Source organism: Ursus americanus, chromosome 22 (genome assembly GCF_024610735.1).
Source record: "Ursus americanus isolate L20-20 chromosome 22, mUrsAme1.1.p, whole genome shotgun sequence".
Lineage (NCBI taxonomy): Eukaryota > Metazoa > Chordata > Mammalia > Carnivora > Ursidae > Ursus > Ursus americanus.
In genome coordinates this window covers 27,521,988-27,582,935 of record NC_142148.1, presented here as the reverse complement: position 1 = coordinate 27,582,935, position 60,948 = coordinate 27,521,988, and the positions used below count along the sequence as shown (strand labels likewise).

The window sequence follows — 60,948 nt, the reverse complement described above, 5'->3', positions numbered from 1 at the left end:
TTGGTTCTGAAATATATAAAAAATCCTTGGTCCTACCATCCCATCTTTGCAAAATATTAATAATAATTTTGCCCTTATGCTCTTCTGTTTCTTTTAAAAAAACTATCCTCAATTTGGAGTTTATCATTCTTAAATTTGATTTTATAACTTAATAATGTATTATAAATCCTTAACCAATTTATATTTTATATAAATGCTGTTGTCCTGTATACAGCGTTCTGGAACTTTTATTTTGTATGCTCAACACAGTGCATGGTATTTGCTCATGCTGATATACATAGTTCAATTTTATCAGTTTTCCACAGTTCTACAGCTTTCCATTATAAGCATATCCTACAACTTAAGTATTTTTCTCAGGATGGTAGGAAAGCTCTATCTGCTGTTTGGGTAATACAGCTTTGCAATGAGCACTTTTCTCTGTTTCCTTGGGCACACGTGGTAGACTCCTTCTAGCTCCTCTGCCATGGTCCACAGAGCAGGAGTGTAGTATCATTTGGGAGCTTTTGTAATATGAAAAAAAAAAAGCCTTTAATTTTTCATGAAGTTTTGCTCTTTCCATATACCTTTGACCTAGCTTTATTTTTCTGAGCTCTGTGTGTGTGTGTGTGTGTGTGTGTGTGTGTGTGTGTGTGTGTGTTATAAATGGTAGGGATCTTATATTTTTTCTCCCATTGGGAAGAATTATCAAGTTCCCACTGATCTGGACAGCCGCCTTTGCCATATAGCAAACCACTCCATTAATGTGTGATTCTTTTTATGGGGTCTTATTGCCACGTAGCTACTTGTCTGTCAAAACTACCCTATCCTGTAAGTCACGGGGATGAGAGTACAGCACAGGGGACTACAGTCAACAGAATTGGAATCACGTTGTATGGTGACAAAGGGTGATTACACCTACTGTGGTCTGAGTACTGCAGAATGCATATAATTTTTAAATTACTATGTTGTGGACGTAAAACTAATATAGCACCGTATGTCAACTTTAATAATAAATTTTTTTTTATTTTAAAGCATGAAAAAAAAAAAAAAGAAATAGACCCATACATAATATGTATTTGGCCAAGTGATTTGTGAAAAAGTTCCCAGAGTAATTCAATGTGGAAAGGATCGGATTCTCAACAAATGGTGTTGAAACAATTACATACTCATATGTAAAAGAAGAAGAAGAAGAAGCAGAACCAAAACGAGAAGAAGAATCTTGACTGTTTCCTTATAACATACACGAAGTTGAATATTGTCTTAAAATAATGTTAGCTTATAGCAATATTATTGAACATTTTACACCAAAATATCAAAAAAAATTGTATGATCAGATGGATCACAGACCTAAATTTAGGACCTTAAGCTGTAAAGCTTCTAGAAGAGACCATAGGAAAAAAACAAAATAAAATCTTTATATTCTTTGGTTCATAGAGACTTTTTATTTTTTATTATTATTAATTTTTTATTTTTTATTAACATATACTGTATTATTAGTTTCAGAGGCAGGATTTAGTGATTCATCAGTTGCATATAACACCCGATGCTGATTATATCAAGGGCCTTCCTTAATGCCCATCACCCAGTTACCCCATCCCCCCACCCACCTCCCCTCCAGCAACCCTCAGTTTGTTTCCTATAGTTTAGAGTCTCCCTCTCTGTTTTCATCCTATTTTATTTTTTCTTCCCTTTCCCTATGTTCATCTGTTTTAGTTCTTAAATTCCACATATGAGAATCATATTTTTTATGTGCATAGAAGATTTTACCAGAACTCCATTGAAGAACATATACCAGCAGCAACGAGAGTTTTGCTGATGCAAAATGTATTTGTTTTTTTAAACTGCTCTGTCTTAATTAGAACAGCTTTATAATAAGTTTCGATACCTCTTTTGGGCTAAACTTCCCACCTCGGACCTGTTGCTCAAAACTGCTATGGCTCTCCTTGGCCCAGATGCATTTTAGAATCACTTTGTCAACTTTCATTAAAAACCCTTTTACAATTATAATTTGACTGCATTGGTTATATATTCATGTGGGTGAATGGACATCTTTCCGATATGAGTTTTGACACTCACAGATATGAGATGTTTTAGGTTTTCTTTCTTTCTTTTTCTTTTTTTTTTTTTTTTTTAGATTTTATTTATTTGTCAGAGAGAGAGAGAGAACAGAAGGTAGAGGGAGAAGCAGGCTCCCCGCTGAGCAGGGAGCCCAATGCAGGACTCGATCCCCAGACCCCAGGATCATGACCTGAGCCGAAGGCAGACACTTAACCAACGGAGCCACCCAGGCGTCCCTTGGGTTTTCTTTGATGACTTTCAGCTCACCAGTTCACAGGGCTTTTGGGTCCCATGATAGTCTCATACATCCCTACTGAGAGCTATCTTTCATACTTTCTAGTTTATGGAATCTTTAAATACTATTATTACTGTTTGCCGTGGGTTTGGGACTGCTGTATATGAATGTAATTGAGTTTTGAACATCACTCTTACTCCAGCAAGCTTATCCCACTCGGACTAGTGCTCATCGCATGGACATTCTCTTCTGCGTAACTCTTACAACATCAATCGACTCACCTACGTTAGTTTTTACCCACATTAAAGCTACACATGCACCAGCTTCAATGGGCAAAGAGTTCTATACCTTCTGTATATGAAAACTGGAGTCTCCCGACCTCCCACTATTTTCCACCTCCCAGAGGCAACCATTTGCCACACTTAATTGATTTTTAACTGCATCCTCTAAATGTTCCAGCCAGATCTCATCTAGCATCTTATACTATCACTTCTTGAACACGTCCATAGGCATTATTCACTGACTTCTCCTTCCGGATGGTGGGGATACAACGCTCTGTCACTCCAGACCCCACACTACGTGTGCACACTTCTACCCCACCACCTTAATATTTTCATTTTAACTAATGTCATAGTCAGTGTCCACATTACAATGACAAGGACATTGTGTTTTCTAGCTCAATCTGTAACATTCCCAGCTTTTGTTTGCGTCCATCTGCTGGCGTGTAGTTTGGGTAACCACCACCATACTCAGGGTACAGAACAGTATCACGGCCGCAGAGCTTCCCTTGTGCTCGCCTCTTGTAGCGACAGCCGGCCCCGCACCCAAACCGCTGGCCCATGCCGATCTGTTCTCTACAACTTCGAGAATGTTGTGCAAGTGGAGTCACGCGGTATGACACATTCTGAGATTGATTTTGTTCACTCCACATAAGGCCTTTGGAAACTGACAAGCTGTGCACATGTAGGTAAGTTACTCCTTTTCCTTACTGAGTAGTATTTCCCGGTACGAATGCACCACAATTTGTTCAACCATTCACCTATCACTGGGCATTTTGGGTGCTTCCAGGGTGTTGGCACAGCAAAGAGAGCTCATTTACACATTCACACCCAGGTTTTTGTGAGGCTGTAGCCTTCATTACACTCAGATGAATGTCTGGGAGTGTGATTTTGGGGACATAGAACCCACTTCCTCTCCTGAAAGAATGGAGGAAATGATGCTTTTTGTTGGAGACAAGCACATAAACAACTTCTTTTTTTTAAGATTTTATTTCTTTTTTAAGTAATCTCTACACTGAATTTGGGGCTTGAACCCACAACCCTGATCTAAAGAGTCGCACAATCCACTGACTGAGCCAGCCAGGCACCCCAGACACATACTACTTCTGAGGTCCACGCTGCACTGTGCATTGGGGCAAAGTTTTACCCTTTCCATCAATAAAGGGTTAGAAAAGGGAGTCATTTCTGGAGCAGACCTCATTCAGTCCCAAGGTTTTGCAGGCCCTGGCGTACCTGTTCTTTCTTCCAGCTGAGTAGCTCTTGGTGGAGGCTGGTGCAGAATGAGGCCACAAGCCAGCCACCCCCGAGTATCCTGGGCTCAGGAGTTTGGGACACAGCCCCCAACTGCACATCCTTCTTGGCCTGGGCCTTCCAAGTGGAGAATCACCATGAACCTCCAGATGGGGGAAGGGACCCAGAGCAGAGAGCAGAGGCCCCCAGTGGGCAGGAAGCATCATTCCTGCTGGGTATGTCCACTCTCTGAAACCTAGGAAGAGACCCTCCCCGCCATGAGGCCTTCTCTGCCTGACTTCTGTTTCACAATCCTGAAGCAGATTACTGCCTCACAGCCATGTCACTGCATCATAGACGCTTCCTCTTCTATCACAGGAGGGGCGGGCTGTTCCTCCCCCACAGAACAGACGCCCATCTCCCCAGCACACACATCTGCACAGAGCAGGGTCCTCAGGCCTCCACAATGTCGGCTGCTGCCTCCGGACCCCGCCCTCATCCTTACCTGCTGCTGGCTCTGCTGTTGGGACTCACAGGTGAGCATTGCCTTGGGGGGGACTCCCCATTCCCTGCCTCCTCACCCTCTCCCTGCCCCTGGACATAAACACAGGTGTGCTACCCAGACTTGCCACAGAAGGCCAAGGACAGGGTCTCATCTGAGAGCATGAAATCAGGGATCTGAGCATTTCCTCTATGAATCCGTCACCTGCAGCTGGTTACCAGGGGTGTCCAAACAGACAATGTTCCGATTAGTAACAACGACAACTTTATGCGAATTAATTAATCTAATCCTCACAACACCCGCCTATTAGCTATGACTGGACTCCTGATTGCAGATGGGGAAACTGAGGCAGAGAGTGCACCCAGCCTAGAGTCACTTACCTAAGTCAATGGAGCAGCTGGGATTCATGTCCAGGCCACTCAGCTCCACAGTTCACCCTGTTAACCCTGTTATGCTGCTTGGCTCCTCCGTGGAGGCTAATTGCAGAAACATCAGAAAACACAGAGAGGCAAACAGAAGAAGAGCCATCACTAATCACACTCCGAGGTCGCCAGGACTCCACTTGTGCTGGCTGTACTCCCAAACTCTTGTTAATGATGGTTCCCATGTGCCAAATTTTTTACTGAACTTTAACATGTATTATAATTTCATTTAATCCTCAAAACTATTTGTATACTAGCATGCCAAGCCACACTTTATATAGACTTGTGAATGCACTTGTGTGTGTGTGTGTGTGTATGCATATGAGTGGGCGTGAGGAAGGGTACACACCCCAGGCATGCACACACGCGATCATTGAAAATGATTTTCATATTGTTCTCTTCACATCAGGTCCCGTCTACCCGAGATGCACACTGAACAGATATCTGATTCCCTGTCTCTCAGCTACTCACCCTCTTTTTTAATTCTCTAAACTTATTGCTCACCCCCCACCACGCTCTTAAGACAAGCCAACTTCTCTCTTGGTAAAATGAGTAGAGCTTTGTGCATTACTACCCTGGAGATCCCCCTCCATGCTGGGTCGGGATGGGGAGGGCAGAAGGGGATCAAAGATGTGGCGACTCCTGCCTGTACGATCTGCATCTATAATTCCATCCACACTTGTATACCCTGATCCCAGTATCTAGTACCAGCTGACCCCTCCATACCTCGGGAAATCTCATAAGTAGTAACTTGCCAATTCCTTCAACACTCGCCACGTCCCACACACACCCGGACATGCCTACCTCTGTATAGATGAGACAAAGTAGTTGCCCTTAGGGAAGTTATATCAGAGTGGAGGAAAGGACAGGAAACAGTGGGCATAATAAATCAGAACATAACATAGAACACAGAAAGGGATGAGTGTTAAGAAAAAAACATGACAGCACAGCCAGATACGACGATGAGAGAACTTCCAGGGTAGGACGCATTTAAACCTTCAGGGAAGGCATCCCTGGAAATGGAGATTTGAGCAAAGACTGTAAGAAAGTGGGAGAGTGAGCCATGTGATTTTCTGGGGGAAGAGCCTTCTTGAACAGCATGGGAACAGCATGAGAGCAGAATTCTCCTGCTCTGTTCTAGTATTTGGACTTTTCTAAAAAAATAGATTTTATTTGTTTGAGACAACAAGAGAGAGGACAAGTGGGAGGGGGAGGGGGAGGGGCAGAGGGAGAAGCAGACTCCCCACTGAGCAGGGAGACTGACATGGGACTTGATCCCAGGACCCTGAGATCATGACCTGAGCTGAAGGCAGATGCTTAACCGACTGAGCCACCCAGGTGCCCCCAAGGATTTGGGCTTTTACTCTGAGTGAAATGGTTGCCCTTGCAAGGTTTTGAAGACAGAAGTCACATGATGTGACATGAATTTTAAATTATTCTAGCGTTTGGTTGAGAATAGACGACCACAGGGCATAAACAGAAGCAACCGGAGCCTCAAGAGCTCACTGCCTTCATGCAAACAGCGAAAAGCACTTTTAACCAAGATAGCAGCCAGGAGAGAAAGGGGAAAGAGGTCAGATTGTGGGTGCATGCAGAGGGGAGCCAACAGGATTTCCCAATGCATAGGATTGGGGTGGGAAAGAAAGGCTCCATGACAGACTACAGACTCGGACTCCGGACTCCGGGGAAACAATCTGAGGGTTTCAGAGGGGAGGCAGGTGGGGGGATGGGGTAGCCCGGTGGTGGGTATTAAGGAGGGCACGTATTGCATGGAGCACTGGGTGTTATAAGCCATAATGAATCATGGAACTCTACATCAAAAACTCATGATGTACTGTATGGTGACTAACATAACATATACAATTTTTTTTAAAAGGCTCTAAGGGCTTGGGACCAGAGCATCTGGGAGAATAAGAGATGTACAAGGATGTATGGGAAACTGGGGAGTTCAGTTTGAGACATGTTAACTGTGAGAGGTTTTGTTTTATTTTGTTTTGTTTTGAGAGATTTCTATTTACGAAAAATGTTGAGTGGCTGGTTGTACACAAAAATTGGAGTTTAGCGGCAAGGCCTGGGCCAGAGATGAACTATGAGAATTACAGATACACACATGGCAGAGTTTTCATCTTTCCCTGGCTCCTCTTTTTTTTTTCCCCCCCTGGCTCCTCTTGACCCTCTAATCCCTGTTCCCTCTTCCATCCCATATTCCCTCCATGTCTCCCTCCAAGATGCATTCCTATTTCTTCCCATTATTGTCTTAGCAGTTCAGCTTCCCAACCCCAATCTTCTCCAGACACACACCGAAGTTCCTGATGTTCTTGGCACACACAAGCCCTGCCCGTAACAGCACGTGCCCTCCTTAAGAGGCATGTTTTGTTGCAAATACTGCTATGTGCATGGGTTTTCCCAGCTCACACACTGCAAGAATGAACCACAGATTTTCTCCCCAAGAGGCAGCTAAGAGAAATAGAAAAGAACCCTGAGCCCATGTGTGCTGCACCAGCAGTCTGCTCCTCTGATTTATATCCCTGCCTGGTTTGTAGGACACTTCAAGTAAGAAGGAATGATTCTGTATTTCTCGGTGTCTCCAGGGACTGGCTAGTCACTGAGGCAGGGAAATCCAACTGCAAAGTCTTGCACCTGTGGTTAAATGATATCCTGAAGGTAACTCGTGTCCCTTCAATGCATAACTCATGTCCAGACATAGAACCACCCACAATTCTTTTCAGAACACAAGTCTGGAGCCTCCTGGTACCCTTACTTGGTTACTCCCGTGGTTCTATCTTCCCATTCAAGGACAGGTTTCTCAAATCTCCCAGCCCCTGGAACAATACATTTTCTCTTTTCCCTCGATCCATTTAGTCCAATCAAAGGCTCTACATGGGGCCATTACCTTCTTTGAGTACATAATTCTTACTGTGCTAAAATATACGTAACATAAAATCAATCATTTCTAAGGATACAATACAGTGGCCTTAAGTACATTCACAATGTTGTGAAACCAACACCACCGTACATTTCAGGGACGTTTTTGACATCCTAAGCAGACACTCTGCACCCATTAAATAAGAATTCCCCATTCCTTCTTCCCCCATGGCCACTGGTAATCTCTATTCCAGTTTTTTTTTTAAGATTTTATTTCTTTATTTGAGAGAGAAAGAGCATGAGCAGGGGGGACAGGCAAAGGGAGAGGGATAAGCAGTTTCCCCCCTGAGCAGAGAGCCCAACGTGGGGCTCAATCCCAGGACCCTGGGATCATGACCTGAGTGGAAGGCAGATGCTTAACCAACCGAGCCAGCCAGGCTCCCTATTCTACTTTGTTCTATCTGTGAATTTGTCTCTTCTAGCTACTTCATGTAAGTGAAATCACATATCCGCCCTTTTGTATCTGGATTATTTCGCTTAGGATTTTTTTTTTAGTTTCATTCACATTATAGAACATATCAGATTGTCATGGCTTATTAAGGCTGAATAATATTCCATTGCATATATCATACATACAACATTTGTTTATCCATTCATCTATTGATAGAAATGATTTTTTTTTCTGTTACCTTTCGGTTATCATGAATAATGCTGCTATGAACACTGATGTACAATTATCTCAGTACCTTCCTCCAATTTGAGGGGTATTTACCTAAGAATAGAATTGTTGAGTCATATGGCAAATTATACATAATTAAACTTTAAAGAAAATACCACTGTTTCCACAGTGGCTGCATCATTTTATATTCTTACCAACAATGTCCAAGAACTTCAATTTATCCACAACTTACTCAACACTTATTTTCTGATTTTTTTGTATTGTATTTCGTTTCGTTTTGTTTTGTTTTTGATAAAAGCCATTCTAAGGGATGAAGGGGTATCTCGTTGTGATTTTGATTTTCATTTTTTTCTTTTTTTTAAAGATTTTATTTATTTATTCGACAGAGATAGAGACAGCCAGCGAGAGAGGGAACACAAGCAGGGGGAGTGGGAGAGGAAGAAGCACGCTCATAGCGGAGGAGCCTGATGTGGGGCTCGATCCCATAACGCTGGGATCACGCCCTGAGCTGAAGGCAGACGCTTAACCGCTGTGCCACCCAGGCGCCCCTGATTTTCATTTTTCTAATAACTACTGATGTTCAACATCTTTTCATGTACTTTTCTCACTATTTGAATATTTTCTTTGGACAAATGTCTATTCTAGTCCTTGGTCCATTTTTTAACCCAGCTTTTTGTTATTTTCTTGTTGAATTGTAGGAGTTCTTTATATATGCTGTTAATAATCCTTTCTGAGAGATATGCTTTGCAAATATTTTCTCCCATTCTATGAGTTGTCTTTTCACTTTTGGTATTGCCCTCTGCTGCACAGAAGTCTTTAATTTTGATGAAGTCCAATTTCTATATTTTTTTTATTTTGTTATGTGTGCTCTCGGTGTGACGTCCAAGAAATCATTGCCCAATCCAATATCATGAGCTTTGCCTACAGTTTTTTTTTTTCTCAGAATTTTATAGTTTGACTTTGACATTTAGGTCCCTTCATCCAATCTGAGTTCATTTTTCTATATAGAGTGAGAGTTCAACTTCATTCTTTGCATGTAGATATCCGGTTTTCCCAGCATCTTATGTTGAAAAGACTGTTCTTCCCCCCCATTGAAAGGTGTTAGCACTTTTGTTGAAAATCCTTTGACCTTATATGTGAGGCTTTATTGCTAGGCTCTCTATTCTCTTGCTCTATATCTCTGTTCTATTGTCAGTACCACAGTACTCTAAGTATTATACTTGGTAGTAGGTTTTCAAATCAAGAAGTGTGAACTCTCCAACTATGTTCTTTCCAAGATTATTTGGTGATTTGGGGTTTGCATATGAATTTTTAAATGGGCTTTTCTATTTCTTTTTTTTTTTTTAAGATTTTATTTATTTATTTGACAGAGAGAGACAGCCAGCAAGACAGGGAACACAAGTGGGGGGAGTGGGAGAGGAAGAAGCAGGCTCCCAGCAGAGGAGCCTGATGCGGGGCTCGATCTCAGAGCGCCAGGATCATGCCCTGAGCCGAAGGCAAACGCTTAATGACTGAGTCACCCGACGCCCCGGCTTTTCTATTTCTTAAAAAAAAAAAAATGCCCTGGGGATTTTGGAAGTGCTTGCATTGAATTTCTAGATCACTTTAGGTAGTATTGACAACTCAACAATATGAAATCTTCCAATCCATGAATGGGGGATGTTTTCCCATTTATTTATGTCTTCTTTCATTTCTTTCAGCAATGTTTTGCACTTTCCAGCGTACAAGTCTTTCATTTCCATGGAAAATTTACTCCTATGTATTTTATACTTTTTTATGTTAGTGTAAGTGGAATTCTTTGCTGAATTTCCTTTTTGAGCTATTCATCACAACTGTGTAGAAATGCACCTGATTTTTTGGGCGCCTGGGTGGCACAGCGGTTAAATAAATAAATAAATGTCAAATAAATAAATAAAATCTTTAAAAAAAAAAAAAGAAAAGAAATGCACCTGATTTTGACTGTTGAATTTGTAGAACATAAATTAACTGAATTTATAACTAACTCCAACAGTTTACGTTTATGTATGAAATCTTTAGGATTGCTACCCATGAAATCATGTCATGTGCAAAGAGAGGTAGTTTTACTTATTCCTTTGCAATGTGAGTGCTATTTATGTATTGTTTCTTGACTAATTGCATTTTCTAGAATTTCCAGTATTGCGGTGAATAGAAGTGGTGGAAGTGGACTTCCTTGCCTTATTCCTGATCTTAGAGAAAAAACTCTCAAACTTTCATCATCAAGGATGATGTTAGCTATAGGTTTTTCGTATATGACTTTCTCATTTTGTGTAAGTTTCCATCTATTCCTAGTTTAATGATTGTTTTTATCATGAAAAACATTGACTTTTGTCAAGTGACTTTTCTACATCAAATTAGATGATCTTGGTAATTTTTTTCTTCATTCTATAAATGTGGCCTATTACACTGCCTGATTTTCATATGGTGAATCATTCTTGCATTCCAGGAAGAAATCCCCTTGGTCGTTGTGTATAATTCTTTTAATACGCTGTGGAGTTTGCTTGGCTGATGTTTTGTTGAGCATTGTTGCATCAGTATTCAGACAAGATACTGGTGTGTAGCTTTCTTGTAGTGTCTTTGTTGGCTTTGGTATCAGAATAATGCTGCCCTAGGATGAGTCTCAGAATGACTCAAAATGACTCAGGAGTCTTCCGTACTCTTTAATTTTTTGGAATTGTTTGAAGAGGATTAGTGTTAGTTTTTCTTTGAAAGTTTGGAAGGAGGGGCGCCTGGGTGGCTCAGTCGTTAAGTGTCTGCCTTCAGCTCAGATCATGATCCCAGGGTCCTGGGATCAAGCCCCACATTGGGCTCCCTGCTCAGTGGGGAGCCTGCTTCTCCCTCTCCCTCTCCTGCTCCCCCAGCTTGTGCTCTTTTGCTGTCTCTCTGTCAAATAAATCGTAAAAAAAAAAAAAAAAAAAAAAAAGTTTGGAAAGATAGTACCTGGGTGGCTCAGTTGGCATCCGACTCTTGATTTTGGCTGATCTTAGGGTTGTGGGATAGAACCCCAAGTCAGGCTCCATGCTCAGCGCAGAGTTGGCTTGTCCCTCTTCCTCTGCTTTCCCCCCCACTCTCTCTCCCTCCCTCTCTCTCTCTGTCTCGGTCTCTCTCTCTCTAAAACAAATAAATGAAATCTTTAGGAAAAAAAAAAGTTTTAAGAATTCACCAGTGAAGCTACATGGTCCTGGACTTTCCTTTGTTGGGAAATTTCTGATTATTGATTCAATTACCTTACTAGTGATATTCTATTCAGATTTTCTATGTCTTCCTGATTCAGTCTTGGTAAATTGTGTGTGTCTAGAAATTTGTCCATTTAATCTAGGTTATTCAATTTATTGGTGTGTAATTGTTTGAGGTACACTTTTAGAATCCCCTTTATTGCTATAAAATGGTTAGTAATATCTTTCTCTTATTTCGGATTTTAATCAAGTCTCTCTCTCTCTTTTTTTTCTGTTAGTCAGTTTAGCTAAAGTTTTGTCAACTATATTGCTGTTGTTGCTGTTGTTTTTGAAGAACTACTCTTGGGCTTTTTTATTTTCTCCCTTGTTTTTCTATTAACATTTTCTTTTATTTTTTTAATTATTATGTTATGTTAGTCACCATACAGTACATCATTAGTTTTTGATGTAGTGTTCCGTGATTCATTGTTTATTAACATTTTATTTAACTCTATACTAGTCCTTTTTATTTCCTTCATTCTGCTAGCTTTGAGATTGGGGTTTATTTTTCTCTTCTTTTTCTGATTTCTTAATGTGTATAGTTATTAATACATTTGTGACCTTTCTTTAATGTAGGCATTACAGCTATAAATTTAACTCTAGCACTGCTTTCACTCCAGGTTGTAGATCTGGGCATGTTGTGTTTCCATTTTCATTCATGTCAAGGTGTTCTCTAATTTCCCCTGTGATTCTTTCTTGGCCCTTTTGATTTTTTAAGAGTGTGTTGTTTTATATCAATATATTTGAGAACATTCGATTTCTTCTTCTGTTATTGATTTCTAGTTTAATTTCACAAGCTCCTTCACTAGTTCACTTCTTCAATATTTCTTCTTCCAGATTCCAGTAAGTTGCCTGCTCAATCAGCCTCTGTGACGATGGCCCATACAAAGGGTTTGTTTGTTTGTTTATTTGTTTGTTTGTTTGTTTGTTTTACAGCGACTGGTTTCTGTAACAGTCCAGGGAGACATGTGGTCGACAGAACAATGCCCCCCCCAAAGGGGTCCATATCCTAATACCCAGAACCTGTGAACAGTTTTCTTTTATATAGCAAAAGACATTTTGTGAAAATGGTTAACTTAAGTCTCTTGATCTGAGGAGATTATCCTAGATTATCAAAGTGGTCTCAATATAGTCACAAGAATCCTTATAAGAAGGAGCAAGAAAGTCAAAGTTTGTTGCAACATGGACGGGACTGGAGGAGATAATGCTAAGCAAAATAAGTCAAGCAGAGAAAGACAATTATCATATGGTTTCACTCATTTATGGAACATAAGAAGTAGGAAGATCGGTAGGAGAAGAAAGGGAAGAAGAAAGGGGGGTAAACAGAAGGGGGAATGAACCATGAGAGACTATGGACTCTGGGAAACAAACTGCGGGCTTCAGAGGGGAGGGGGGTGGGGGAATGGGATAGGCTGGTGATGGGTAGTAAGGAGGGCACGTATTGCATGGAGCACTGGGTGTTATACGCAAGTAATGAATCCTGGAACTTTACATCAAAAACTAGGGATGTACTGTATGGCACATCTAACATCTAACATAATATAATTAAAAATATTAATAAAAAAAGAAAAGAATAAGTGACAATAGAGGTGAGAATTTGGAGTGATACAAAGATGCAAACCATGAGAAAAGGAATGTCAGTAGTTTCTAGAATTTGGAAAGGCAAGGAACAGACCTCCAGAAGAAATGCAGCTTGGCTGACCCTTAGTCTTAGCACAGTGACAGCAACTTTGGACTCCTGATCCAGAATTATAAAATAGTACATTTATGCAGTTTTCAGGCACTACATTTTAAAAGATTTGTTACAGCAGCATTTAGAAACTGATACAATGTGATTGCAATATGGGGGGAAAAGAATCCTAGAGATTTGAAACAATGTTTTACTTCTCATTTCAACTACCTTTTCATGTGTCGGAAGCTCCGTTAGCTCCGTCATCACCATCACTCACGTGTCCAGACTGATCAGCAGACCCAGCACGTGCACATGCGTGTGGAAGAAGGAATTGACCCACAGAGGTTCTTGAAATTAAATGCACAGCCCAGAAAACACGTCCTCCCTTCAGCTCACACACAGTGGTCTAAAGAAGTCTCAGGGTCCCCCTGAATGCAAGGGTCTAGAGAGTGCAACATGAGGCCAGAAAGTGGACAACCAGAAACACTGGGTGAAACACGACACTTCAAAGAGGCTGAGGCACTCACACCTGCTGTGTGACACATCACGGAGTCTCTCTGTGTCTCGGTTTCCTCATTGGTGATGGGGTCTCACGTTACAGGCTCGTGGGGAGGGCTGCATGGCGCATACATGCGACGTGCTGAGCTCCAGGCCTGCTCACGGTGCGCTCTCCGTCAATGAGCTGTTGTGGATAAACACTTGAGGGGACGTACAGGATCATGTCAGGAGCAATAAATGCCGCTGTTTCCCTCCAGGTGCGGCAGGCGAGCAGGAGCTGCAGGTGGTCCAGCCTGACAAGTCAGTGTCTGTCGCAACCGGACAGACAGCCACTCTGCACTGCACCCTGACCTCCATGCTCCCCATTGGGCCGGTTGTGTGGTTCCGGGGAGCAGGGCCAGCCCGGGAGTTAATCTTCAGTTTCAGAGGAGGCCACTTCCCCCGAGTAACAAATATTTCAGACGCCAGAAGGAGAAACAACACAGACTTTTCCATCCGCATCAGTAACATCACCCCAGCCGACACGGGAACCTACTACTGTGTGAAGTTCCAGAAAGGGTTCCCTGATGTAGAGATTAGGTCTGGACCAGGCACCCAGGTCACTGTGAGTGGTGAGTATGATGTGGGCCTCTGCTGTCCCTTGGTTGTGACAATCGGTCAATAAGAATGCCCTCCATTGTCTGACAGCTTGGAATCAGGTGTTGTGGTGGTGGGTGTCCCTGACTTCAGCCCCTTCCACAGATCAGGGAAGTTGAGGCTTGGAGAGGTCATGCTATTTGCTCAAGGCTCCATGGCTGTAAAACGGTGGGAAAATCTAGAACTCCTGTCTGCAGACTCCATTGCTCTTGCCTTTTCCAGTCCTGACCAGCCCTCTGGTCCAGGGATGAGAGACTGAAGTCTGAGTGGCTTTCCCAGTCTTAAGGCCAGACCTCACCCTTGCCTCCTGAGAACACTGTCTTCCATGTGGCCAGTCCTCTCTTGACTCAGCACTTACTGAGCACCTGCTGTATGCAGGCTTTGTTTCAGATGCTGTGGAGCAGCAGGGAACAAAACAGGCAAAGTCTCCTCTCTCGTGAAGCTGACATCCCCTTCCCTTGCCATGTAGGAATACACTTAGGGCAGGGAGGTGGGACAAGGTCTTTCTTTCTTTCAGCTTCAGAAAAATCACAGTGGGAAGAGGCATAGGCTCACTGTTTACTCTGACAACCCAGGCAGGAGAAGATGCCAGAAGTTGGGCATTTGTTGTGGGTCCATCCAGAAAAGCTTCATGCAATTCAGGCCTGACTCATGTAATAGCGACTGAGTCTCCCCACAGCGCCTGGACATAGGCATGAAGGTGGCTTTATCCTGATTGTGCAGATATTACAGAAGTTCCCGTGGTGCTTCCCTTGCCTGGAGCCACAGCTGGTACGTGGCCTCCTAGGAGACCGCTCCTTCCTCTTCCCCAAGCTGCCTACCCAGGTGATGCCCTGGATGGGAATGGACAGAGACGGAGGGGCCGGGGCAGGGAGCAGGCCAGACCCTGCGTCTTCATTGTGGCAGGCGCTCCTCTTACCAGAGGTAGCAAGGAGGAGCCGCCGCTGCCCTTTTACAGATGAGGACACTGAGGCTCAGGGGACCTGACCTAAGCAGGCAGAGGAGCCAAGATGACCCCAAGCCTCTGGACTTACAGCCCCGCTCCCTGCATACTCACTGCGCTGGTCAAAATGGAGAAAGTGCTGACTTTCTCCTTGAAAATCTTGTATTGTTCTCTTTTTCAGCAGTAAGCATTTTAAAAAGTTATGAGAGAAGGTGGTGCTGTTTTGCACCCCCAGATCTGACAGATACACAGTCATCTCATGAAGTGTTGAGCCTGCTCCTGGAGAACATGGCTGCACACATAAGAGCATCAAGAGTCTTTCCCTTCTGTGCAATGTTCTCCTTCACTGAGCAGCCTGGGGCAATGACCTGGACAGAGCAGAGGGGCCCCCGCAAGCCCAGCAACACGGGGCACCCCATTCCTGGCTCTGCAGACTGAGGATGCTGGGGAGGCACTTCCTGGATTGTGTCTCGGCTCCGTGAACCAGAGTTCATATTCTAGACTCAGCTGTTGGGACCCCGCATCTTCCCTCTGTTGCTACAGGGCCAGCAGGTCTGGGCAACCAGAGGGACTCCTCCCCCTAACTGCTTGCAGTGGAGAATCTCTGAGGGAGAAGGAGGGCGGTGGTCACTGTCGGGCTGGAGAAAGTGGGACCGTTGCTGTGTTGTGGATGAAACAGCTGGAGGCCACAAAAGTCCCTCTAGGATACAATGAGGGGTGAGGAACAGCCCCTTTGTAACTGGACCAGAGGAGGTCGGCTCCTTGGCGAGGTGTAGACAGAGACTACCCAGGGGGAGTTCCCTCACAACGTTGTCTTTATTTGTACAGATAAAGAGATCTCGGGGAATAATTTCCAAAGCGTGATCCCAAACAGGGGCAAGCAAGCTCCATTTATGAGGGCTTTGGATGAATATTCAGAGGGAGATCTTAACATTATAATGAGACTGAGGTTACTGTCAACCACATTCTGAGTTATCCCCTCCTTTCCATGTGCATTTTCAGTGATAAATGCCAAGCAGAACTGCTTGTATTCCCTCACTCACCCCTCACTGTGACCCCAGGAAGGAGACATGCCCATTTCACACAGGAGGAGCCACACTGTGCCACGGCCACGCCCCCTGTGGGCTGGCCAGCCTCGTTCTGGCTTCCATGGGGGTCCCGCTCAGCCCCTGCTTCCCCTGCACGGACTGCTGCACACGCTCTCTGACCTCGGTGAGGTTGGCAGGGAGGCGGCTAGGATGGTTGATGCCAAGAGTCACACCCATCAGAAATGTCATTCCTGTGTTCCGATTGGTGGGAAGTCACCTGGCAGAGAAGAGAAGGGGGACCTTGAACTCAGGTCTGGAACTGCCCCTGGGCCCTGTCCCCGACTCAGAGTTCAGCTCTGGAACCTGGGGTCCTCTTCTGTGCGATGAGGAGATGACACCGCCCTCCCCACACTATCAGAAAGGCCGAGGTTTCTCCACAGTGTCACACACGTATCCTTACTGTTGATGACCACAGTCATGCTTACTGATCACAAATGCTCCTCTTGTAGCCAAACCCTCTCCCCCCGTGGTGTCGGGCCCCGCGGCCAGGGCCTCGCCTGAGCAGACAGTGAGCTTCACCTGCGAGTCCCACGGCTTCTCCCCCAGAAACATCACCCTGAGATGGTTCAAAAACGGGAATGAGCTCGCAGCCTCCCAGACCACCGTGGACGCAGAGGGAAAAGGCACTTCCTACAACATCTCCAGCACGACCAGGCTGGCGCTGGCCCCAGGGGACGTTCGCTCCCAGGTCATCTGCGAGGTGACCCACGTGACCCTGCAGGGGGGCCCTCCTCTCCGTGGGACTGCCAACTTGTCTGCGGTCCTCCGAGGTAGATGTCCCTCACCCCAGCTCAAGCCCAGGTCTGGCCCCCAAGTCTCCGGGCCTGCCCCTCCCCCACTCTGCCCCAGGCCTTCCACTGCCCGGGGTTGACATCTGACAGACCCTCCCAGTCACCCCACACCTAGATGCACCGTCATCCCCTACTGTTTTCATGGCAGCTGCAGGGTGAACACCTACCGTGTGCCAGCACTGTGCTGGGTGGTTCATTTACTTTACCATAGTAATTCCAATTATTGAGCACCTGCTGTAATCCAAGCCACCATGTGCTTGGTGATGTCATTTATTTTGCTACAGTTATTCTATTCCGAATGCATGCCATGGACTGAGTACCTTGATTTCACTCATTCTTAGCCTAATAGGAGCTACCAGTCCTTGAGCACCTACTGTGTGCTGGGCACTGTGCTTAGGGATTTCATTCATATGCAAAGACTACCCTCAGTGTTTGTGCACCAGCTGCATACCTAGCACTGTTTTGGGTGATTCCCTTGCTGTGTGGTGGGAGCTAGGTTCTCGAGCCCCTCCACTGTGATCTGTCTGTTCCATAAAGTTAGGGCTTCTGCTCTGTGCTGTTTCAGTTCCGCCCACCTTGGTGGTTTCCCAGCAATGCACTGCAGAAGACCAGGTGAAGGTCACTTGCCACGCAAAGAAGTTCTACCCCCAGCACCTGCAGCTGATGTGGTTGGAGAATGGAAACATGTCCCGAACAGAAACAGCCTCAAGCATCATGGAGAACAAGGATGGGACCTTTAACTGGATGAGCTGGCTCCTGGTGAATTTATCTGCCCACACAGAGGAGATGGTGCTCACCTGCAAGGTGAAGCATGATGGCCAGCGGGTGGTCACCAAAAGCCATATACTGGAGACCTCTGCCCACCAAAAAGACCAGTGCACAGGTGGAAACTCTGGTGAGGCTTGTGCCACATGATCTGGCATTTAAATTTTATCTTTTCTTTTTTTTATGTGGAAAGTAGTAATTCACGCTTATAACAGAATAATCCAGAAGTCTAAAGATATAAACTAGAATTTTCTAATTTCTAGAAGTTTCTAATTTCCCTTCTCCCAAAACCTACACTCCAACATGATCATGGTAAGATTCGGTATTTATATTTATAGATCTTTTCACATAAATATGCATTAGAGAGAGAAAGAAGCAAGCAAGCAAGCAAGAAAGAAAGAAAGAAAGAAAGAAAGGGAAAGAAAGAAAGAAAAGGAGGGAGATAATCTTGTTGTTAGGGTCCTGTCTCTGGCTTCTTCACCTGACAGTGATTACGTCACCATGCCAGACCAGCCAACCCCTCTTCTTGTTCTTTCTCACCTGGGTGTGGTCTTTATCCCTTGTAGATCTTTTCATCATCCTCCCAGCAAATATCTCTTAAAACTAGAAGTATGCAGAAGTTGCATCAATGTGTCCACTAACGACTTAGTCATGGATGCACATCCAGTTGCAAATGGAGTCCATAATTCTGTGGTCATGTGATTAATGACATTGATTTTTCTACAAAACCAATATAATTACACACTTCATAAAATTAACAATAATTCCCTCATATCATCTAAAATGGAATATATATTCAGATTTCCCAAAACTTCTACTATAACTTTATTTTGTGCACCTAACTTCATTTTAATTAATCTGTAAATGCTTGAAAGAATTTTCCTGTGAAACACCTGGGCCTCCACAATTCTTTTGTTGATTTGAAAAGAATCTGAATAGCTGGGGCTACTCAAATTCTTCATTTCATATTGGATGCTCATGGCAAGCTGTGCTTTTGAGGAATTTGGTCCATTTTCTCTAAGTTGTCAAATTTCTGCCCATAGAGCTGCTCATACTATTACCTTGTTATCCTTGATGTCTGTAGGGTCTGTAGTGATATCCCGTTTCGTTCTTCATAATGGAAATGTGTCATTTCTCATAGTGTTTGTTGTCAGAAATACTAAAATTATTTCAATTTTATCCATCTTTTCAAAGAATCCACTTTTGTTTTGGCAATTTTCTCCGGTTTCTTTTTTCTATTTTATTGCCTTTTCTCCTCTTTTTCCCCCCTTCTGCTTGATTTCTGTTTATTTTGCTCCTCCACATTTTTTGAAATGAGAACTAAGATTATTGATACTAGATTTTTCTCTGTTTGAATGACACACCTGGGCCTCCATCTGTGCCTGGGAACACAGGAGTATGGAGTCAGGCTTCCTGGTGCTGTGTTCTTCCTCCAGTTCACAAGCACCTAGCCCACCTGGCTTCCTCTTCCATGTTTCAGAGTCCTCCTATGCTTGGACCTTATGTGATTTCCAGGGATCAGGGTCATACTGAATTAGGAGAGCAGAGAGAGATGAGTCCACACCATCTCATCTGGATCACCTAGGGTTTGGTTTTTAGTCTTTGGTCTTGCACTAGGACTCAAACTATGGCTATTACTTCTGGTGCTTCCAGTGTGCCTGTACTAGTAAGCTTGCTAGTGCCTTAAGGCTGAAAATGGGTATTAGGGTTGTCTGGGTTGGAAGGCTGGAGCCAAGAGTAAGATGTCTATGTGATAACTGCTGTACCAGGATGCCACCTGCCCTGGACATCCCAAGACTCCAGCCACTGCCATCCTGGGTCCAATGGGTGTGGTTTAATAATGTACATCTTTTTGTTCATGTTTATGGTATTGAGGTATTTCACAATACTTCTAGCTTAATGGACCTCCCTTCTCTCAGTATAGCATAACTCGGTATGTTACTGAGGCTTGGGGCTGGTTGATTGGTTGGACAGTGGGAAAGAGGTTCAGAGTCCTCTGATCTTCCTGGTTCTTCTTTCAGGACCCGAAGTTTGCCTCCCCCATTTTTCCTTCTTCTCTTCACCAATTTTGAAACAGCACCTCTTCCTTCTTTTTTTACATTTTCCCCTGAAGTTATGCATTTTAAATTGTGCCTGACCCTTTTATTCACATCTGTCCTTTCAAAATGTCCATGCCTCCCTGTATGAGGTTTTTATTGCTGCTGTAATAATTAGCACACACTTAATAGCTTAAAACAACACACATTCATTATCTCCAATTTCTAGAGGCCGAAAGTCTAAAATAGGGTGGCAGGACAACGTTCCTTCTGGGGGCTCTGGTGGAGAGTCTGTGTCCTTGCTGTTCCAATTCCTAGAAGGAACCCCACTCCTCTGCCAAGGCCCCTGCATGCACTGACCTCTGCTGCAGTCATCACACCTTTTGCTCCCACTCTCCTGCTCCCTCCCTCACTTGTAAGGGTCTCTATGATTAAGTTGGCTCCAATTCCCATAGTCCAAGATAATGACCTGCTCAAGACCCTAGCTAATTACCATGCAGTTGCTCTTGAAGTGTAAGATACCATATTCACAGACCTGGGGGTTCTGGGTCAACCCTCTTAGGTCAGGCATACTTTGAAATCCCTTCCTATGATCTGTGTCCTGACCACAGGACACATTTCCAATATTTTCTAATTTAAGCTGGATTTAATATTGCTGGTGAGATTTCCAAATAGTTCTCAGGCTCCTTGGCTACCTGCCCTTGTCTGTTTCTCCTACCCTTTCCTGTGGCGGACGAAGGTGGGAGGGCAATGACATAGAAAATTGTGCATTTGAATTTCATGATTTTTCTCTTTTGTCTCCCAGAGACTTTGCAGTTTGGGCATTGCTCTTCAAGGACTACTGAGAGCCAGTGTTCCATAGAATATGCTGTATTTTTATTGTTTTTTTCCTTTGGGTTGAGAGGCCGTTTTTGGAGATGAGTAGCTAAGCTGTTGCCTTGTCCTCACCAACCAACTAGCACCTGTGGGCTTTGAATGCCTTGGCTCCAGTGTCCCAATCCCACACCTCAGTATCTATCTCCCATATTTCCCATCACAACCCTATTTTGGCAGAAAAGATGCCCTGTAGCTAAGAATTCAAACCTCTCTGTAGAGCTGATGCTCTGATGATTATATTGGACACAAATATGTCCTCAGGCTTTTTCTGCCCTTCGCTCTAGGAGGTAACAGTCTACAATGTTGCCTGGAAGTCCTCTGACATTCACAAAGAGCTTTTCATGTGTGATCAATTGGTCTTCACACTGTATTGTCTTTCTGTGAAGGACTGATGCCCATCAATAGCCACCCAACCTGTAGTTCTTATAATGATCAACTCATTACCAAAATGTCAGGGTAGTCCCCTCCTCTGCTTACACCAGCCCAGGTCACCACAGTGAGGTTTCAGCAATGACAGTAGCAGAGCAAACTGGCGCCCACCCTGCTCTACCTTTCCTCAGGGCTAGGGACTTCTTGCCCAGCCTGCTGATAGAAACCCATGTCCAACTGTGCCCATTACAGCTGGCAATCCAGATCCCTCCCAGACAAACTCTACGTGTCAGCTGACCTGGGAAGCAGACTCTAAGATGATATGAGAAGAGAGAAAGCTCACTGTGGAGTGCTGTCAGTCCATGTTTGTGAGAAAGGGAAGGAGGCAGGACTGGCAAAGGTATTTTAAAGATATTAAAAACAATGCAGCACAGCAAGACTCAGCCTCAGACAGAGAGCTGGCACGCTGGATGCTCTTTTGAGTGTATTAAATGCAGCAGAGGGGATAAGCCTCTGTATCCCCCACTTCCTCCAGCCCTCTGCTGCAGGCTGCCTTCTAGAAGTAGGTGCAAACATGGGCAATACAGCTCTTTCAACTGAGAAAAAGTCCAGAGGGCCACCCAGCAGAGACTTACCATCCTCTAATACGCCAGGGGCAAATATGGTGAGCTCTCTGCTCCTTACTTTAAAATTATTCCATATATGTCAAAAACTATTTCAATTTCTTTACATAAATATAAAAATAAAAATGAGTCATTGTGAAAAGGCAAAAATTCTGAAGCTGTGCTTCCAGATACAACCTCTATGCCCAACAGAAAGATGTCAGCTGATATAGGCAGTGGGGTCCAGGTGGGCTGGATGGTATGTGCAGCCCCTTCCAAGCATTAGACCCCACTTCCTTGACTCCCCAGGGTGTTGTCGAGCAACCAGGTCTCCTGAAATCAGGACAACCTGAGGCTCCCCTGAGGATCTGAGAATCTCATAGAGTCTTTGGGCCTGTGCGTGGAGCTAAGCAAGGCAGTCTTGCACCTCATTCACCAGGACATCTGTCTTCACACCACTCATGGACAGGCTGACATTCATTCCTACGACCCTGAGAGTTTGGAATTGTCCTGGTCCAGAGACAAGGTCTCAGAGTCATCCTTCAGGACAGCACTGAGGGATTTCTCTGGGTCTGAACCACCTCATCTTTTGATCCTCTGTAAACTCTGAGCCTCTTCCCTCATCAGAAAGAGGATATACGACCTGTCCCATTGGATATGAGGACCTTCAGTAACCAAACCTACACATTATTGAGTGCTCATTCGCCCCACCTCTTCCCTCAAAAGGACACCTGGCAGTAAGAAAGGGGTGAGTGAGATGAACTTCTTACCCCAAATTCTGCCTTGAGCCTGATCACAGGGGAGGATATTGATGACCTCCAGAGCATTAATAAGCTTGAGTCACCTCGGATGGAGTAAATCGAGGCCCCTGGGAATAGAACCTAGGTGCCCCCTCTGATGGTGCCTCCAATCCCTTCATTTCCAGACCCAGAGCTGTCTACTCTACTCCTGGTGGCTCTCACCCTGGGCCCAAAGCTGCTGCTGCTCATCGCTGTCTCTGTCACCTATGCCCACAGGAAGTGAGCGCCTGACTGTAAGTTGTGGGAAAGGGATGGCACGCAAAGTTCAGTCCCAGAAGGAGCCAGGTCAGGAAGATGGGCAGCCCACAGGTCACACAGGGTCAACACCCACCTGGAGTAAAGAGCAGGTGACACACCTATCTCCACACCCTCAGGAATCTCGGGATCCCTCTGAGAAGTTCCCAACTCCCAAGAAGTATGTGGGGGGCTGTAGAAAGTGGGTGGAGTCAAAGGCTGTCAAGGGATGTGCACAGAGTCCTAGGGCTTCTGGGAAGGAAGTGGGTAGAGGGGCTGAAGGAGAGGCAGCTGGGTGAGAGGAACCATTGGAGACCATCTCTAAATTATTTGAGCACTGGGGCTCATTCGGGCACAAGGAGTCCACATCTAGGAGAATGCTGACAGGGGCTAGATGGCTGTTCTGAGGACAGCTCCTGCCTGGCCCTCTGTGGGACAGACAGAGGGAATGGGGAAGGGGCATCAGGATCTAGGGAGGGAGGCTGAGGTGGCAGAGTCCTATGTCAGGGCTGCCGGTCCTCTCACAACAGGTGTCCCAGGAAGAAAATAACATGGAGGACATAGAAGACACATGGGGAACATTTCTGGAATGATGAGAAGACAATTAACTGTGAACATGGGTCCCACAGCACCTTCCTTCCTCCCCTGCTACAATCTACCTTCAGACTCTGCTGCCTGCTTCCTTCCCTGAGGGACCCGGCCTAACAGAAGGAACAACTAGAAGCATCCACAACTCTACCCCAAATGCCTTGCTTCCCCCAGAGACCCACCTGCCCACAGTTCCTGCTGCTCCTTCTCAGGGTCCTTGATGCCCCCAGAGCTGGGTCTTCATACATGGTCCTTAGCAGGGGCCATGGGAACTTGCTCTGGGGACTAACACATGAATATCTGCCTGGAATGTTAGAAACAAGTCACATCTACACATCCCAGGTATCTCTCATCCATCTCCTGGGGACCATGGCCATGAACTACACTCTCATGTCCATGCTCTCAGGAGTTATTCCCGCCAAGCCCCAGCCTCCCCAGCCTTGGTGAGATTCTCCATTGGGTCTTAAATACAAATGAATCCCATGCTGGTTTGCAGAAGGGAAATGATTCTCCTTCCTCTTTGCCTACATGCTGTACTCCTCAATCCCAGAGACAAGATTCCCTCCTCCCTGTGATGGGAACACTAGCTCTTGCATCACCTTCATCCTTCCGGACCCCACAGCTCATGTACTCAAGCTGGCAGTCCAGAAGCCTGGAGCCAGCCTTGATTTTCTTACTTTATATCCCACGTTCAATTCTGCCTTCAGAATGCTGTGCCCAGTGTTGGGATGGTAAACGTGAAACAGTCCACTCTCAGAGAGGAAAAGAAGCCTGATTTGTGGTGCTTGTGGACTTCTGTGGTGTCGATACTTCCATCGTGACCAATTACAAACTAACTGTGTTTAACAGCTAGCTTGCAAAATTCCTGCAAAGCTCTGAGGAGTGAGTGCAAGCCTCCTGCCACTCCCCAGTGAGCTCCACCCAGAATCTGCACACTGCTCACTCCCAGGGCTGCTCCCTGGTCTCAGCCACCAGCATCCCTTCCTGGACCATTGCTTTGACTCTAACAGGCTCTCCAGTTTCAGCCATAGTGATTCCACGGAAATGGAAGTCAAACTGTATCTCTCCTCTGTTTCTCCCCCTATGGTCTGCATGACACTCTCTCCCTATTTCAAACTCTGCTGACATGTCACGTTATCAAAGCCTTTCCATAAACCACCCTATATAAACTATCAGCTCCTCTCTCTCACTCCGTGTTCCCACAGCTCATCACCTACTTAAATTGTTTCCGTAGAACTTATGATTAGCTGACATGACACGTGGAGCCAGTGCTCACTTTGCACGACAGTGCAGGACAGAACAACGATAGTGCAGCTGAAACCATGCAAAGTGATCTCAATAATCAGCGGAGAAAAACAATTTTTCTGAGACCTTTAAAAACCTTTTTCAAAACACAGGAAGTCTCCAACTGTCCATTATGAATGTATAGGGAAGTGAAAAAACAATAGAACCATTATTTATTTGGTGTTCTGTCATTTCAAATATTAGAAACACTGAAAAGGGAAGCGTTTTATTTTTTTGTAAAGACTCATCAAGAATAGTTTGCACAGTGCTTGGCCTCTTCCAATCGCATAGTTGACCATATAGTGCCAGCATCTGAGTAACCTCACTCCATTCTCAACTGGGATCAGCTTCCAACATTCCATCCCTTGCATGTTCAATGTTGTGAAATCCTTACAATATTAATATGAATATTTCTGTGTCACATCCTCCGGGACGTTTTCACCCTCCTTCCCCACCACCTTCTTCGCTGACGTGGTCGGTTTGCCTTCACTCTGCTCCTCTGGCTGCATACCCACAGTCTGGGGACCAGAGTGGCTCCCTGATCTCAGACTCCAGCCTCCTCGACTGTGAGCAAGAACTTTCTTTTGTTCTGAGCCACCCAGTCTGGGATATTTTGTTATAGCTGCCTGAATTGACTAAGACTGATTATAACCCCACATATAAAATAAATATCTTTGAGCCATACTGATATAAGTAAATAACTGAATAAATTCATAAGCCGAGGAGAAAAAAAAAATGTCCTGTGCAGAAAAGTCCCAAATGATGTATGTAGATATGTCACTCTCAGGAGGGGCAGCCTAAGTGCCCACTCAGGAGGGGCAGGCTGCTTGTTGTGACTCCCTTCCAAAGAGGACAGAATGGAAAGGAGGAAAAAGGAGTAACTACAGAGGGGATGCCTGACAAATCAGGTCAGCTAGGTGATCACGGGTGCACCAGCAGTCATACCCCACGGCCACAGTGTGGTCCATGATACAATGTGATGAAAACGACACTTTTCCTCTGTGGCCTTCCTCCCCAAACCCGTCCCTCCATTCTGCTTATGAGAAAAGCATCCATAAATTACAAAGAGGGACATTCCACCATAGACCTGAACAGCACTCCTCAACACTGTCAGGCCGCCACCCTCAAGGAAAGCCCAAGAAGCTCTCACAGCTGAGAGGAGCCTAAAGAGACATGACGAGAAAATGTGATGCGGTATCCTGCGGGGAATTCTGGAACAGAAAGGGACATGGGGTAAAAACTAAGGAAATCTCTTCTGGACTGAATATCTGTGTCTCTCCAACGTTCATGTATTGAAATCTAACATCCAGTGTGATGGGATTTGGAGGTGGGGTCTTCGACAGGTAATGAGGTCTTGAGGGTGGAGTCCTCATGAATGGGATCAACGCCCTCGGGAAAAGGGACCAGCCAGCTCACCCCATCCCCCAGGTGAGATGACAAGTGGTTGGCAGTCTGCAACTGCAAAGAGGGATCTCATCACAGCCCAACTACACGGACCCCCTGATCTCAGACTTCCAGCCTCCAGGACCGTGAGAAGTGAGTTCCTGTTGTTTCAAGGCATCCAGTGTATGCTGCTTTCTTAGAGAGGCCCAACCTAAGACAAAATCTAAATATATTATGGACTTTGGTTAAAAACAATGCACCAATATTGGTTCATTAATTATCACAGACACACCACACTACTGTCAGATGCTAATAAGAGGGGAAACCGTGTGCAGCTGTATATTGGAACTCTGTACTATTGTCACAATTTTACTCTAAATGTAAAACTGTTTCAAAAATTAAGTCTATTAAAACATATGTCAACATCTTGTCCGCAGATGGATCTCTGCCTCTTGCACCCTGTTGGGGGACAAGGAAAGGAAATGTGCGGTGGAGAGACTTCTGTGTTTTTATACCCAAGTTTTATCTGACTTCACAGCTCTGAGGTTCCTTGTCCTCCTTCCTCTGTCCTCTGCTAGAGCTCACTCCAGAGCCAGGCGCTCAGAGATCCCAGAAGAACCTGTTTCTCAGTCCCCCATGATATTCATCCTGAATGTTTCCAACTAGCAAAGCCCAGGTTAGACCAAGTGGGGTCAGAGAGCTCTGGATGAGGTGGGGTAGCTTTAAGACCTCAGTGGGCATGCAGTTAACCCATGTGCTGAGCCCGAGGAATTGAGGTCGAAGGGTCTTTGCAGAAGGCGGTGGAGGCTGTGATGCACCAGGCCTGAGGAGATGGCCCTCAGCTCTCAGCCCTCTTTGGGATGGCCTCAACTGAGAGCCACCATGCCCAAGGTCATGCCCGGGACCTTGCCACATCCAGGGGCTAGTCAACATGGGATGTAAAGGTCCAGCCTCTCAACCCAGCTCAGGACAACTCTGAAGCAACATCCTGGCACCAGAGCTCCACAGGAGATCACGTGAGGTCTTCTTTGGGACTTTACTGCAGCTCAACTTCTTCTAAACAATTCTGCTCCCTTCTCCTCCTAGCCACTCTTGGATCCTAACGTACTTCCTGAAAATGACCTGCTTATTAATATTCATCTCAGCTCCTGTTTCCCAGGGAACCCGATGTGGAGGGGAGAGGCTGTGGTGGGTACCAGACAAGGTGGGGATTCTTTTGTCTCTAAGGTCCAAGCAAGTCATGGAAGGGTGGATTGTTTATACTTCCACTAACCATATATCATATACCACATACCAAACACATATGCCATATATACCATATACCACACACCATGTACCACACCATATGCCATATACAATATACCATATACCACATATCACATACCACATGGCACATACAATATACCATTACCAAATTCCACATACCATATACCATATACCACATACCATATTATATATGCCATATTATATATTATATATATTACATATACCATATACTATATGCCATAGACCATATACCATACAGCAACAGTCTTAATATACAAGAGCAACGAGAATTATTTATACAAAAGAGGAGTTTACTCAGATCTGAATTGTAGAAGACCCTGGATAAAGTAGAAGGTAGAGCTTACGGGGAGCAAAAGATTTGGGGATAGCCTATTAGGAAGTAATAGTTTTCATTCACACAAGAGATGACCATGGAGATGGAGAAATAGATTCAAGAAGTGTTTAGGAGGTAAAACTAACAGGGTCTGGTAATGTGTAGACATGAATGGACAAGTGAGGATATAGAACATGGGCCCCTTCTTGGATTGACCAAATGGGTAGAGGATGTGCCACATACTAAAGGGGAGAAGAAAATGTTCAAGTGCAGACTATGAACTCACTTTTGAATATTTCAGCTATACAAATGAAAATTTCGTGGTCAAAGGACATATAGGTCAGCCACCAAGAAGTGATTCAGGATTAGAATCTAAACTACATCTGGTTGCAAAGCCAATGCTCTTGACCATCAAGGCACTAAAAATCCCAGGCTCTGTAGAGTTGAGAGTCTGATGGGAGGTGTGAAGTCTGCTGGAGGTGGGAGGAAATGTAGGATGCTGGACCTCGAGGAAAGATCCTGTACAGCCCTCAGCAGGGGCCACGGATGGCGTCCCAGCATGGAGTTCATCATTCCAGAACAATGTGATAGGATGGTGACATCACAAGGGGAGAGGAGTCTTCTCATCTCCTCTATGCAGTTTGGGCCTGCCGTGGACTCTCCTCTTGTTCTAACACCTCTCCTGGCCTTAACATCCTATTGATTCCTGAGGAGGCACAGCTCACAAGGAGGCAACAGGGAAATCACCCTAGCAGTCAGTGCCTGACTATGGACTCGTGGACACTAAAGGGTCACCAGCTGAGTGTGGACTGAGAGTCCCAACACAACCTTTGTGCTTGGGTAGAGCCCGTTGCAGAGGTGAGAAATAAAGAAGCCAGCATGCTGGTTCTTTCTCTTTCTAAGAGTGTTTCTTCTGTCCCTCTACTCCCTTCCCCCAGAGCTAACCCCAGACCTAGCACAGACAGCAGAGGTGGCCCTCACATTCCAGGTGTGTTTCTAGGTATATTGCTTTCCCTCAGTGGGCAAAATGTTCCCCCAGCCCCACCTTCCCTGTCGCCCCAACCATCCTCTAAGACACAAACCATCACCATCTCCAAAACTCTAACCTCTTTGCCACACCATGTCTCTAGGCCTCTACATCAGCAGGGGTGCAGGTTGGTGAGACCTCAGTTGGGACGAGGCACAGGAATGAGCACAAGTCTATGATATGCCCTTAACTATGGAAAACCAATCATTTCTAGCAGCAACTTCTCAGCTTGTGGCCACCTTGCCTGTCCATTTGGTAATCTCAAAGAAAAGCTGTTAGAGTCCCATGGTCTTTCCTCTCATCACAATTCCCTTCCTCTGACATCATGGAGGCAGGGAGTGTCTTCTCTTCTCAGGGCAGAGTCCTGGGCCTCTCCAGGACAACACTCAGACAGAGAAGGCTCCAGGGCCACCATGATGCCTGTCCCTGCCTTCCGACCCTGCCCACCTCTGCCATCCCTGCTGCTGACTCTGCTGCTGAGATTCACAGGTGAGTTGTGGCTCAAGTATGTGTGATGAGGACGCCCCTATGCTTGTTTACTGTGTTCTCCTCACCTGTTCACCTAGAATTTCCTGGGGGAGGGTTTTCTCTATCTCATCCAGAATTTATAGAACTAGATTGGAATGGCTCCCGGTTCACAAAATCTCCCAGTGGCCAAGCCTGTTCCACACCCTTTTGTTCAGGGAATGGGCACATGTTAATAGTCACAGGGCTGAATACAGCACACATTAGAGCTCTCGTTCCCCCATCCCCAAGGAACAAAGAACCTGTCTTTCAAATTTATTACCACCACACAGCTGCAACTTCTCAACGAAGAAAAGCATGTTGGAGAACATGAAATTATAAAGCGAGAAAAGAATTCACAGTGCTTCCTTCCTAAGATAATCACTGTTAAACATTTGCAGAGGTTTGTGTGCTCATGCAACATTAGCCAGAAGTGGTCACTGGAGGTCTCTCCGGGTCAGTGATGGAAGCTGAACCCTGCAGGGTCTCCAAGAGAACTAAGCAGTTCTGCCTCTGCTTGCTGAAAGAGCTAAAGAAGCATGTGGAGTCTCTTTCCCAAGGCCATTGGTTCATGTTGGCAGAGGCTTTGAGTCCCAAATGCCACAGCAGATGGCTTGATGAATTTAGATCAGATGCAAGAGGAACCCAAGACCTTTACCTGAGTATAAGCAAGGAGGAAGAAAGCTTGGATGTTTTAGGAAAGAGTACAATATATGAGACACACACCCCCACTGAAGAATGTTAGCAAACATTTAAATGGGAATACCAAGTTCATAAACTCTCTTCCAGAAAATAGAAGAGGAGGAAACACTTCCCTACTCATTTGATGAGGCCATTATTACCTTGATAGCAAAACCAGATAGACTGTACATAAAAAAATAACTACAGACCAGTATCACTCATGAATCTAAATGCAAGAATCCTGAGTAAAGGGGGCGCCTGGGTGGCACAGCGGTTAAGCGTCTGCCTTCGGCTCAGGGCGTGATCCCAGCGTTATGGGATCGAGCCCCATATCAGGCTCCTCCGCTATGAGCCTGCTTCTTCCTCTCCCACTCCCCCTGCTTGTGTTCCCTCTCTCGCTGGCTGTCTCTATCTCTGTCGAATAAATAAATAAAATCTTTAAAAAAAAGAAAAAGAATCCTGAGTAAAATTTGGCAAATAGAATTTTGAATGTGTAAAGTTGTATACCATGACTAAGAAGGATTTATTCCAGGCATGCAAAGCTGTTTCAACATTTGAAAATCAATCACCGTAATCCATCACATCAAGTTAAAGAAGAAAAATTGCTTGATCATATCAACTGATGCAGAAAAATCATTTCTAACACCTACCCATGATGCAAACTCAGGGCAAACTAGCAATAGGAGGGAACTTCCTCAATTTGATGAAGAACATTTACAAAAACCCTGCAGCTATCATTATACTTAATGGTGAAAGACTTAATTTTTTTTTGTAAGATAAAGACTGAGGGAGGATGTCCCTACTTACAACTCTTATTCAACATAGTACTAGAAATTGTAGGGGAGAGAGGTACAGGAAGAAAGGAATAGAAGGGAAGGGACAGAAGGGGAAAGGGAAGGGAAAGGAAGGGAAGGAAGTTAAAAAGGAAGAAAAAACCCCTTATTTGCAGATGATGTGATTGTCTACATAGAAAATTACAAAGAATCTACTTAAAAAAAAAACTGTTGGGGTTAATAAGCATGTTCAGCAAGGATACAAGATCAACATACAAAAATCAATTATGTTTCTATATACTAAAAACACATGTGACCATTTACATTATCACCCCCTAAAAAAAAAGAAATAGGTATAAATCTCATATTATATGTACAAGATCTATATAAAGAAAGCTAGAAAACTGATTAAAGCAATCAGTTTTAAATCAAAGAAGAATTAAACAAATAGAGATACATCCCATGTTCATGGACAGGAAGACTCAATATTGTCAGGATATCCGTTCTTCCCAACTTGATCTAAGGATTGATTGCAATCCCAATCAATATAAGAGCAAACTATTTGATGGATATTGACAAACTGATTTTAGATTTTTTTTTTAAAAGATTTTATTTATTTAGTTGACAGAGATAGAGACAGCCAGCGAGAGAGGGAACACAAGCAGGGGGAGTGGGAGAGGAAGAAGCAGGCTCATAGCAGAGGAGCCTGATGTGGGGCTCGATCCTGTAACGCCGGGATCACGCCCTGAGCCGAAGGCAGACGCTTAACCGTTGTGCCACCCAGGCGCCCCGACAAACTGATTTTAAATTCATATGGAGAAGTTAAAGATCCAGAATAGTCAACTCAGTGTTGGAGAAGAACAAAGTCAGAGGAATGACACCATTCAATACAAGACTTACTAGAAAGCTACAGTAATTGAAACAGTGGCATTGGTGAAACAGACACACAGATCAATGCTACAGAATAGAAAGTCCAGAAGTAGACCCACATATATACAGCCAACTAATCTTTGGGAAAGGAGCAAAATCGTCTTTTCAACAAATGTTGCTGGAGCAATTGGACATCTGGACATCCATGTGCCAAAAAAAAAAAAAAAAGATTCTAGACACAGACCTAACAACTTTCATAAAAATACCCAAGTGTAAAACACAAAAGTATAAAATTCCTACAAGATATCATAGAAGAAAATCTAGATGACCTTTGATATGGAAATGACTTTTTTTTATAAATAGACCTTGTATTTTAAAGAAGTTTTAGATTTATACCAGAATGGAGCAGAAGGTGCAGAGATTTGCCATACCACTCCCTGTCCCCACACATCAGTCTCTCCCATTACCAATATCCTCACCAGAGTGGTACATTTACTGGAAATGATGAACCTACGCTGGCATGTCATTAACACCCAAAGTCCATAATTCACATTATGTTTCACCCTTGGTATTGTATAGTCTATGGGTTTGGACAAATGGATAGTGATATCCACTTTTATGGTATTATACAGAGTAGTTTCACTGCGCTCAAAATCCTCTGTGCTCTGCTTATTTATCTCTTTCCACCCTAACCCCTGGCAATCGCTGATATATTCCCTGTCTCCGTACTTTTGCCTATTCCAGAATATCATATAGTTGGAACCATGCAGTATGCAGGCTTCTCCTTTTGATTAAGGTTCTTCCATATCCTTTCAGAACTTGCTAGCTCATTTCTTTTCGCACTGGATAACATTCCACTGTCTGGATGTACCACGATTTCTTTACCCACTCACCTACTGAAGGTCATCTTGGTTGCTTTCAAGCTTGGCAATTGTAACTAAAACTGCTATAAACTGTGAGGAGGAATCTGTTCCAGGCCTCTCTCCTAGCTCCTGGTAGCCTCAGACCATCCCCGGATTGTACGTGGCATTCCCCCTGTGTCTTCACATCGTCATCCCTCTGTGCATGACAGCTGAGCTAAGCCGTGCCTGCACTCCTGGTCGACAGGAACTATGAAATAATACGTGATTCCTTAAACTAAGTTTGTAGTAATTTGTTAGTCAGCAAACTCCCCTGTTTATACAGCACCTATTATTCTCCAGGCCATTCTCCTATTGTGATGCAGAAGGAAGGTACCCTCCCCCTTTCTGTACATTGGTCCCAATGGGCAACCCAGTTTGTAATTTTCATACTTTGGAGCCAGTATATGTTGCTAAAAGAGTGTATTATGAGTCCCCACCTTGACCTAACACTAGACCCTCAGAACATCTTGGGCCAAGACAAAGAACATGAGAAATGATGCAAATTTTCTTTCCAGGAACTTCGGATGAAGACTTCCAGGTGATCCAGCCTGAAAGTTCAGTTTCAGTCAGAGCTGGAGAGATCCTGACACTGGGCTGCAACGTGTCTGCTCGCTCCCCAGCAGGGCCTGTCTTGTGGTTCAGGGAGAATGGGCAAGAACGACAATTAATTTACAGTTTCAATGGAAGCCAATTCCCCCGAGTAACCCAAGTGGAAAACTCAGAGTTCAACCAAACAGACTATTCCATCCGCATCAGTGATGTGTCGCCCAAAGATGTGGGCACCTATTACTGTGTGAAACTAACAATAGCGCACCCTGACATGGCCTATGTATCTGGTTCAGGCACCGTTGTCTCTGTGAATGGTGAGTACAGTCTGACTCCATCCCCTTGGTTTGTAAAAATGAATTTTTTAAAATCTGAAACACGTACCAAACCATCATCACACACTAGATTCTGGGCCCTTCAATCACAAACAACCCTGTAGGCTAGGAGACTGCAGACGGCCCTACTAATTAACCATTCTGCAGTCCCGTGCCTGATATTGAATCAAGCCATGTTGACAGCCCATGCCCTTCCCTGACAGCCAACTCCACCAAACCAGTGACACATGGCAAGGGAAACTCTCACATAAAAAGACACCAGGTAAACAGAACGCAACTACAAATGTGTACTGCATGACCTAAAAAGTGGGAAAACTGAGACCTAAATGGCCAGCTGACTTTTCTAAGGTCTGGGGGACAGTCCTGGGATGAGAGCTATCCATCGACTATCTTCTAATCTATTCTGAGACCCAATTTCCATTCACTGACCCTTGTAGCCACATCTTATCTTCCAAATTCAGGATGAAATCTTAACACAGGGTACAGTTTGCCCCCTAAGCCCAATACCTCCTGAGCCAAAGCAAAGGGATCCACAGGCAGGCAGGATCTGTACAAGCCTGGACAAATCCACTCACCCATTTTTAACTGGAATGTGATTGGGGCCTGGTGGCAGGTGTCTGAGGGGCCACCACAGTGTGGTCAGGGACCCCATTCCCCATACACGAAGTCAATGAATGGGCACGGTCTCCTACTATGGCTTCTGGGGAGCCAGGAGACCGGAAGGATGGGGCTTGGGTATCACCCATCTCCACATCTTGTTTGGAAAAGCTGTTCTGGAGGTGTTGAGTCACTCTCCTGGCACTTGATCTTTCCCTGGTCTACCCTAGTCTACCATCAGCTCTGCTGTTCTCTGACGACAACCAGTGTTTCCTACTTCTTGCCCCTCTCTGAATTAACGACATTAAATACAGTGAGATTGCTGTGTCCATCTGTTCGGCTGGGAAAACTAGTCTTCCTCAGTAATGTTCTCTTTAAGGTTAGCCACAACCCATGATACCCAACGGGCCATGGAAAATTTACATATTTCCCTCAAACTAAAAAGTGTGAGTGTAGGCAGCTTACCCGCCATTCTCTCCCAGCCTCACCAGCCAAGAGTTCCCTTGTCTCTCTAACCCACACCTTTGCCAACCTAAAAGGGGAGAGATGACCAGGACCTGACTAATATGGGGTAGCGATGGTGGTGGTAGTGGGTGCTGGGGGTCAGTTTTGGGCCCTCCAAAATTGACAAGGTCTCTTGAGGTTCTACTCTCTTTTCTTGAGAAGAGGAAACTGTCTCTCTCTTCCCCCTTAACAGATAAGCAGAGGAACCATGCTCTGCCTGCATGAACACACTTGTCCTAAATGGCTCCCGATTCCTCAGGTTTCCTATCTCTTGGTTTACCCTTTCTCCACCTCTCAGCACTAACATCTCCACAAATTCAGTGGCTACTCGCCCGCCCTTCAGGAGAGAGATGACAGTCAATCCCAAACTCCCTATAGGGATGAGGACACTTGGACCCACCTCTAAATGTACTGAGTGATTTTTGGCATTTAGATGGCAGAGGGACTCGTCTCTCTCCGTGAACACTAGCAATTCACAACCCCAGTCCTCTCCCTCCCTGTCCTCCTCGCCTCTTGGTTAGGGGCTGAGACATGGCACTGGGGAGGTGATACACCTGCTCCCCTGTGCGGACTCCCCTCTGTCAGTCAGGTCAGGAGCTTTCACCACCTGCAGAGGCCTCTCTGAACTCGGTGTGTGTGTGCTCGCACACGTCATTAAAAGAAGTCATGGATGAGGCCACCCATGATCTGGATCCAAGCCCTTCCGTCCTGCCTTGGCTACAGCGTGGGGGATGGGAAATGATTCTGCATTTCTTTGCAGGATCCACACATGAGATATTCCAGGTGCAACAGGCTGAGATGACGCAGACTGCATCAGTTGGAGAGACAATCACCTTGAGTTGCAGTGTACCAGACTCCTTCCCAAAAGGACCCGTCTTATGGTTCAAGGGCAACGAGCCAAACCGGGAATTAATCTACAATTTCAAAGAAGGTTTCTTCCCCAGAGTAAAAGAAATTGGACACACCACCAAGCCTGGCAACACAGACTTTTCCATCCGCATCAGTGAAATCTCTCTTGCAGACGCCGGCACCTACTACTGCGTGAAGTTCAAGGAGGGGAAACCTAACATGGAGTTCCAGTCAGGTCCGGGCACCGAGCTGTTTGTGACTAGTGAGTTTATCTCCTCCACCCCCTACTAATGGGCTATCATCTCAGTTAACCAATCCTCTATTCATGAATTACTAGATTACGCTAAATATTATTGAAGGTGCGTTATACATTTGATCCGTCATTCTCTCAGCAACCTGTGAGTTAAGTATTTTACAGGAGGAGAAACAGACTCAGAAAGGTCAATTGAATGATGAGGGATATTTTGATTGACATCCCAATAATCAATAACCCACCCCAATAGCTAGACTAAACCAATGAAGGCAATTTCATGACTCCCTACTAGTGGTTAACCCAAATATGAGACTGGCTTAAGGCAATTTGGGTCCATAAGTGAAAAGGACACACTTGCAGAGAAACCTGGGAAATTAATGCGATTCTCTCTCCTGTTGGCTAGGAACAAGCAATCAGCTTGCCCCAGGTGCTCCAGACAGACATCTTATGACCATGAGGGGAACCAAGTTGAGGAAAAATCTGCTCTAGAGAAGTGCACAGATGTAAAGAATGTGGGCTGACAACATTGCACGGTCATACTGTTTCTGGTTCCAACCCCACTTCTGGACCTGCAATAATGGGAGAGAAAACATCTCCTTGTTGAGCCAGTTTGCTTAAAGTCAGCACTGTCCTAAGGGATGCCAGGCGATAAAGTTCCCACACCCACAGAGCACCAAAGTACAATTTCAAACCATTTTTTTTCTGTTCCTAAAGCCTTACTTATTTTATTTTTCGATTTTGTTATAGCCCCTGAACTCTGAGCAACACCCAGCTTGAGAAATGATTAAATTGGTGATACTACAATACTACTCTTTGTTGGGCATCCACTGTACACCAAGCATGTACTTTTCCCATCTTATTGTATTTACCTGCATAGCACCTTGAGTATAAGAATGATCATCCTCCTTGTATGAATGGAGAAACTGAGGCTCAAGGGACTTCAGGGGTACAGATAGTAGGGGAGAGAGGTGAGGTTGGTCTGGGCTCTCTCCAGCACACTCTACATGTTAGTGAAGAACCTTTCCTTACAAGGGATCCTAGTTTAACGTGATCCTGTAACTGAGGCTCTAGGTTCCTCACAGCATCCAATGCAGAGCTTTAGGACTAAGGACTCCGTGCCACCAAGACTCTTATGCTTTGAAATTCTCTCATCTCTATTCATCTCTGTCTGGCTTTTGCTGCACAGAGGCCTTATCCATATATGGAAGAGATAAGTGTAGAAAATGTTGACGTTCATTACCTCATCTTAGCAGCCAGGATAGAAAGAGAGTTTCTTACTCCCAGACTCCACAAATGGCAGTCATTTGAAATCGCCTTTCCTATGCCTTTCACTTACTCATTATTACAAGAGAGAGGAAGTGCTAGGTAGGAAATCCAGCAACCCAATGGTATAAATGTGCAACAGACTGAAAACAACATCATGTCCACACCCCAAGGTCCAACCTTTCATGTAACATATGAGGAAGCTGAGACCCAGAGATTGGGCTTGTCTAAAGTTACACAGGGAATGGAGAATAGAACTCAGATCTCTTACTCCCATAATCCTTGGGTCTATGGCTTTGTCTTCTTCTTAATAAGGAGACTCTAGGTGGGTAGAGTAGGAGGTGTGGATGTGCATGAAGATGATTCAGAGGAAAAATATTGTAAGTTCGATCTCCCTGTTAAAAGCCAAAGAGTAAGAAATGTATTAAATTCATGCCATTTCTACATGATAAATAAAAGGCATATATACATACAGTTTCAAATACTGAGCTAAGTATGTTTGCTGTAACGAATTGTCACAAACCTCGGGGTTTAAAACAGGAATAGTCCTATGCAGATGGTATGACAGTGTGAGAAGCTCCATGCATCCAATCCCAGATACTGGTGAAAATTATTGTTTTTAAATCATTTCAGGTAGTGACAGCAGTAAAATGACAGACTAAGAAGTTCCCAGCCCTTCTCCCATGGAGACAACCAAATAACAACAAACTATGGACCAGAATACCTTTGTAAGAATGCTAGAAACCACAGGAGAAGCAGCAGCACCCAGGCCAATGGAAAACCAGGAAGGGATTCCAGTGAAAACTGTAGGAAAGTTTGCAGAGTTTTGTACACTCATACATCACCCCCAACCTGGTGTACTGGCACAATTAGGAGGACCTCCCATACCCGCTCCACCCTGAAGATGGAAACAGAGAAGACCATGCATTAAACAATCTGGGTTTTCTGGGGGCTGCCTGAGGAGATGGTTTCTTTTCTTTTCTTTTTTTTTTTTTTTTAACGTTATGTTAGTCATCATACAGTACGTCATTAGTTTCTGAGCGCCAGTAGGAACAGCAGAGCAGTTTAGAAGTAGAACATAAGGGATGGCAGGGAGGTCATTAGGAGAAGGAAGGGAAGAATGAAGGGGGAGAGGAGGAGAGGAACCATGAGAGACTATGGATTCCAGGAAACAAACTGAGGGTTTTAGAGGGGAAGGGGTGGGAGGATGGGCTAGTCCAGTGATGGGTATTAAGGAGGGCACATATTGCATGGAGCACTGAGTGTTATATGCAAACAATGAATCATGGAACAGTACATCTAAAGCTAACGATGTACTGTATGGTGACTAACCTATTAAAAAAAAAAAAGAGGTGCTGAAAACAGACCACCGAAGTGGCTCAGAGCTACAGACATTATGCAGTTCCACAAGACGACACCAGGGGGAATAAGAGCTAGCGATCTCCTCAGAAGAAAAAGCAAGCTGCTCCGGGAATTTGAGACAGCTAAAAAAACACACACATATTGAACATTATTTCAAAAACTAATGATGTACTATACCTTGGCTAACTGAATTTAAATTAAAAAAATTAAAACACACACACAAAGACAGTATCTTCAACAAATGGTGTTGGGATCTTATTAAAATAAAAGCCTTCTGCACAGTGAAGGAAACAATCAACAAAACTAAAAAGCAACCAATAGAATGGGAGAAGATATCTGCAAAAGACATATCGGATAAAGGACTAGTATCCAGAATCTATAAAGAACTCATCAAAATCAACACCTAAAAAACATATAATCCAGTTAAGAAATGGGCAGAAGACATGAACAGACATTTCTCCAAAGAAGACGTACAAATGGCCAAGAGACACATGAAAAATGCTCAACATCATTCATTATCAGAGAAATACAAATCGAAACCACAATGAGATACCACCCCACACCAGTCAGAATGGCTAAAATTAACTCAGGAAACAACATGTTGGTGAGGACGCAGAGAAAGGGGAACCCTTTTGAACTGTTGGGAATGCAAACTAGTGCAGCCACTCTGGAAAACAGTATGGAGGTTCCTCAAGACGTAAAAATAGAGCTACCCTGTGATCCAGCAGTTGCACTCCTAGGTATTCATCCAATAGATCGAAAATGCTGATTCGAAGGGGCAGATGCACCCCAATGTTTACAGCAGCATTATCAACAATGGCCGAATTATGGAAAAATCTCAAAAGTCCATTGGCTGATGCATGGATAAAGAAGATGTGATATATATATATACATATTTTTTAAAAATATTATTCAGCCATCAAAAAGAATGATATCTTGTCATTGGCAACAACGTGGATGAAACTAGAAGGTATTATGATAAGTGAAAAAAGTCAGTCAGAGAAAGACAAGTATCCTATGATTTCACTCATGTGGAATTTGAGAAACAAAACAGATGAACACAGGGAAGGGAAAATAAAATAAGATAAAAACAGAGAGGGAGGCAAACAATAAGAGACTCTTAACTATGGAGCACAAACTGAGCGTTGCTGGAGGGGAGATGGGTGGGAGGACGGGCTAAAATGGACGATGGCTATTAAGGAGGGCACTTGTTGGGAGGAGCAGGGGCTGTTATAAATAAGTGGTGAATCACTAAATTCTACTTCTAAAACCAATACTAGACTACATGTTAACTAACTTGAATTTTAGGAAACAGTCAAAACTAAAAGGCAACCCATGGAATGGGAGAAGATATTTGCAAATGACATAACAGATAAAGGGCTGGTATCCAAGACCTATAAAGAAATTCCCATACTCAACACCCAAAAAAATTATAATCCAGTCAGGAAATGGGCAGAAGACACGAACAGACACTTCTCCAAGGAAGGCATACAAATGGCTAACAGACACATGAAAAAATACTCCACATTACTAGCCATCAGGGATATACAAATCAAAACCACGTTGAGAAACCACCTCACACCAGTCAGAATGGCTAAAATTAGCAAGATGGGGAACAACAAATGTTGCCAAGGATGTGGAGAAAGGGGAACCCTCTTGCACTGTTGGTAGGAATGTAAGCTGGTACAGCCAATCTGGAAAACAGTATGGAGGTTCCTCAAAAAGTTAAAAATAGAGCTACCCTATGAACCAGCAATTGCACTACTAGGTATTCACCCCAAAGATACAGATGTAGTGAAAAGAAGGGACATATCCACCCCAATGTTCAGAGCAGCAATGTCCACAATAGCCAAACTGTGGAAGGAGCTGAGATGTCCTTCAACAGATGAATGGATAAAGATGTGGTCCATATATACAATGGAATATTACTCAGCCATGAGAAAGGACGAATACGTACCATTTGCAGTGATATGGATGGAACTGGAGGGATTATGCTAAGTGAACTAAGTCAAGCAGAGAAAATTATCATATGGTTTCACTTATATGTGGAATTTAAGGAATAGCACAGAGGACCATAAGGGAAGGGGTGGAAAACTGAATGGGAAGAAATCAGAGAGGGAGACAAACCATGAGAGACTCTGGACTCAGGAAAAAACTGAGGGTTGTAGAAGGGGGGTTGGGGGATGGGGTAACGGGGTAATGGGTATTAAGGACGACATGTGATGTGATGAGCACTGTGTTATATGCAACTAATGAATCACTGAACACTACATCAAAAACTAATGATGTACTATATGTTGGTTAATTGAGCTTAAAAATATATATATAAATAAATTTTTAAAAATTGATTTTTAGAAGATTATAGCATTAGGATAAAACACATAAGCTCCATCAGAAAGGATGATCACACAACATTTGCATCAACATGGATGGAACTGGAGGAGATTATGCTAAGTGAAATAAGTCAAGCAGAGAAAGAATTTTCATATGGTTTCACTTATTTGTGGAAATAAGGAATAACAGGGAGATCATTAGGAGAAGGAAGGGAAAAATGAAGGGGGGGGTGGATAACAGAGGAGGAGATGAACCATGAGCGATTATGGAGTCCAGGAAACAAACTGAGGGTTTTAGAGAGGAGGGAGGTGGGGGGATGGGCTAGCCTGGTGAAGGGTATTATAGAGGGCACATATTGCATGGAGCACTGGGTGTTATGCGCAAACAATGAATCATGGAACACTACATCAAAAGCTAACATATAATAATAATAAAACATAAGCTCCTACCCCATACATCTTCATGGATAGTTACATTACATTTTTTAAAAATTCTGTAAAACACACACACACACACCCAGAGAAGTCACATCCCCAGAAAAGGCTTGGAAGGTCCCAGAACTGTTAGCCAGGCTGACTGAGGAAGGTATTCCCCTGCACTAAGCCAGTTCATTAAAAGGTAGTTATCTTAGTCCATTCAGGCTGCTATAACAAAAACACAAACTGAGTAGCTTATAAATAACAGAAGTTTATTTCTCATAGTTTCAGAGTCTGGAAGTTCAAGATCATGGCACCAGCATGATCAAGTGAGGGCTCTCTTCTGGATCACAAATTTCTCATTTTATCTTCACATGGCAAAAGGGTCTGCAGAGCTCTCTGGGTCTCTTTTATAAGGCATTAATCTCATTCATAAGGGATCCACTCTCATGACCTAAGTACATCCTAAAGTCTCCACCTACTAACACCATCACCTTTGGGGAATTCAACAAATGAATCTGGGGTAGGATGCAAACATGGTTTTTTCCAAATGCCCAAATCTAACAAAACAAAAAAGAAAAAAAAAGAATCAGAAAAACATGGCTCAGGGGCGCCTGGGTGGCACAGCGGTTAAGCGTCTGCCTTCGGCTCAGGGCGTGATCCTGGTGTTATGGGATCGAGCCCCACATCAGGCTCCTCTGCTAGGAGCCTGCTTCTTCCTCTCCCACTCCCCCTGCTTGTGTTCCCTCTCTCGCTGGCTGTCTCTATCTCTGTCAAATAAAATAAAATCTTTAAAAAAAAAAAAAAAAAGAAAAACATGGCTCAATGAAATGAAAAATATAAAACTCCAGAAGTCAACCCTAAAGAAACTCAGATCACAGTACTTCCTGCCAAATAATTCAAAACAACTATGTTAAAGCTACTCAAAGTACTAAAAGAGACCACGGATAGCTACAAAATGAAATCAGGAAAACAACACATGACCAAAATGAGACTATCAACAAAAAGAAACTAAGAAAGAACCTAACGGAAATTCTGGAGCTGAAAAATACAATAGTGGATTTAATATTTATCAGAGGGGTTAAACAGCAGACTTGATCAGGTAGGAGAAAAAATCAGAGAACTTGAACACGATTCATTTGAAATTATTGAGTCAGAGGAGCAAAAAGAAAAAAGAATAAGGAAATGAAGACAACCTAAGGGACTTACAAGGCATCACCAAACCGACCAATATACGTATTATGGAGATCCCAGAAGAAGAGAGAGAGAAGGAGCAGAGAACTTACTTGGGGAAAAATTTTTTTTTTCAAATCTGAGGAAAGAAATGGATATACAAAGTCAAATAATTCCAACCAGGATAAATTCAAAAATACCCACACAGAAACACATTATAACTAAACAATTGAAAGGCAAAGACAAAGAGAGGAACTTGAAAGCATCGAGAGAAAAAACAACTCATTACATACAAGGAAGCTTCTATAAGATTATTAGTGAATTTCTTGGCCAAATCCATGCAGCCCGGAAGGCACTGGAATGATATAGTCAAATTGGCAAAAGAAAAACTGTCAAACAAGAATAGTCTATCTGACAAAACTGTCCCTCAAAATTGAAAGAGAAATTAAGACTTTCCCAGTTAAACCAAAGTAGAAAGAGTTCATTACCACTACAGCTGCCCTACAAGAATACTAAAGGGTATCCTTCAAGGTTAAATGAAAGGATGCTGGACAGAAAAATTAAGCTGTACAAAAAATGTAAAGTTCTCCAGTAAAGGGAAATACATGCACAAATATAGTAACCCGTATTGTTGTAATGTTGGTGCATAAGTGCACTTTTAATTCTTGTAATTTATGACGTCAATAACAAAGTTGGGGTGGTGGAGATGTAAGTAGTGGCATTTCTGTATGCAACTGAAATTAAGTTGTTATCAGTTTTGAATGGGCTGTTATAACTTTAAGGTATTTTTACAATGGTAACCACAAAGAAAAAAATCTATAAACACAGACAAAGCAACATGAGAAAAGAATCAAAGCATGCCACTACAAAAAAAATCAATGAAAAGCAAAAGAAGGCAGTAAGAGAGGAAAGAAAGAGTAAAGCAGGTACAAGACATACAGGAAACAATTAACAAAATATCTACAGTAAGTCCTTCCCCATTAGTAATCACTGTGAATGTAAATGGATTAAGTTCCCCCAATAAAAAGATACAGATTGGCTAAACTGATTTAAAAAGGGGGTGTCTAGGTGGCTCGGTTGCCTTACTGAGTTGAGTGTCTGACTCTTGATCTCAGCTCAGGTCTTGATCTCAGGATTTTGTGTTCAAGCCCTGCACTAGGGAGCCTACTTAAAAAAAAAAAAAAAAGTAAAAGAAAAGGGAGAATCCAACTATATGCTAATTATGAGATACTCGCTTTACATCTAAGAACATCCATAGGCTGAAAGTGAAAGAAGGGGAAAACAATGTTCCATGTAAATGGTAACCAAAAGAGAGCAGTTGTGGCTATTCTAATATCAGATAAAATGGACTTTAAATAAAAACCTGATACAACTGACAAAAAGGACATTACATAATAATAAAAGGGTTGATTCAACCAAAACTATATAAAAATATTTATGCACCACACATCAGATCTTTAAATTTTTGAAGCAAATATTGGCAGAATTGAAGGGAGAAATAGACAGAAACACAATAATAGAAGGAGATTTCAATACCCCACTTTCAATAATGGATGAACAATCAGAAGATTAATGAGGAAATAGAGGAACTGAATAACACTACAGACCAACTGAACTTAACAGACATATACAGAACATTCCACCCAACAACAACAGAATATACATTCTTCTCAAGCGCACATGGAACATTCTCCAAGACAGACCATATATTAGGCCACAGAATAAGTCTTAACAAATTTTAAAAGATGGAAATTATAAAAAGTATATTTTCTGATTACAGTGGGATGTAGTTAGAAATCAATAGAAGAAAAATAGGAAAATAAAAAATATGTAGAAATCAAACAACACAATCTTAAACAACCAAGGGCCAAAGAAGAAATCACAAGGTAAATTAGAAAATGCCTTAAGACAAATAAAAACAGGGGCACCTGGGTGGCTCAGTTGGTTGAACCATCAACTCAGTTGGTACCCACAACTGACTTTGGTTCAGGTCATGATCTCAGGGTCTTGGGATTGAGCCCTCCATCAGGCTCCTTGCCCAGCAGGGACTCTGCTTAAGGATTCTCTCTCCCTCTCCCTCTGCCCCCTCCCTCCACTCATGCTCATTCTCTTTCTCATAAATAAATAAATAAATAAATAAATAAATAAATAAATAAAACAAATAAAAACAAAAACACAACGTATCAAAACATAGGGGATACAGTGAAAGCAGTGCTAAAAGAGAAGTTTATGGTGGTAAATGTGTACATCAAAAAAAGAAGAAAGATCTCAAATCAAAAGCCTAACTTTTCACCTCAAAGAATTAGAAAAACAAAAATATATACAATGGAATATTACTCAGCTATCAAAAAGAACGATTTCTCAACATTTGCTGCAACATGGACGGCATTGGAGAAGATAATGCTAAGTGAAATAAGTCAAGCAGAGAAAGACAATCATCATATGGCTTTTCTCATCTATGGAACATAAGAACTAGGAAGATCGGTAGGGGAAGAAAGGGATAAAGAAAGGGGGGGTAATCAGAAGAGGGAATGAAACATGAGAGACTATGGACTCTGAGAAACAAACTGAGGGCTTCAGAGGGGAAGGGGGGTGGGGGAATGGGATAGACTGGTGATGGGTAGTAAGGAGGGCATGTATCGCATGGTGCACTGGGTGTTATACGCAACTAATGAATCACCGAACTTTACATCAAAAACCAGGGATGTACTGCATGGTGAATAACGTAATACAATAAAAATATTATTATGGAAAAAAGCTGCCAAAATAATTTACTGTTTGTTCTAACCAACACATGATGATAGGCCCATGATCCTTTTATTAAACATTTACTAAAAAAAGAAAAAAAATCAAGCTTCCATATATGAGTAGGTCTGATTAGAGGCTTTGTAATTTGTTCCAATGTTTTGGGGGTTTTTTGTTCATCTCTCCACTAATAACCATTATCTTAAGAACTACAGCTCTATTATAAGTTCTGCATGATAAAACAAGTGATCCCACCCTATTCTCTTCTTGGCTATGCTTGGCCTTTTTCATTGACATGAAAAGTTTAGAATAGCTTTGCTAAGTTCAGCACACACAGACTTTCTAGACTTTTCACTGGAATTGCACTATCAATTAGGAACTGAAATGTTTATATCTTGATAGATGTCTAAATATATATCTCTTGGCAACATCATACATATCTGGACAATATCATCTTTCCATCAATGAGCAAGATACACCTTTTCATTCATTTAGGTCTTCTATGTTATTGAGTAAAGCTTGGTTGTTGGCATTCTTTTCTGGGTGGGGGGTGGCACAGGGGGCGCAACTTTATTGAAGAAAAGTCAGTTACTAGCAGAGCTACTAGTCAACCACTAAACCCACTGACAGCTGGTGTCACTTAGTGCTATATTAAACAGTGTACCGGAAGATAAACTCATAGCTCCAAGCCTTTTAACAATTTACATGAAAATTACGAAATGTTTGAGACCCTATTTTGCAACGGGTGTCTGACTTCCAATTTCTATTCTCTGTAGAACAACAACAGATCATTCCTTCAGACATGCTTAGAATACATCACACTTTCTGTTCTGCTGATGCTATAAATTCAATACCAGTTCTCCAGCCACATCAGTTATGGGCATAAAGTACATCATGCAGCTTCAGATCCCTAACAGTGGAAGGCTTAAACAAGAACCGATGCTAGAAAAATGCGGCTTCCCGGCGTTCCGGGATCGAGCCCCACATCAGGCTCCTCCGCTATGAGCCTGCTTCTTCCTCTCCCACTCCCCCTGCTTGTGTTCCCTCTCTCGCTGGCTGTCTCTATCTCTGTCAAATAAATAAATAAAAAATCTTTAAAAAAAAAAAAAGAAAAGAAAAATGCGGCTCCCTTTGATGTGACAACCGAGTAAGCCCCTCCCTCTCCCTCAGATGGTTCCTTCAGCATGTGAGAGTCCCGAAGAATGGTTTGAGTCTCATAACCAAGTTAGTGCCACATAATACACATGCTCCATGTTTAAAACAATTCTGAATCCTGTGCTCTTGTCACTACTTCATGGTTTCCTAAAGCAGTTATTGTCAGAGGCTGGAAGAACCTAAGTCTTCTCAGATGAGCATGTGAATGAACAGAGGGAGGTAAACAAAAACACGTATTACACGGAGCACTGGGCGTTATACGCAAACAATGGATCATGGAACTCTGCATCAAAAACCAATGATGTACTGTATGGTAACTAACATATCATAATAAAAAAATTTTTTTTTAAGTGAGGTCTGATGGAGAAGCAGCCAGATAAGAAAAGCAAAAAAGGGACAGTGATTTAAAGTTCACTCCGGCTATAAAGCAGGTAGCATCACATGGCATACACCTGAGTCCACTCCCGAGATAGGAAATACTCTGTTGTTGTACTTCTCTCTGTCCGTGTTATAGATCCGTGCGATCTCTGGCACTAGGGGGTCATCTGGGTTTGGACCAGTCACATAACAGTGAACAGATGGGTAAAAGTAAGAATATTGATCTTAGAGTATCGAGACAAATGCTATCATTACTATTATTATTCAGATGATAAATTCTTGTAAATGCAATGTTAGGTGGTTTGAAGCGGTAGTGTGTAGGACAATGAACTGTCAAAAGAACATACGACTTTGGGGACCTGGGAGGTTCAATCAGAAATGTCTGCCTTCGGCTCGGGGTCCAGGGATGGAGCCTCAATAGGCTCCCTGCTCAGCAGGGAGTCTGCTTCTCCCTCTCCCTCTGCCCCTCACCTCCCTCCACTTGTGCTCTCTCTAACTCTCTCAAATAAATAAACTAAATTAAATTTTAAAAGAACATACCGCCTTGACATGGGCTGTCATTAGGTCCCGTAATTGTGGCTTGTCAATGAAACATACCCCCAGCCGGAGCTGCAGAACATTGTGCTGGTCAGGGGCCAAAACACAGTTCCTTATTCATCTATCCAAACACTATAGTCTGTGTGTTCTGGCCCATCGCTCTCTCAGTGGGTGTGTGCTCAAAGGTTCAGCCAAAACTTGATTATCCCAGCAGCAGGCAAGGACTGTCTCTTGTCTCATGCCAGTTCTGCCAGACGCAGGTGTAGAGAGACCTCGGTCTCCTCCCTACACAGGGGGTGCCTCCCCAGCCCTAGGGGTCTCATTGCAGGACACCCACATTTCCTGTTAGATTGATTCCTGTATAATATATTGGATGCTATTACAAAATGGTATCATTTGAAATTTCTTTCATTTTCTAATGTTTGTTACAATTATTTTGTGTGTATTGATTTTGTATCTAGCAAGCTTGCTAAATTTTCATATTATTTCTAAAAATGCCTTATAGATTCTTTTTTACTTTCTCGATGCATAATGATGGACTACAGTACCATGGTAACAATTTAGTGTATTCCATCCTAACCTTATGCCTTTTATATATCCTTGTGACTTAATTAGCAATCCAGAATCTCTGACAAAACATTAAATTGAAGTTGTGGTAGCAAGCATGATTATGTTGATGCAAAGCTTCCAGTGTTTCACACTAAGTATGATGCTCATTATATTTTTTAAACTAGGATGAACCACATGATATTGCCAATATTCCACCATTTTGCATGGGACAAAAATAATAATTGCATATGGTTCAATCTAATAGATTATCAGATTAAATAATTTGCTTCTATTTTCAGTTTGCTAAGAATTTTTAAAGATGAATATTGATATTTTAATGTTTTTCCTGTATCGATTAAGAGGATCATATGGTTTCTTTTGTCTTTCTTTCAATTTGTAAATGCAATGAATTGTATGATTTGATTTTCTAATATTAATTTAATTCTCCATTCCTGGAATAAAACTAACTTGGTGATAGTGCACTATTTCATTTGCCAAAGTTTTTTTTTTTTTTTAAAGATTTTATTTATTTATTCGACAGAGATAGAGACAGCCAGCGAGAGAGGGAACACAAGCAGGGGGAGTGGGAGAGGAAGAAGCAGGTTCCCAGCGGAGGAGCCTGATGTGGGGCTCGATCCCACAATGCCGGGATCACGCCCTGAGCCGAAGGCAGACGCTTTAACCGCTGTGCCACCCAGGCGCCCCTCATTTGCCAAAGTTCTGTTTGGGATTTTTATATCTATATTCGTAAGTGAGAATGATCTAGGATTTTCCTTCTTTATATTATCCTTGCTGGAGTTTTGCTATTGAGGTTATGCTAGCTTCAAAAAATTAGTTGGAAAGAGTACCTTCTTTTCCTATTCTCTAGAACAGCTTGCGTAAGATTGAAATCATACCAGTTGAGTGTTTGGCAGATATTGACTATGAAAGCATCTAGATCTAAAGTTTTCACTATAGGGGGATTTTTTAAATTACTAATTCAGTATCTTTAATGGTTTGGGGACTCCTCATATCCTATTTTTATTCAGTTTTTTTAAAGATTTCATTTATTTATTTTGGAGAGAGAGAGTACACAAGCTGGGGAAAGGGCAGAGGGAGAGAGAAAATCCTCAAGCAGACTCCCCACTGAGTGTGAAGCCCAATGCAGGGCTTGACTCCAGGACCCTGAGATCACGACTTGAGCCGAAATCAGGAGTCAGACTTGGGGCGCCTGGGTGGCTCAGTCGTTAAGCGTCTGCCTTTGGCCCAGGGCATGACCCCAGGGTCCTGGGATCAAGCCCCACATCAGGCTCCCTGCTCTGCTGGGAGCTGCTGGGAGCCTGCTTCCTCTCCCACTCCCCCTGCTTGTGCTCCCTCTCTCACTGGCTGTCTCTATCTCTGTCGAATAAATAAATAAAATCTTAAAAAAAGAAGAAAAAAGAAGAGTCAGACTTAACCAACTGAGCCACCCAGATGCCCTTTATTCAGTTTTGATAAATTACATTTTCCAGGTAGTTTCCATTTCTTCTAAATTTTACATCTTATATTGGCAAAGCTGTTCCTGATACTCTTTTCATCATTTTAATATCTGCGTGATCTATAGTAATGCCCCCTTTTCACTCTGGTATTGACTGCATTCCTCTCCCTCCTTCTCTCTCTTCATTCCTCCCTCTTCCTTACCTCATTCCTCTCTCTCCCTTTCTTATCTTCACCAGAAGATTACAATTTTCAAAGAATTAACTTTTGGTTTTGTCAAACATCTCTCTTTCATGCTTGTTTTCTGTTACATTAACTTCTACTCTTACATTTATTATTTCCTTTCTCTTCCCTATTTATTGTTTGTCTTTAAATTTTGCTTATGGTGTTTCTCATCATATATAATTTTCATCATTGTTACAGTCACCTTTACAAACCTTTAAAATTGACTTTACAAATCTGTGGGGCTTTTTTAGGATCTTAAAGTTCTTTCTCATCTCAAAAGACATTCTTTTATTTTTTCCTCTAATAATTTTATCAAGTTTTAGATGTAAGAATGTAATCTGTTTGGAATTTATTTCTGTGCTCAATGAGAATTATAAAAAGATAACTTCCTCAACACTACATGTTGCCTGGTTCACTTTTTTCACTGATCTCCAAATTCCCATGTATATGTGGGTTTTCCAATTCATTAGTCTTTACGTTAACAAATTGACTTGTATTCTCTGTTTACATTACATTTTTTCTTCATTCCCAATTACTACTTATTCATTATTGTTTCTTGTCTCATTGCATTGGCCAGGATCGCCAGTACATTGTTGAACAGATGCAGTCAGAGCAGGGGTCCTGTTGCTCAATCTAAAGGATATTTTTCTAAAGTTGCACATTAGAGATGACATGCTGCTTTAAGATTTTGGTAGATACTTATCAGTTAAGAAAGTTCCCCTCTATTCATAGTTGTCTAAATTTTATTAAATGAGAATGAGTTGCAGGACTAATCAATACCAAAAGTGAGAAAGATATAGAAATATGGTTTCTGAACAGAGAAACAATGTGGCCTAAGAAAAGAGTATAAGCTATGTGATCAGAGAAACCTGCATTCTAGCTCTGCCCATTGTTAGTATGTTCCTTGACTCTATCAGCCTCCATTTCCTTGTGCATAGAATGAACATTATCATACCTAATCACAGAGTTGTCAGAATTAAAATTATATAAAGCACATATAATACTGCCTGGCTTACCAACATTAACTGTATATTATTCTTCCTTTTTGTAGCCCCACCCTCTCTGCCTGTGGTATTAGGCCCCTTGGAGAGGGCCCTAACTGGGCAAACCGTGAATTTCAGCTGCATGTCCTATGGCTTCTTTCCCAAAGATATCACCCTGCAGTGATTCAGAAATGGGAAGGAAATCTCATCCCTCCAGACCCACATTGTCCAGATGAAGAACAGCAATGCCTACAAAATCTCCAGTACCACTGAGATGGTCCTGACTCTACAGGACTTCTCCTCTTATGTCACCCGTGATGTGAATCACCTAAACCTACATTATCCTCTTCAAAAGAATGCTGATTTATCTAAGACTATACTAGGTAGGTGACACCACATGTGGTCAAGCTTTGACCTAGCTTTGGAGAACAGTTATCCCCAGATTTACTTTGGTGAACAGGCCTAAATAATAATAGGATCTTCCAGCTATTAAGCACCTACTATGTGCAAGGGATTGCCCCATGCTAAGTAGGTGCTAACTAAATGGCCCCCGAGTAATAAGCAAGGTGGATCTGATTGTTTCATGGAGTCTGAGCCTTTGTCCTATTACCTCATCCTCCCACCGCCCAGGTGGGATTTTTGAACACCCCACCCCAAAGAACAGATAAGTGTCACCTGCAAGGCAAAGAAGTTCTACCCCCAGGACATACAACTGACCTGGCTGAAGAATGGAAATGTCTCCCAGGTAGACAAGACCCTGACCCCCACCAGGAGCCGTGATGGACTGTACACTGTGCAGAGCTCAATCCTGGTGGACAGAGCTAACCAAGAGGACACTGTGCTCACCTGTCGGGTAGAACAAGATGGGTGGCAGGAGGCCACTGCAAAAATGACATTCTTGGTTTCTTATCTGGATAAGTCTGAGAAGTAGCCAATGGCAAGACCTCCATGACTTACTGAAGAAGGCACCATCATCTTTCCTTAAAACTTTCTTCCCTAAGTCATGAAATTTTAAATTATGAAAGTAAAACCTGCTCCTTCTCTCCCCCTCTCTCTCTCACATACACACACACACAATCCAAAAATTATATAAATACATATATTAGAAGCTAAATATCTATTAGAAATGAAGTACACCCGATCCAACCCCCCAGAGAGATCTCCTACTTAGGGTGTGCCACACTTCCTTTTAGGTCTCATCTACCCACAAAGTGGATTTCAGGACCTGGGCGGTGGGAGGATGAGGTAATGTCTGAGATCCCTAAGCCAGGGGGTCTATGTTCCCTTGAATGACCTCTTCGTTCTTTAAGAATGGCTTCTTGCCAGGGGGTGTTTTAGTATTTCCTCAGATTCTGTTGAACCCAAATCCCATGCTGAGCAGTGCAGCTTTGAAACTTTCCCAACAGAAACACGTCTATACTCCACTTACCACCAGTGTAGACAAACACTACTGTGCCTGATGCGGCGTTATGCTCCTATTCCCCCCGGATGTCTGGATATCCTGTCCTTTCTTGATCTAGAGGGCAGCAGTGATCAGCATCGTATTTCGCAGACATGGTTTGGACCTCTTACTGCTTTGTGAGCCTGGAAAGTTTCCTAACATTTCTGAGCCTGAATTTTCTCACCAACCTGGAGATAATAATACCCATGTCATAGGACTACGCTGGGGAGCAAACAAGATAGTACAAGATAATTAAATGACTAAGGCTGCTCTCCTCTCTTCTAGATAAGGCCCAGCCCAGCGGGGTGAGATGATGTGTGCTTGCCTGGCTGAGTGGCTGCCTCGGGCTTCTGTGCCAGGCAGAGCACAGTGCAGGACGAACGAACAGTTGTCACTAATGATGGGAAAGTGAAGACCCTGGAGTATGGACTCCCATGCCCTCTGATGGCTTCTGTTGCCCACCCTTCCTTTTGTGGCCCTCCTCCTATGCCACAAGGTGCTGCTGGTGACGGAGGTCTCGACCCTCCATTCTGCAGGAAGCAGAGGGCCTGACTGAAAGTTGAGAGGAGGCTCAGGGAAGGAAGACAAGGTGGTGGCCACAGCCTGGCCCAGGTGCAGGCGAAGGTCAGGAGGAGTCAGTCAAAGAAGGGCCCACTAGGTCAAGTGGGGCCAAGGTGCATCTGGAGGTAAGAGAAAGACACACACCTCTCACCTCCCCAGGAATTTCCTGGAACCCTCTTAGAAGCTCCATCTCAGGTGTGATAAGGGGGGAAACGGGACTGGATCAAGGGTTTGCAAAAGATGTCTGAGGAACAGTACAGGGGATTAGGGCCCAGGGAGAGGGCAGTGTCTGATCTCACAGAGCTGAACATCGATCCCCCCTCCCCTCCTCCCCAGGCAGAGCACAGGTGCTGGCACGAGTAGACACTCGGAAAACCTGCACTGACTGACTGAACAGACACATGGACAGCTGCTCCCTACCTGGCACTGTGGGAACTTCAGTCTCTGTCGGCCCCTCCCCTCTGGAGGAACTCGGCCTGAGAGGAGCCGTGGAGGTCTGAGGAGCTCCACATGCCTCCGCTCCCTGGGCACCTGCCCTGCACACAACCGTCCACACCACAGCCCCCAGGGAGGGGTCTCAGGACAAGAGCTGGGGCAGCTGAATAGGAGACCTTGGGGGGGCACTCATCCCACCTCCCTAGAGGGGGAGAATGAGGGGTCCTGCGTCCCACTCTCCTAAGTTCTCCTGAGCTCTGCTCCTTTCCTTCTCAGCCCAGCTCCACCTTCTCCACCTTGGTGGGCAGAGGGGTTACAAAGGGAAGAAACATTTTACAGCATGCTGCATTCTTTCTATCCCTGCTTTTAAAGTATAAACGCTCTAACATGCTGTACTAGTTTTCCATTGCTGCATTAAAAAACTACTCCACAATTCACGGCTTAAAACAACAAACATTTTCTCACGGTTTATCTGGGTCAGGAATCTGAGTGCAGCCTAACTGGGTCCTCTGGCTCAGGTGAGGTCAGGTGTCAGCCACAGCTGCTGTCAACTCAAGGCTTGACTGGGGGCTGGGAATGTGCTTCCAAGCTCACTTCCTGTTGACAGGACTCACACTCTTGCCGGGCACTGTCTAAAGACACTGACTGAAGACTGGTCCATTGCCTCATGGATCTCCCCTAGGGCAGCTTACAACATGACAGCTGATTTTCCTTAGAGTAGTGAGAGAGAGAGGATAAGCAAGACAGGAGTCACAGTCCGTTTGAGACCTAATTTGGGAAGTGACATCCCATCACTTTTGCTGTCTTCTATTCATTGAGAACTGAGTCGCTAGGTGCAGCCTGCACTCAAGGGGAAGAGACTGCACTTAGTTATGAATTCCAGGAGGCAGGGATCATTGGGAGCCATTTTTGAAACTGTCCACCACATACATCAAAAATCTTGGAAAGATTCTTCATCTTCTTTTCCCTCATACCTCATGTCCAAGTAACACTCCACGTCTTATCATCTCTACATTCAAAACAGACCCGGAATCCAGTCACTCCCCACCACCTCCAAGGTACCGCCTTGGTCCATGTCAGTGTCTACTCACCTGGATTATTGCTGTAGTCTCCTAACTCTGGTCTCCCTGCTCCTACCCATGCACACCTCAGCCTCCTCCCCTCAGAGCAGCGACAGATCCTGTCAGTCTTCAAACCCGTCAGTGCCTGCCAATCTCAAGGAAAGCCAAGGGGAGTCCATGATGGCCTACCAGCCCCTGTCCCAGCTGCCCCACCCACCTCCTGTCACGTTCCCACCTACACACTGGGCTCTCGCCCCACTGGACCATTGACTTTCACAGTCCTCCTCAGGAAACTTGCATTCGCTCTCCTCTCATCATGGAACACTCTTCTCCAGATATCTTCACAGCCCCTCCTTCACTTCTTTCAAATCTCTCCCAAACATCACGTTATTTTTAAAAGATTCTGACTGACCTAGGCGTGCCTGGCTGGCACAGCGGGTGGAGCGTGCAACCCTTGGACTTGGGGTTGTGAGCTCGAGCCCTACGTTAGGTGTAGAGATTACTTAATCTTAAAAATAATAATACTTTAAAAATTAAAAAATAAATAAAAGACTCTGCCCTATATAAACCATCGTCTTGCAAGCGGAGCATCCCCTCCCCAACACACAGTCATATACTTCGTGTAGCACTCTTACCATCAGACAGTCAGTGCATCCACCTGGTGGTTACTACATGACCCACTTACACGCTCCTTGGGGACAAGGGTATTGCCTTTGTTCTTTCTCACTGTTCTATCCCCAGTGCCTAGAGCCATGGCTAGACCCAGCAAGATGCTCAACAAAGACTTGCGTGAACGACTGGGTGCTTCCTTAAGAACTAGGGGATGCCTGCCTAGTTCGGTCAACGGAGAATGTGACACTTGGTCTCTGGGTCATGAGTTCGAGCCCCACGTTGGGGGTAGTGTTTACTTAAAACCATTTTTTTCAAAGACCTTGGTTACTTTTTTCAATGTAAAATTGTTGAAAATCAAAAACTGTTCTCCACAAGTCGCCTGTTTCTCACATTCAAAAGCCTTAGGTCTACATTCTATTGCCTTGGCTTTGAGCTTAAAAGACCCAGCCAGGAACTCAACCACCTCTGTGTTCTTACCTGTGCCACCCTCACCCTTACTAATGGTGCCTGAGTCTCACAGGCTAATCCTAATGGGAGCTCGGGGGAATGGTCTGTATATACGTTGCATGGAAATTTGGGGCGGGGGTCTTCTGTGTTAATATCCCAAGATTTATCCCGCCCTACAGGCATAAGGCTTACCCCCTTTCCTTTCTGTGATACCTACCAGGAGAGCTAGGCACCAAACTAGAGACCCAAGAAGTCCGCCTTTTTATTCCCTGATAACATCCGCTCAGTGGAGCTTCCGACACTAAGAGGACAGCCCAGCCCTGACCAAGTGGGATCCCGAATGAAGTAGCTGTGGAGCCACCACTGCGCTTTACTCAGTAAGTGTCAGGCTCCAAGGGTTTCCAGGGATGGAGGAGCCCAAGAAGAAGCAAAGGGAGGAGAAAACAGCGGTAAGATGCCAGAGAAGGTCAGCATCCTGTGGCTCTAGTGCTTCTGGGAAGAACCAGACCAGAGGCCGACACCTGGGGTCACCGCACACACGCTTACCATGATCCACCATCCCCTCCTGAGTTTAAAAACACCTGTTGAGTATTCTCAGTGCGAGACAGAGCAGACCCAACCCCTGCTCTCGCTGAGGCATATACTCTAGTGGGCAAGCCAGACAGTGAAAATAACTACATGATTACAAATTCTGATAGGTAATGAAGGGTGCTCTGGGTCTATCTATAATGAAGAAGAGAAGTGGGTGGACATGCCCAGTTCGCGGAACAGAGGGAGGAATATGGGGCCTGAGTCAGGGTGAAAGGCCGGTGCAGCTGAGCCCAAACATGAGGGAAGAGCGAGGAGGTGAGGCTGGCAGAGCAGTCAGATCACTCAGGCACATGAGGAGAACCCCATGTGACCATAAGAGCCCTGAGAAGCCATTGAAAGAGAGCGACGAGATCAGATGTCTCATTTAAAAGTAGCACTCTGGCTCCAGTGTGATGAGAAGACCGCATGCAAAAGGGGAACAGAGGGGGAGGCGAACTGACAGGCTAGCCAAGCAGATGTGACAGTGGAGAGACAGACACCGGAGGATTTAAGATGTGTTTAGAGGGGCGCCTGGGTGGCACAGCGGTTGGGCGTCTGCCTTCGGCTCGGCGTTCTGGGATCGAGCCCCACATCAGGCTCCTCCGCTACGAGCCTGCTTCTTCCTCTCCCACTCCTCCTGCTTGTGTTCCCTCTCTCGCTGGCTGTCTCTCTCTCTGTCGAACAAATAAAAAAAATAAAATCTTTAAGATGTGTTTAGATGAAAGGATGTGGGGGGGGAGGGGTGTCATGTAAAATGACACCAATGTCTCCAGCTGGACTAAGTGGCTCACTGGGGGTGTCAGACCCTGAAATGGGGACACAGATGGAGAGCCTGATGGGAGGTGAATGATGAGAAGAGTTTGCAGGTGCTGAGCAGACAGTACAGTACAGGCATGTAGATGACTTGGCCACGGTCATGCAGGGCCCATGTGGGCGCAGGATTCCAACCCAGGTCCTATTGGCCCCTCAGTCTGTCTCCTAAGGCCACGTTCAATGGGCCCTGCCAGCAAGGAGCCCCAGGCCCAGTGAAGGAGGTAGACACTAGTGAGTGGGGATGGGGAACAAGGTTGCCAAGGGCAGCGTTAGAGCAACTACTGCTGTGTAACAAAACACTCCAAAACTTAGGGTAGCAAACAACCATTTCATTATTTTTTTGAAGATTTTATTTATTTATTTGAGAGAGAGAGTGAGCACGAGCGGGGGAAGACACAGAAGGAGAGAGAGAGGGAGAAGCAGGCTCTCCACTGAGCAGAAAGCCCAATGTGGGGCTTGATCCCAGGACCCTGGAATCATGACCAAAGCTGAAAGTAGATGCTTAACCGACTGAGCCACCCAGGTGCCCCAACAGCCACTTCATTATGATCAGTGATACCGGGGTCAGAAATTCAGACAGGGCACAAGAATGGCTCGTCGCCTCTGTATGATGTCTGGGTGCTCAGCTAGGGGTGACAACTTGTAGGGTCTGGAAACATCCAGAAGCTTTTTTTATTTACATGTCTAATGATTGATGCTGGCACCTGGCTGGACCCTTAGCTAGGCTTTCAGTAGAATTCCTACATGCATCCCTACGGTGTGGTCTGTGTTTGTGCCAGTTTGGGCTTCCTCCTAGCCTGGCAACAAGATGCCAAAAAGGAGCATCCCAGGAGAGCAGGGTAGAAGTACAGGGAAGTTCTATGGTCTAGCCTTGGAAGTTACCTCATACCATGTGTTCTCACAAGCCCGCCCAGGGGGAGGGAATATTTACCCACTTCTCAATGGGAGGCGTGTCAAGCGGCATGAGGAAGAGTATTGCTGCAGTCAGCTCTGCAAAATACAGTCTGTCACCACTGAAAAGAGGAAGTGGGTTGGAATAACGGAGCCAAAAGGAACACTCTGGCCGGTGCCTTGTCAAGGGTCCTACAGTCAAGCTCTCTCAGGGAGGACAAAATAAAAAGCTAGAATAATAACGGCACCTCAGGGTAAGAGGATGTGTTTTATGAAAGAACAATCTAATCCCATCTCTGACCCCCCCGCTTTGGTTCTGCCACTTCACATCACCAACATACAGTCAGCTGCTGGGATGGAGGCAAGGGCTGGGAGCAGTGGGGAAACTAAGTCACAGAAGGCAGGGTCCTACAGAAGTGAAGAGCTCACAGCTTCTCAGGCTCTGGACACAATCCTGAGTGCTGGCCGTTGCTGCTCACGAGAAAAGAGGGGGTGCATTTTTGATGTGGGGTTTCTCCTCATGCACTCCCTCTGCCCAGAGCTGGGCCCAGGGCCGGGGAAACAGAAGAGGCACCCCTCCTCCTCCTGGGCCTGGGGTGTGTTGTTGTCCCTGAAGGATAAGCATGCTAACGTCCCTTCTCCGCCCTCTACACCAGAAGCCATCCTCGCCCTCCGAAGACCTAGCTCTTGGCTCACCTGAAGCCCCTTCCCCTGCAAGTGTACTCTCAAAGCCAGGGCGCCCATCCGACACGGCTCATGTTTACCACTGACCCCTCCGGGGTGGGGAAAACAGGGCCCCCCTTCCCTGGAGGCCCGCTTCCCAGGAGCCTTCCTCCCGGACAGCTGGGCAGTGCATCGGAGCCCACGGTGTTGCCCTGTTCCCAAAGACGGAAAACACCCTCTGCTCTAAGAGGAAGGGCCAGCAGGGCCTCTGACATGGACCAGGGGGGCCAAGGGACACAGCCCTGGCCCTAAAGGGGGGAGGGGGTCTGCTGCAACTGTCCAAGCATCTTGGGAGCCTTCTCTCGATAATTTCGTAGCGGAGTCTGACTCTTATTTCACAATCTAGAAGTAGAAACTGTGAAAACCCCACAGCTCGTTCCACCCATCACTGTCACTTCCTCTTCCGCGAGGGACACAAGGCTTCCCCTCTCGTCGCAGAGTGGCGTCCCGAGGCCTCTCCAGGACGACATTCAGACAGAGCGGGCTCCGGGCCACCACGATGCCCGCACCTGCCACCGCACCCCGCCTGCCTCGGCCCTCCCTGCTGCTGCCTCTGCTGCTGGGCCTCACAGGTGAGTGCCGCCCTCGGGGAGCACTGTGCGAGGATGCTCACGCGAGTGCTGCGGCCGAGGTACCGCTTCCCCATTGGCAGCGGGGTGGATGGATCTCGGTCCCAGGCTCTCTTTCTCCACTGCGGCTTCCTCTTGAAGACATGTCTCTAAATGTTTTCTTTTACAACAAATCCCCCCAGAATGCTTATTACTCGGAGGGGTCCCTTCCTCGCCCACTCAGGTCCAGACAGGATTTACCCCGCCTGGCATTTCTCAGTGCCGGTGGGGGGGGGGTCCCAGTCCCACCTCATTTCCCACACTTCTGTCACCTGTGAAGCCTCCATGATCCGTGTGGCTTGACTTGCAGGACCTGGGGCCACGCTGAGGGAGGAGGTGGGGGTGCAGCCTCTGAGTCCTGCTGAAAACCCTAGGACCTGGGAGTCAGAGCTGCCCTAATTAAGGTGGAGATGATGACAGGTAGGTAGATAGGTAGATAGATCACAAGTACTCTATATGCCATGCTGAGCGATTAGAAAACTGCTAAGTGGTACTATGTAGACTCTTAAGTCTCCCCAAATCTCAGCATTCTAAAATTATATTCTTGATTGGGGGTTAATCCGGCTCCTTTCTCCCCAGGCTGACCCCAGACCCCGCAGACAGGTGAAGTGCCCCTCCTCCTCCCCAGCACCCTCTCAGTTGAGAGGCTAACCAGGAAAGTGGTTAGAGGCACAGATATTTTTTGAAACGGATCTGCCAGAGTTCAAATCCAAGTTCATCACTTATACCCTATATTTGGCTTGGAACAAGTTATGAGTTTCTCTGTGCCTCCATTTTCTTGTCTGGAAGCAGGGATGACTAATAATGCCTTTCTCACAGAGCAGTGGTGGGAACTGAATGAGTCAGTTAATGTATTTAAGTGCTTAGAGTGATGCCTGGTACACGGAAGTGCCTATGGAAACTCGCTGTCAAATCCTTCTAGGGTTTAGTGAATGCAGATACGAACACATAAAAATGGTCCTGCTGATTCTGGCCATTACAGCACTCACTCCATGTCCTTGACAACCCACGTCTTCCTTGAAAATTCACGGCACTGATGGGGAAAGTTTTGATCCATCCTGCTTGACAGAGGAAACCACCGAAAGCAAAGGACGGAGGGGCTTCCCCCAAAGAGCAGCAGGCTTGTCCGAGCAGGAGTTGGGCCTTGAGCCCACAGCAGCCTGACTCCCAGTCCACACACTCCAGGCCCTTCAGGCACAGTCCTGAGTGTTTTTCAACGGTTTCCAGTTTCAGTCTCACAACAAAGCCGTAAGAGAGGTCCCCGGGGCCAGGCAGGGGACACCTGGTGCTGACTTGCGTTTCCCTCCAGGTGCGGCAGGTGAGCTGGAGCTGCAGGTGGTCCAGCCTGACAAGTCAGTGTCTGTCGCAGCCGGACAGACAGCCACTCTGCGCTGCACCGTGACCTCTCTGCTCCCCATTGGGCCGGTTGCGTGGTTCCGGGGCACAGGGCCAGCCCGGGAGTCAGTCTACAATTTCAGAGGAGGCCACTACCCTCGAGTAACAAATGTTTCAGACGCCACAAAGAGAAACAACATGGACTTCTCCATCCGCATCAGTAACATCACCCCAGCAGACGCCGGTACCTACTACTGTGTGAAGTTCCAGAGAGGCAGCCCTGATGTGGAGTTGAAGTCTGGACCAGGCACCAGGATGTTTGTACCTGGTAAGTCCAGATCCCTGAAAACCCAGCCTGTTGTTCTAAGACAAACCACAAGCTCCAGGCTCTCAGCCCAAGGCTCCCCCTTTGTCAGCGCTTGTGTTAAAGTTGAGGATAGAAGATGGGGATAGTGGGAAATCACAGCACAGGAGCGGAGTGAAATATAATCCCAGGGCCCCTAGCAACAGAGTCCTACCCTTTAGAATCTCACATTTTCAAAAGCCACAAAACAGACCGGAAAGCACAGTAAAATTACAGACACCAGGCCACATGGCCTGGATTCAACTTCTAATTCTGCCATTTTCAAGCTGTGTGACTTCAGTGACTTTCTTAAATTCTCTGTGCCTCCCTTTCCTCATCTGTAAGATAGGGATAATAACAGTACTCGCCTCATAGATTTGTTGTGAGGAGTACAAACGTAAATGAGTTTATTAATGTAAAAACACTTGTTTTACATGTACATCTTACATTTATAGAAGCGCACCCATAACATAATTATTGAATTAGTGTATATCGTCACTATTCAGGATATTAAAAACAATCAGGTATTAAGAAGGGCACATATTGCATGGAGCACTGGGTGTTATATGCAAGCAATGAATCATGGAACACTACATCAAAAGCTAATGATGAACTGTATGGTGACTAACATAACATAATTTTTAAAAAACCAATCAGACTTAAAAACACAATCTTAAAGGCATGGAACGATAGAGTCACAGAAACAAAGAATGAAAGAATTATTGAAGCAGAAAATTATAATAATCACATTTGGGGATGTGGACTATGTAATCCATATATTTCTTAAAATTTGCCCTGGAGTCTTTAAAACCTGTATATTTTTGGATTTGGTCCTGGCTGATAGAATCATGGCTGAAGACAAAGCCCACAAGACTCTAAACAGCATCCCTACAGGGGAGCCTGGGAAGCAGAGCAGTTAGTTCAGGCCGGCTCATACTTATGACTTAATGATCATGTTGTTTTCTCTGAAAAAAAAAAAAATGAGTGTGATAACTCACTCTAACAGAACAGAATAGAAACATACATCAACAGAATTTTTGAATTAA

At 44.5% G+C, this 60,948-nt stretch overlaps 3 protein-coding genes and 1 pseudogene across 5 annotated transcripts in view; 3 read left to right on the top strand and 1 right to left on the bottom strand.

Annotated features, from left to right (window-relative positions):
• Positions 1 to 4,199: 4,199 nt before the first annotated feature.
• Positions 4,200 to 22,780, top strand: LOC123800829 (signal-regulatory protein beta-1-like). Its single transcript, XM_087853709.1, has 5 exons — positions 4,200 to 4,316; positions 13,909 to 14,262; positions 16,768 to 17,088; positions 17,675 to 18,004; positions 22,689 to 22,780. The coding sequence occupies exons 1-5, from the start codon at positions 4,247 to 4,249 to the stop codon at positions 22,778 to 22,780; spliced, it is 1,167 nt and encodes a 388-aa protein (XP_087709835.1). The 5' UTR covers positions 4,200 to 4,246.
• A 5,634-nt stretch (positions 22,781 to 28,414) lies between these two features.
• Positions 28,415 to 35,976, top strand: SIRPD (signal regulatory protein delta). The gene is made up of 5 exons (XM_045810706.2): positions 28,415 to 28,504; positions 29,029 to 29,162; positions 32,919 to 33,266; positions 35,146 to 35,496; positions 35,891 to 35,976. The coding sequence occupies exons 2-5, from the start codon at positions 29,087 to 29,089 to the stop codon at positions 35,974 to 35,976; spliced, it is 861 nt and encodes a 286-aa protein (XP_045666662.2). The 5' UTR covers positions 28,415 to 28,504; positions 29,029 to 29,086.
• Positions 35,977 to 46,372: 10,396 nt separating this feature from the next.
• On the bottom strand, positions 46,373 to 46,908 carry LOC123798961 (ubiquitin-conjugating enzyme E2 D3-like; annotated as a pseudogene).
• Positions 46,909 to 58,027: 11,119 nt separating this feature from the next.
• Positions 58,028 to 60,948, top strand: part of LOC123798948 (signal-regulatory protein beta-1-like) — a 22,061-nt gene continuing 19,140 nt past the window's right edge. For all 3 annotated transcript variants that reach the window (XM_045807770.2, XM_045807752.2, XM_045807760.2), the window contains exons 1-2: positions 58,028 to 58,188; positions 59,534 to 59,887. In XM_045807770.2, coding sequence (XP_045663726.2) covers positions 58,116 to 58,188; positions 59,534 to 59,887 — 427 coding nt within the window. In that variant the 5' untranslated portion in view covers positions 58,028 to 58,115. The remainder of the gene's footprint in view (positions 58,189 to 59,533; positions 59,888 to 60,948) is intronic.

Coding starts and splice junctions, on each gene's coding strand:
- LOC123800829 (XM_087853709.1), top strand. CDS start 4,247: ATGTCGGCTGCTGCCTCCGGACCCCGCCCTCATCCTTACCTGCTGCTG. Junction 4,317..13,908: donor TCTGCTGTTGGGACTCACAG/GTGAGCATTGCC, acceptor GTTTCCCTCCAG/GTGCGGCAGGCGAGCAGGAG. Junction 17,089..17,674: donor CTTGTCTGCGGTCCTCCGAG/GTAGATGTCCCT, acceptor GTGCTGTTTCAG/TTCCGCCCACCTTGGTGGTT.
- SIRPD (XM_045810706.2), top strand. CDS start 29,087: ATGATGCCTGTCCCTGCCTTCCGACCCTGCCCACCTCTGCCATCCCTG. Junction 29,163..32,918: donor TCTGCTGCTGAGATTCACAG/GTGAGTTGTGGC, acceptor TTTTCTTTCCAG/GAACTTCGGATGAAGACTTC. Junction 33,267..35,145: donor CACCGTTGTCTCTGTGAATG/GTGAGTACAGTC, acceptor ATTTCTTTGCAG/GATCCACACATGAGATATTC.